Here is a 72,089-nt window from a genome sequence, read left to right on the forward strand (position 1 = left end):
GGGGGGGGGGGCGCGCACCAACAGTCAACATGGTGACTTGCGCTCCTGTGGTCACATGACAACGATATGGAACGCCAATGTGTGCACACGACCTATTTAAAAACGATGCCGTGGCGACAAACAAACAGCAAAACGGACACTGAATGTTGCAAACAAAGTTATGTTACACGCCTACCTATTTCACATGTCGCATGGGCATACCATGAGTGCGCGACACTCACCACTTGTTATTTCATTCACTCACATCTCTCATTCATTTCACATGTCGCCTACAATGAGTGCGCGACACGAATGACACCCGGTGAGCGAGGAAACACTGGCAAATCACAACTCACATCACCCGATATGGGCTTTTTACCGGTGCAGACTGTTGAGCCAATAAAAGAACATATCCGAACCAGCCGCTATTAACAGACCTGTACACAACCACTTGTCACAGCTCCAACCACACCCATCAGCACTGGACACAGCCCTCCCCCCCCCCCCCCCCCCCCCAACTGCAGACACGTAACACAGCGATACAGGAGCGCTGGCCCGCTGTCGATCAGATGTAACTGCTCCCGACATCCATGCTGTACGATGGCGGCGTGTCACGACTACAGATCGGTGGACGGCATTCGGTTTCGGACGACAGCGGCCGTACTTTCTCTGTATATATCGACGAACTCTGAAATGTCGAATGCGGCTGTTGGGACAAGGGTAATGAGCTTTCATGCCCATCCCCCTGCAAACGCTAGACGGTAACCGGTAGTGAGAAAGAAACAAGGGAAACAAGATCGTCTTAAACCTCCTTTGACTTTCACAGTGTGTTTTCGGATAACGAACGTCTTTAGTTAATCTAAATATGCGAACGGTTATTGCGGTTTTTGAGTGTATCTGCTTTACGCTCACACCGATCCCAAACGCATGGTTGTGGGCGTCAAGAGACGGAGACCTGTTGTGGTTAATTTATGCACGATTTACAGTACTGCGTAGGGTATGCACCATACACAATATACAGATTTACAGAATTGTGCAAAGTTGAACGGAAGGTTCCACGTTTGAAGATATTGAAACAAGCATCATATATGAACAAAGCTCTCTTAAAAGTCTTGGTATACTTTTAAGTGGAAAAGACTGCTCTAAACGACGCAATTATTTCATCTGGAAATATGCTCATCGATGTGGTATAGTTTGATCGCGTCGAGGACCCCTGCATCACGTTGAGATGACGGCAAACTAGACGTTCGAAATTGTCACCCTAGCACTCACACGGAGTACTTCAACTCGCCGAGGAATAGCAGTGGCGGTGGTGGAAGAATTCGCTGAGCTAAACCTCGTTATGCGCTGTTGTTTAGTGCTCGTGGTGTTCTTGCATGTTATCCGTGGGTTCAACATGTTTACTTGTACTCACATGTTCGGTTATGGCGCTTTTCTTAAGTTATTCGATTACAAGTCAGATTTCTGTAATAACAAGCAGCCATGCCCACCTTCTTACATCATGTAGCACAACACGTGATCCATGATTAAGGATCACACCCCCTCATCCTCTTTCGTGATTCATCCCTCATCTCCACGACGCTCCGCTTGTCCGGGGTAGACTACATACGCCAGCCACGAGTGGGCTGAGAGATCTCTGGAGAGAGAGCCCGGCGCACACCCCTCAGAGGGGTCCCTGCGCGGACTTAGGCTCGGCGGTTGCCCCCCCCCCCCTTGGTGCATGTAGTGCTACCTCACCGTTGCTCATTGTCCTTCATTCCATAGTCCTGAAATGATTATTGCTGATTGATAGGATTGTAATTCAAATACCTAAACCGTATTTGAAACATGCACAACTTGCTCAACACTAAGACCTAATGGACGCCCACTATAATTGGAAATCGTGCTCAGGGACGCCAAAGCTGAACGGCTGGAAAATAATGTTCTGCTTTACCTTGAAAGCAGCATAAACTAAGGGGTGGCAAGAATTGAATGGCATTAATGTGACTTCATGCGCGCCTGAATGGCCTTAAAACAGCCTGTACAAAATAATTTGCACACCTTTGCGGGCGTGAAGCTCAGAAGCTATAGGGTTTTAGGGTTTAGGAAGTTCAAGGCTGTAAACTGCATCGAATGGTCTTCAAAAGGAGTATTTCGGCCCAAAACCTCGTACAAATATGAAACGCTCCCTTTACCCAAGATTTAACTCCCGTTAATGTTGATCCGCCAACTGAATTGGTTAAGTAAACTAAAACTGATCTGTTCAACGTCTAAAGAAGCTTAGCTAAAGGTAGCTAAACCTAATCCATTAATCCGTTAACTTGTTCATTTTTCAGTATCTGACTTATGTTCTCAAAAAATGGAAATAGTTTAATTGTATCACTTGGCATCCAATCATTGCACGGTACTTTGTATGCGAAGCTAGGAGCGTGCGTACATTTCAAAATGGTAATATTGTCCTCAAAGTTTGTAGGCTAGAGCTAAAGATTCGCTGCAAATTGGTATTCGAATTTTATGGTGAGCAGATTGGGATTGGATTGACCTTCAACATTTGTTCGTCCCGGTGGCTCAGTTGGTTGAGCGCCTGTATTCCGACCCATCCACCTGTGGCGGGATGGGTCCGAGTCGGTTTGGGACGCTCACTATTTGCCTCTGGCAGGTATCGCCTGCGACCGGTGGCAGCGGTCGCGCTAAAGGTCAGTTGACGTCAGGGAGCAGGACGGACCGTGCCGAGCATTGCGGCATGTAAAGCTTTCGCCACTGAATTCTGCCGTTGCCTGGAATTGCGCGATCGAATTGCGCGATTGGAATTGCGGTGGGGGTCAGGGCTCACACAATAAGCACTGCTTAGTTTGAGCGCTGTTCCCAGAAATCCATCCGTTCAAAGGGTTCGGACCAAATTTAAAAAAACAACATGCAAATGGACTGAAACATATTCGGTCATGTCCAAAGCTCCGTAATAAAATTTCGAAACCCCAATGCCGTAGAATTACCACTTCTACACCGATTTCACCGTTTTTTGGCCGTGTTCAACGCTTCTGCCAATGGCAGGGGAGAGTGGGGCGAGTTGTGACATGTCCACGTAGCATCAGGGTGATTTATTCCAATATGTGCAATGGATGGCAGTCTTGAGTCACTTAGCCGACGTACAGCAGCTCCCTTTACCCTTCAGTGTACTCCTGGCCACATACGTGGACGCGCCTTGGGATGAGCGTAGCAAATATGTTTGTTGTACATCGTTGAAAATTACAGCGATCGGTGTGAATGTGTTGAAAGGCTTACAGCATAAATAGACCAAGCTGTCAGATAGAATTGTATTTCAAACTAACTTGGCATATTTGAGATACTTTGCAAGCAGACAATGTCGTAAGCCAAACATGAATAGCTCGACACTCCTGGTTATCTTGGCCTTGAGTAACACGTGACCAATGGGGTGGCAGTATTTGCGTTACGTTTCCATGACGTCATATTTTTCTGTGCGAGCCTGAAATAGACTAAACGAAATGGTGTGCGCAGGTTTGAGGGCGCCTAGCCCAGAAAACCGGAATTTTTTTAGTAAGTCTCAAAAAGGCAGTGCTGTGAACCGCACTGAATGATCTTCAAAATGGTTATCTAAATAAAAATTCCCTCGAAAATACCAATGTTAAACACTATCCTTCTATTAAACTCGCGCTGTCCACTACGCTCTTTCTCTGATACCAACGCTTGGTGCTTCCATCACTACGAACATGCGTCATTTCCGATAAGCTGTCGGCGCACCGGCTCTATTTCACGAGAGGAGCACCGGTGCGTGCAGGGTGGCCTGCGTGAGACGTACAAACAGCCTGCAGATGATGGGCCCCAGTGTTTCTTTGGGCTGCCGGGTTTTGGTTTCAGATCCCCAGCCATGGGAGCTGATTGGACTCCAAGATAGCCTCATCGGCGCGGTTGCGTGCATGAACACGCGCGTGGATCAATGTCCATCAAGCACATCTTTTCTGCGAACAACCACGGTCCCCGCGACCGTTCAAGCCCCAGCAGGCCACCGTTAGCACCGGCTGTAATGTCACGCGACCTCAGAAAGACGTTCGGTCACATGTCCATTAAACACGCATAACACTCAAGTCCGGCTGACGTACGGCAGCGGCCCGGACGCGGCGGTGCCCCTCGACTTACTTGAAGTAGAAGCGCGGGTAGTCGGCCAGCAACCGCCGCACGTCCGGCTGATCGCTCGACTTACTTTAGGTAGAAGTGCGGGTAGTCGGCCAACAACCGCCGCACGTCCGGCTGGTCCCTCGACTTACTTGAAGTAGAAGTGCGGGTAGTCGGCCAGCAGCCGCCGCACGTCCGTCTGGTTGATGACCAGCACGTCGGTGGGATCGTCGGCCACCAGGTTGTGCGCGTACGGCATGGTGGGGAAGATGATCTGCAGGTCGCCGTAGATGGAGCCCGAGTACAGGAAGTACTCGGGGTCCGACGGCGAGGTGTCGTACACGAGCACCGAGCCGCGCCGGACGACGAACACCTTGTCGCCGATGTCCCCTCGCTTCGTGATGAAGTCTCCTGCCGGGGGAGAGCGTCGGTAACGGTCGTCTGTCGGCGCGCTGCGGTTCTGCAGCACTGGTTTTCCCGCAGAGCAGGAAAACTAAAGCAAATCACCTGCACCGATTGCTTCCAAACGTGATGTTAAGCGTCCAGTTCTCAGTGCGGAAATTGGCTGCATCGGACCGCGTGACTGTGTGTCACCTTTGCTGCGAGGCTAGCCCCTCTCGGGGCCTGATGCGACGTGCGGCGTGTGGATGTTCTAGCGGGTCAGCCAGCGGGGTGAGCGCTCAGTACGGCCCATACGACTGGCAGGCGGATGATCGACACTGTCAGCCAATGTGCTGCATGATGGCGTCCAAACGGATCGAACCTTTCGTCTCGTCGAAACCATGGACAGCCAATGCGGTCATAAGTGTGTTGACGGTGACAATGTACCGGATTCGCAATCCGACCAGAGCATGTGAGTGAAAGGTAGATATCTGAATTATTCCGAGTCCGCATAATTATTTGTATTGTTCAGCCAAATTTACCGGGGAGTTGAAACTCGGATTTTGCGGACGCGGCCGTAATGAATGGTAAGACGCCTTTTGTTGAATGAGACAAACTGCGTGATCACAGACGTGGGTGTTATCGCCACACGGAAGGCAAGAAAGATTAGGCGAAAACACTCATGTACAGCCGGGAATCCATATAAATGGATCTTATCGGTGCGTTTGAAACGTGTCCGTCCTTCCCGAAAGTTCAGCAGGTGTAGAAGTCCATATAATAAGACAGTCAGGCTTATGTCGCACCAGGCATGCACCCAAAACTTTTTTAATGTGGGCGCAAATGTTAATTTTCTCTGAACTAATACGAATTAGGACCGAATGCATGCAACCGTCTAGGATCAAACGTAAATAACTTGACCCAAGAAGGGGCATGTCCCCGGTCCAATTTTATTTCAGATCGCTGGGAAGTCCATGTCACCCAAAAGTTACTGGCTGATGTCTGATTTTTTACCATCATTATGACATTCAGCGCATAAACTAGCGCCAGAAAAGGCCACGGACACTCATGGTAACCCTTGAAGGTCAAACATCGGGGACTTCAATACACTCCAAATGCACCGGCCCATTTCAGTTTTTTAGGCACCAGAACCGTTTTTAACGCATAAGCTGTCGTCCGGAAAAAGTGCTGACCTCCCTAGGCTCCCTAGGCTAGGGAGGTCCTCCCTCCCTAGGCTACATTTCAAGGTCAGACTCAATCCCAAATGACGGGGGCAGGGATGCCAATCTGTGCAAATTATTGGGAGGGCAAAGCACAGGTCCGATAACCTACCGCCTCCTCATTTTATTATCATCGGATTTAGCCCACCTCGTTTTGATGAAACGCAAGATATGTTTTTGAACTTGGTATAGGTTATAAAAAGTCTTGAATCTAAGCAGCATGATGGTCACACAGAGCTGGATCCACGGAGCAGACACTGGAGGCGCGCGCCTCTTCTGATCGGCAGGCGAAGACGCCCCTCTAGAGGCCACCTTAGGGCGCCGATGGCGCTCTTCTATGACGGTCATGGGAGGCGACACGCATTTGGCTGTGGGGGAAGGGGATAGGATAGGCCGCGAAGGAGTTAGGTCATCCCCGCATTCCAGAGCTGTTCACTTTGACCTCACAAACCATTGCGTGTCCTATGGCCCTAGGCGTGTTAAGATTATTGCATCGTTTGTCCGCTTAGCTGTTACGATTTGTATTTGGTGATGACAGCAACCACCACTTTTTGTTACGAGGGGAGGGAGGGTTTTAGTGTTGGCAGGTGCCTCGCTGTATACGAGAAACATGCATCTGCAAGGGGAGGCAAATACCCCGCTACATTAACGGATCTAGCTACTGGATTTTGGAGGCCGGACCATCGGGCCCAATCGCACATCCTACAACATTTACTTTTTTCCTTGACTTAAGTCAAAGCGCCCACGTTCATCCCCTGCAAAATAGTGCTGCTCTTTAAAGCCAAGATTTTCGGTGACATGCGAGTGGTGCGCAAAAAAGTTGGTCCCAATTTGACGCCGCAACACATTCATCAACTCTAGTTTTTGCCACGATATCAAGAGTGACATTTACCAATACTTGCAGCCAATTAAGAGTTATGTAAATTGTTCATTAGGTGCCTTTAAATGCACCGTGAAAACATTGATGAGGACTAATTTACTGCAATTATGGTTCAGAAAATGCTCGCGCTTTTAATGGGGCTTCCAAATGTCTAGCTATTATTGACACGCTCTCGGATCGGGGATCAACTTGACCCCTTCCCGTTCTGAACATTTTCAAAAGCAATTTATGGCTGATACGGCGTAGCCTTTCTAGCGTTGGTGGTTGCACCACTATATACTGACATTAATACGTTGATTGTGGTCCCCAGAAGTACGAAACCAACCGAAATATTTTGCGTGATGTGGCGTTCGCGTCATTTGACCTCGAATGTGAACTTGAAAGTCACGTAGTATTGAACAATTTACGTCAGATTTAGTGTTTTCGTGTTATTCTCGTGGCGGCGTTCACCTAATAACGAGCAACCACGCATGCATGTGCGAGATAGCCAACGAAGTGCGGAGATGAGGTTAGCGCAAGGCTCCGATGAGATCGCGCTGTCGGCATGAGGGTCGCTGGCTGACCTGGCAGGAAGAACTGCTGGTGACACAGGTAGCTGAGACGGCGGATCAGCCGCTGCGGCGCCCGCTGGAATATGGTGAGCGAGCGCAGCTGAGCGCCGAAGGTGGTCATAAACACCTCCAACTGTGAAAAGGGTCGGCCGTCAACAACCAATGCTTTTGTTTAAGACACAGCGTGTGTCGCGAATATGGATGATAAATTATGATGCGCCTATGGCAAAGGACTACACAATATGCCGGAGACGTATCTTCAAAAAACCTCGTGGGGGGGGGGGGGGGAATCGCATCGACCCCTCCCGTATCAGGGCAAGGGTTAAAAGCCGGAAGCTGTCAGAAGTTGAAGTTGGGGCCGGAAGTCAAAGCTTAGGAGGTTGGGACTCCTAACCTCTGAAAGGTAAGAAATCCCGATATTGCCAAAAACTCTACGATGCTCACCATATTTGCGGCGATGACGGGACCCCAAGACATTCCAAGTCCACGACCTGGTGCCAAAATGTGCGGTCAAGGGGATCTGAAATGGTTGTAAACCTCCGGAGCAGTCGGGATGATGGATCTTATCTCGAGCTAGCTCATTCATTGGTGAATTTATGATAAGTCTTTTCGAAACCTGCCAGTTTGGTCGGTACGATGCTGACCGTTAGAGTTTCTTCCACTGACAATATCTAGGGGTACTTGACCATTTCGGACTCTAGGTCGTAAACTGTCCTACACGAACGTCAAACCACCGGAAAAAGTCATTCTTTCCGCAAAAAGCAGCACTGAAGTGATGCATGAATGTGGGGTGGTTCAAAACTCTCTGTTTAGGAGATGGCCAGCAAAGAGTTGTTCCCATTCCTTGTTTTTTATCAACAATGTCAACGATTTTAGATCGCCGAGTAGGGATATACTCAAGTGGTTAATGCGTGAGCCCGCATTGTATATAAGTCACCACTGACAACGACGCAACGGTTTGCTGCGAGCTGCATAACTGCATAGACACCAGTGTCAGGATTCTTGCAAGGTAACATTGTGTTGGTCAGGATTATTCGCATGATGTGTTCCCTAGCAGTGGAAAGCGGAACATAATTTGCAGGCAGAGGCACGCCCAGGTAACACGAAGGCGGCTGCCACCGCTGCCCGTAATGGCTGCGGGGCTGCTCGGCGTGGCCGTAATACTGACACTCCTCCGCTAGTTGCTTCGATCGCTGGGGGTGACCCTGACCCGATCAGAGCACCGCCGCTGGGCCGAACAGACGCGGTCAGCGACCTTGGCCTCCAGCGCCCGCACCCATCGATCAGCTGATTACCTGCGCCGGGCCCCGCGGCCCCGGCGGCGGCCCGCCCCGTCTGCGAACGAGGGCAGCCCGGGCCGCCGCCGGGCCCCGCGGCCCCGACGGCGGCCCGCCCCGTCTGCAAACGGGGGCAGCCCGGGCCGCCACCGGGTTCCGCGGCCCCGGCGGCGGCCCGCCCCGGCTGCGAACGGGGGCAGCCCGGGCCGCCACCGGGTTCCGCGGCCCCGGCGGCGGCCCGCCCCGGCTGCGAACGGGGGCAGCCCGGGCCGCCACCGGGCTCCGCGGTCCCGGCGGCGGCCCGCCCCGCCTGCGAACGGGGGCAGCCCGGGCCGCCACGATCAGAGAGACCATTGTCTTCGCGCCGGCCCAGAACTGGCGCCGGGAGGAGGACAGAGGATAACCCGACTGCGCCGCGGGACGTGAGGGGCGTCCTGGCAGGGGTTCAGAGACACATCGGAATGACATCCGAATCAGAGACACATCAGAATGACATCCGGCAGGATGGAGACCCCGTAGGCCACAGTCACGTTGTGAATTGTGGCGTTTGGGTTGCGACGCGCTCGCAGCGCGCGGCAATCTCACCTGCAGGCAGTAGGGGAGGTCTTTGAGCAGCTCCTGAAGCCTCTGTCCCCTGGTCCGGATCCACTCATAGCCGACGTACTGAATAACACGCTCCTGCAGACGATGCGGCACGTTTTGCTCCTTCATCTGGCTTACGATGACCCCTAGTCTAGTCTCCGTCTCGACACGAGTCACCTCCAGGTTACTCAAGGTCGAAGCGAGGTCACCGAGTACGAGGCCTGCGAGGAGCACGAAGAAGCACATCAACGCGTGTCGGCGTCCCATTCAGATGATGCAATTGATCATCAGTGCTTATTCGCTAGGGTTTCGCTGCAGCACGAGTGCATGGATTTGCCATCAGACTTCACGCGGTTACATAAACGGGAAGGCGTGATTTGGCAATCGCATTGTGCGCGACTTCATATTCGAACCACTAGCCGAAATTTGAAAAGCCCTTAAATGTCACCAACAGATTCAGATGTTACGGCAATATGGCACAAAAGAAATAATGCGATCTAACGTGGTAACAAAAATATCAAACACAGACGCAACTAAGCCTTAATATTGCGCACTACGAGGAAGCATAAACGGTCAGCAGGCAAAAACATTATAATTTTGTGTGCACAACTTACCTAGCGACAGCTTTCCGATCAGGATGATGGGGATATTTAGTACTGCTTCGTCTATGTTGCGCGCGTTGATGTCTCCGTACCCGGTACTTGTCGCCGTCGCCACCACGAAGTAGAAGGCGTTGGCGTAGATCTCGCCGTGCGTCGTGTTCAAGAGGTTTTGAAATGCTACCCACGAGTCATCTCTGCACCGCACGCCCGGACAGGCCACCATGTACCAGAAGCAGGCGCAGATGTGGAGCAGCATGAACAGCAGACCGAGGTCTCGTATGCCGCGCAAGAGGAGGATTGGCGCAATGAGGCGGCGCTCCAAAGTGCGGAAGAAGCTGAATGCCGAGTAGACGCGGGTGAGATGCACCATTCGGACGAGAGTGACTGTATGCCGGAGAGCTTTGTGCTCCGGGCGGATGAAAATCAGCAGGCCAACGGGCAGAGCTGAGAGAGCATCCACTAGGAATCCGGTGGGACGATGCATGTAGACGCGTCTGATAATCTTGTGGTCACGTACCAGGTCGCCGTAATTATCATAGTAAGCTGTATGCAAGCGTATGCAAATGTTGGAGATGTATACGCAGGTGCACAACCCGAAAGCAATGTCCACTCGGTGATTGACACTTTGGAACGTCACATGGTAGAAGAAAAGGGCAATGGATGCTGCTCCGCTCACCGTAAGCAACAGGTTGAACGCGAACAGCAGCCTCGAATCCGGGTTGATTACAACGTTAGCTTGCAAATGTGCGCGAACCCTCTTCCCGAGGCTGTGACACCACTTGAATGCCGCGGGCGGTTGAAAAGCACTGCGCTCGCTTCTGTAGCTCATGCCCGACAGGTTTGATAAAGGCGAATATCGTGAGTCTTTGTCTCCCAATTTGGTCTCTGAGGACTTGTCGATGCCTTCGGGGTCGAACGACATGTAAGACTCGGCCTGTATGGTCTGGTTGCTGACGTACACCTCAGTGATTTCATGAGAGGCGGTGCTGCCAATGAAGGGGCTTTGTGACAAGGAGGACGCCTGCGCCTGCAACGCGGTCACATCGTCCTCCCCGTCAGCCACTACGTTCTGCGACTCGCTCACCTGGATCGAAGGAACACGGGTGAGCGATTTTGCTGTCAGTTCTTTGCTCTGTTTCTTGGTTGTTCTTCCTTTCTCGTGTATAATACGGCTACCTGTCGCGGACGGATTACTCCCGACCGAGTCGGAAGCACGAAGCCCACTCGGCTCCGTCTCCGACTTCTTGTCTGTCGGTTGTGAACCTGATTCATCCTGCCCTGAACTAGGAGCCTCCGGATCTTGTGTTGCACGGTCCGGGTGAGAACCCCGCCCCCTGCCGAAAGGCATCGCATGAGACGAAAACAAGTCTCCAGTGAAGGTTGACACCGCGTTCATCAAATACATGGTCAAAGAGCTTCCACGTTTTTTCGGCTCAGACTTTTGCGGTAGCGTGGCGCTTTCCTGATTCAGCAGATCTTGATACTCTTTCTCCAGCAACGATCGTTCGCGACGCGCACGGCGCTCCTTGAGGCTGAAGGAACTTGACAACGCCGCGGTGAGCTGATCTCGGAAACTGCGATGGCGTCGGCTTTTGTGCTTTCGCCCGTGTCGCGTTCCCACGAAGCGATTTCCTACGTCGGGACCAAACTTTTTCGAGGTGCTCGAGAGCCGCCCTTTAGCCAGATCTTCAGCTGATCTTGACATTTGACGGCTGCCAGCATCATGGAGCCTCTCTATGGCGATGCGCTCAATCTCGCGCTTGATTTCCGGACAGTTCTCTAAAACATCCTGGAGATCATTTTTAGTCAGGACGAACAGGTCAGCGTTGGTCTGAGCACGAATGGTCACCGTGCGCGGAACCGAGAACAAGACGCTGACCTCTCCGAAAAACCGCCAGGCCCAAGAGTCTTGGTGGCATTGCCATCGTCATCAGTGATGTCGCAGAACCCACGATGTATGAAGTACATCTCCTCACCCACGTCTCCCTCGAAAATAACTGTTTCACCCCCGAGAAAAAATACCTCTTTCAGACACATTGCAAGCATACGATGGAAACTTCGATCAATCGTTTTGAAAATTGGCACTGAGCTGATAAGATCCGCAAACAAAACAAAGGCTACATCTCCCCGGATGCTCGGTGGCAAGTTAGTGAAGTGGATGTGGGCGTGCATTCTGGTTGACCGCGAAAATTTGTACTCAATATGCCGCAGTACCTTTTGTTGCACTGCCATAGGCACATCTTCATATTTCATTCGTTGACACAGAGTCCTCATGCGCTCGTTAAATCTAGCACGAGTAGTATCTGCGTTAACGAGACTAGCTGTCATGCTAGCGATAATGTAGCCGAAGAAAACGACACCATGTATCATCAAAACAATAGATAAGATATACTCTGAGCGAGTCTGGGGTGTGAGGTCGCCAGATCCAACAGCCGCAAGCATTTCCAAGGTGAACAATACACTGAGTATGTATAAGTCCTGAGCGTTGTCGGATTGCGTGAAGTTGGACATGGTGTACCAAGAAATTGCGCGACAGTTATGATGCGCTTTCAGGAACTGAGAATGGTTCCTGACTTGAATGTTCAGCGCACGACCCGCAGGTGCTGGTGATGTGATAGCATATGGTGCCGATGTTGGGCACGCCAAATATGCCCAAAAGCAGGCTAGAATATGTACGTACATTCCAAGAAACCAAAGGTGTTTTATGACTTTGAACAGCTCTGCACGGAAGAGCACTCCCTGCTCCCAGTACGAGAACGCCCAGAGGACCTCGTACACTTGCGCAAAGCGGTTCATCCGGAAAAGCACGATCGTGTGTAGGTTTCGTACACGCTTCCGGGATAGAACAGCATTGCGAATAAGTCGAACGGGAAGCAGGCGGCCAGATCAAGCAAGAACGCCGAGGCCAAGTAGTTCTCAGCGGTGGAGATGGGGTGAGAGACCAGCGTCGATGATGCGTCATAGTATGCGAAGTGCAGCCGCAGGTACATGATGAGGACGGCCGCCACGTCCAGCAGCAGACAGATGGCGTACACGCTGATGTTGTGCGGCAGAAACGTCACGTGCACTGGCGTCAGGACGAGCAGCAGCACTATAGCGGCTACACGGACCTGCTCCAGCCTCGCTGCGAATCTGCCGTCTGGTCGGATGGTGCGCGGCATCAGCAGGCGGCCCAGGAATGACAAGTGGCCAAGCCTGTGAAATGGCTTTTGGTACTCGGCCGTTTTCCGCTCCTCTTTCGAGAAGGTGGTGAAAGACGGTGTCTCGTCCACGGTGAGGAGCGAACCCTCTTCGCGTGGCAGACTCCTGGCCAGCCGCCACACGCGCGCGTGGTTCATCTTGACGGCGTGCTGAACGTCGGCATCCTCCTGTATTTCGCTGATCTCCTTGTTGACGGTGGGAAAGTGTTTCATGACCCTGTGAAGCTCACCATGTGGGATAATGAGTAAATCACAAGTTGTCCGCGTGATGACGTTGGCCGGCTTCGGGAGCCCGTACAACATTCCAGCCTCGCCAAAACACTCCCCGGGTCCCATCAAGCCGAGTGACGTCTGCTTCTTACCGAGGTACGCTTCACAGTAGCCACGCACGATGACATACATGTCGCGGGACATGTCCCCAGTGCGCAGGACATACTCGTTGGCCGGGAAGAGGTAACGTGGGCATCTGCGGGCTAGTGCCTGTCGAAAATCGATGTCCGTGTTTCGAAACAGAGAGATATTGCCAAGCAATTTGGCGATACCATCCAAGGCAAGGTCTTCCTGCAGTGCCTCGGGCAGATCGTGCAGCAAAAATTGCTTGCCGGGCATAACCATGCCGTGGTAGGTACGCCATTGCAGATCAATAAAGTGGAGCACGCGTCTCCTTAGATCTTTGTCCAGCCGGTTTTCGATCATGAACTGTTGCATGGCAAAGACAATGGATTGAAATTGTACCTTGGGCCTGTCTCGGTTGGTTAAAAGGGATGCATACGAGGCCAGTGAGTAAGCAAATAGCACCAGTCCAAACACCATGACTATGATGCTGATATAGTACTCAGTGGTAGTCATCGCAACAATGTCACCAAATCCAGTGGTGGACATTGTGGCTGTAGCCCAGTACAATGATAAAATGTACGGGTCATATTTCGGGCTGCTCCCAGCACGCCACCCACTCTCTATTGCTTTTACCTTTTCGAACTGATGAAGCCACATTTCAGAGTTTGGTATCGCAAAAAAGACATACTTGATATTTGAGTCCATGAACCACATGCAAGCTGAAAAATGGACTCCCATTATAAGGTAGGTGATGAGCTCAATTGGCCGAATGACGGTCAGTGACTCTTGAAGCTGGTCTTGCAAGAACCTAAAACGCCGCGGGATTATCCACGCCTTAGCCAACTTGTTCAGCTTGCAGACGGCTATAAGCCGACCCATTCTCACAGACGACAAAAACATCCCGAATGGTATGCTGATCAAGTCCAGTGGCAGGGCGGCAAGAAGATCCAAGTAAAACGTTGCTCTTCTCGCGTGATAGTGGAATATTTCCCCAAATGTTTGGTAGGAATCTTGAGGGCTAATGACGATGGTCATCATGCTGAACAAAATATCTAGCACGTGGACAGAGTCCATCAGGTAGGTCAGTCCAAGCATTTCCGGGGAATACCCGTCCTTAAAGCACGCGTAGTACAGGTAGATGTGCCACTGCACGAATACCACGAGGCACACGAAGGTTTTCCAAATTCTGTCAAGCTGGCCGTCACCGCGTATGCTCGGACTGCGAAAGACTTTCCACAACCAACCAAGCGGCCGGCCGTGAGGAAGGTTGTCTTGCTGGAGCCAGGCCACGCCGTTGCCGAGCTCCAGCTGAGAGGCACCGGAGGGCAGAGCGCGGATGGTGGGACGTCGTACCTGTTCATATATGCTCTCTCCTTCCGCCCAGCTGAAGCGCCGCCACCTGAAGTGACTGTCGTCGCTTCCGGCAAACACGTCATCCGGCTGTTCGAAAGCTGGCATTGCGGCGATCTGTTGGGCGCTTTCTTGCGGCGTGAGGTGTGTGCTTGACACTTTGCGGATGGACGGTAAGAATTGGGCACTTAATTTTCTTATCTGAACCATTCTGGATGATGGCTTTAGCTGCACGTCCTGTAGCTTGGGGTGCGACGACGCGACTGGAAGTGACAGAGACGACCCAGCGCCCTCCCCAACTGTTGGTTTGCTCGACGTGTTTTCGTGGGAAGCGTTAGGAAGTGTTCCACCCGCTCCAGCTGAATTTGAAATTAAAGGAAATCTTGAAGTATAGGTGCTAGTTTGTTCTGTCAATCCGCCTCTCTCTTGATTTTCTTCTGGTTTCGGAACCGCTAGAAACGGTGCTCCATCCTTTTGCTCCAACGAGCTCGTATCTCCCTCTTCCATCGTACTCAGGGTGGGCCTAAAACCGATGGCAAAGGACTGGCTCTTTTCAGCATTCATCCTTGACGTATCTGGACCTGTCATGCCTGTCGTGCTACTCCAGGCATTAGGTTCATCAGTGCCAGTCTCGAACAGCCCTTTCACGTGCATGCACATGGCCGTTCGTACTTCGGGATAATGCTGCAGTAGTGGGGTCACGTCGTGCTGGTTGAGCACCAGCAGGTCACAGTGTGTGGCTGCGCGGATCGTCGCCGTCCGAGCGAAGCTCAGCACCAGGTTCACCTCCCCGAAGAGCTTGCCTGCTCGGAGCACGGCCACGGCCGTGGCGTTGTCTCGTCCGCCAAGAACCTCCAGTTCTCCCTGCACGATGTAGAACATGGAGCGGCAGACTGTGCCCCTCTTGATGACGATTTGTCCGGGCAGGAAGAACTGACGCTGGATTCTCAGGGCGATGGCTCGCAGGAAGCCCTCGTCCAGATTTTGAAACATCGGTGACGTGCTCAGGGCACACCGATTCACACTCAGACAGATCTCGGACTGCAGCGACAGTGGCAGGGCCCCGTAAATGTTGGCATCTGTTCGACCTTTTCTCTTGAACCATGTATATTCGTAGAAACCCTGAATAAACTCTGATAACTCGGTAGAGTGATTGTTGTCCCGAAGATAGCGTTTGATCATCTGAAGCCGGTGCGCGAAGGAGGCTCGCTGGCTCTCTACATTTGTGAGCAACGAAGCCAGGCTTCCTACCACTAGGCCATTGGTGATGGCCGACCCTAAAAGCATCACCATGATGCTGAATAGGGTCTCCGCGTACCGCAAAGCGTGGTAATCGCCATAACCAACACCGAGTACTGACGATGCTGACCAATACACACATATCGTGTAGAGACTAAGAAAGAAGTCGAGGTCCACAGAGCCACTCACCTGGAAAAGATCCAACGTCCAGCTGTGCATATCAGAACTTGCTAGTGGGGTGTATCCGAATTTAGACTCCGAAAGACTTTTGGAAACATTCCTATTGATAAAACCTTTTGCGACTGTGGCCCAGCACAGAGGAGTCGATTCGTAGTTTGTCAACAGCGGTTTACAGTTCAAGGAATACCAATAACACGCCGAAACGTGAATCAGCAATGTCAAAGCACACCCTGCCGACAAGACGTCAGAAAAACGTATGCCGAGAATGACGTCTTTCTTTTTGTCGGCAAAGTACCTCGCGAGATGGCGCACTCTCAGCACCCTGTTAAACCGGCACGCGGCGACCGTGCCGTCAAGGAGGCTGGGGGATGTGTGCTTGGAATATGGAGGCAGAATGAACTCCAGGGGAAGAATCGTAAAGATGTCATAGAGAATGAAATGGCGGGCCTCTTGACGGAGCTGTAGCTGAAGCGGAGTAGACCACGCCGATGCTGGGCTGAGCGCTACAAATCCGGTGAACAGCACGACGCCAACGTAGACTGCGTCACACATGTAGAATACCACTATTACGGGTAAACTATTTCTATGGAAGGAGTATAAGAATGTTGCTGATGCGATGCTCAGGTACGCAGCCAGAGCTGTTATCATCTTCGCCTTTCTGGCGTACCATGAACCGACGCCCATGCCTTTTTTGAGTCTCTTGAAGATGGTGTGGCACATGTCGAATGCAAAGTCAGCGGCCGAGTCAACAGTTCCAATTTCAGAAACGCTTATCTCGTCCTCACTGCCCTGCCGGTTGGTGTAGTCTGAGGGCGAATTGTCACCCATACCGACAGAAACCGAGGAGACGGCGTCTTGGTCCGGTTTGGAAGCACCCAGTTGTTCTGTGCTTGGACGCATTTTGCCAAGGCCAATCTGGAAGAGGAAAAAACGCTTGCATTTATCCACAATGCCATTAATATTAAGCCATTCATCCACAATGCATTGAAACACTTTTTGTGTTAATGCTAACTTCCACATACCGAGCCGCTGAGCTGTGATTTGTGACTTTGGTCGTGTTAACGTAAAATTAATCATTTGTCGTGTACCTTCCAACGTCTCAAAGCGTTCTGCATGGCTTAAAGCGCGATTAGGTGGGGAATCAATTTGACCTGAGGTTTTTCCAAAATAACCTCCGAACGATGGGGGGCGGCAACGGCAGACCTACAAAACTGTAGACATTTGAATCGCAAGTCCTTCGGTGAAACCAAATTGTCCATGTCTCTCAAGGTCGCTGACCCGCAACAGGTCAAAGTCAGGTCATGGTTGTCAGCCAAGGCACTTCTTACAGAATTTTCAAGTTCATGCAATGACAGAGACGATGTTGGACGATGTCATATATAACTTTGAAATGGTTTCTCAGACAATTAGACAATTCAAATCAGATAACGATCTGAACAAAGGTCAAAATCAAACAGCCCTTGCTCCGAAAAACTTTGTTTTAAGGTAATTTTTGACGCTCATTTGGAATTTCTTGAGTATAGAGGCGTCAACGGACTTCCCATGCCGACTTCATGTATAGGGATCCTCCCTGGGCAACAGGGGTCGGCATGAGTAGCTAAAAGGGCGCATGGGCAAAGTTAGGCACACAGGGGCCCCCAGTGGCATAGGCAGAGTTTTGGTAAGGGGATGCACGGGGTTAACAAAGGACCGCCTTATGGCGAGAGGCCCGCTAGACAAAAGTTACTGGATATGAGCTACTTGGACTCAAGGGGCACGATTTTCTCTGTTACATTTTTTTGTTGCTTTTTAACGTAAGCAAGCCAGTAGTCACCGGAACATGCAATCCCCTTTTGTTATTCGAAGTCAGTAAACTGGAGCAACCGCATTCAGGGGCTTCGGCGAAATTTTTCCTTAGTTTTATGCAGAGACATTGAGAACCCGTGATCGCACCTCGCAGATCAAAATTTGGCCAAAATAGTGTATCAGCATGACCAAGTCAGGTTCCTCTGAACATGTTTAGCCTGTTTTTAGTACTATGACTGAAAAAGTTATATAAGATAGCTACGAACATACGCGCTCGCAAGCCGAGAAATAAAAACCCGACACACACCCCACGTTGCAGCCTCCGTAAGCTGTGCAGTATAGGCCGATGGCTAATAATAGGCGGTGGCCATCGCGTTGACGAACACGACGGTATATCTGAAATAGGTGCCTTCGAAGGTCTTACGACACCAGTTAGAAGGTCAAGACGTTTAGAACGAGCGTTTATTTGGCGTGCGTAAACCTTAGGTTGATGGTAGGACAGGCTAGCGTTTAACGCGCCGCAAACTGGTGCTGAAACTGGGAAAAGTAACTGGAAAAGTAAAGGTACTTTTTACTTTTGGCCTCGCATGCACGGAGAAAGACATGGTCAGTGGTCGAGTAACCACCACAAATTGCACGTAACAAACCCATGCACTACTTCACTTCATGCGTGCGCAGTACTAGTGTTGGATAAAGGCCTCGTGCAAGGTTTAAAGAGAATGTTTCACATTTGAAGATACTGAAGTAAGTGCCAGATATGATGAAACAAGCTCACATGTAAGTATTGGTATACTTTTTAGGCGAAAAAGACTGCTCTAGGCAACATAATTCTCTGGTTAGTAAATATGTTTCTCAGAGGGTCATGGTTTGATTACGTCATCGTACCTTGCACAACATATATTGAGGGCCAATTGACGGCCGTTATGTCTGGTAATCGGACACAAGGACGCCAAATATGAGCCCCTCGACAACGAAATTTTTCTCGACCTTGGCCGCCACATGGTTTGGGAAATGGCAGGATTTGAATGACGTTATTGTGACGTCGTGAATGACAAGGTGACTTTGAAATATTCTTCCCGATATACCTGCCCGCCATTTTCGCGGGCGTGTAGCTCAGAAACTAAATGAGCTTAGGTCTTCAGAAGGGCAGGATCGTGAGCAGCACTGAAAGGTGTTCAAGATGGCTGTATAAGTTCAAAACCACATATAAATGTGGAACACTCTTTTTAGTGCATCCGTACAAAATCACGTCATAATTCACACCTGGATAATATTTTTCTCCACGTAGGGCTACCAACCATAAGTCCAATTCTGGATTGCCTCCTAAATGACCTGGAGTACGTTGGTGGACGGCTCAACGTCCTCTCAACGAGTCGTACTTAGCGAGGTTGGTTGGTCCTTACAGATTTCAGGCGCTGCGGCTATTTCGTCATGTGACTCTCTGCATAGGGTTAAACAATTCTGGTTCTAGAGACGCTCAGGGACCAAAATCACGACTTTTAAAGTAGCATTTGGTTAGCTGGCACATCATAACCAGCCATGCATTATTGAGTGGCAACCATTTGCACTGACTATGGATGGGTAATGCCCTAGCAGCAAAGTGAAAAGTCTTTAAGGCAGATTTTCTCAACCCTTGATACATGTGCCAGTTAGCAGCGATGCTATCCCGGAATCACATCAGCAAAGGATCATAGGCATGTCGCTTATTAAGACTTTATTAAAATATGATGCAGCATAGTATAAAACTGAGTGAAAATCACTCCATAATACAATCTGAACCCTCGCTTTCGTGGAAGGGCTAGCAATTGCTAAGGATTTCTGATGGATTTCTTCCCCTAAGGATTTCTAAGGGTACATCTTCGGCATGTCGTGCAATCGCGCCAAAATTTCGATATCCCCTGGGACATGCATGGCAGGTGCTTTGACACCAAAAAAGTGCATGTACCTAGGACTTCCGGTTTCTGAGAAGCAATGCTTTTTGCGGTTTTCTGAGGAGCACTGGACGTTGATCCACGACCGGCGCGGACGTCGGACGGCAACCGACAAACCCGCGGGCCGTGCACGGTGTGCCGACACAGCTACATTAACGGAGCCCTACATTCTAGATAAACGCTAAAAACACGTAAAAGTAACCCCATTCTACTAGGGATCAACTAACGAACACGCCTATTTGTGTTTCGTTTCCTTGCGGGACATGGTCTCGTACGTACGCACATGTATAACTAAAAAAGCTGAAAAAGTCCAGTTTCAGAAAAAAGTGGCCTTTGACCTTCGAACGGGCTCTGATCCAAACAACCAATCATGTTAGACATCTGACTCTCTAATAATTTTTCTTGCTTCATCCTCGACCCTCGTGACGTCCCGCTGGTCCAGGGCAGGCTGCATGTGCCAGTCACGAGTGGGCCGGAATGCCCCCTGGAGGGGAGCCCGACCGGGCGTCCTGTGCATACCCCACAGACGGGTCCCTGAGCGGGCTAAGGCTTAACGATTGGCCTCCCCCCAGGCGCATGTAGTCCTGCCCCACCGTTGTCTATTCTCCTTTATCCTATAGCCCTGTAATGATCATCACTGGTCGAAAGGGCTCTAATCCAACTAACCGAGCAGGTTAGAATGGTGCACAACCTGCACAACACTGCTTGAGAGGCAATTGATGGTTGTCATTTCTAGAAATTGTGCTCAGGAACGCAGGATATGCACGACTGGACAATTATAATTTCAATGACCTTGATCGACATATGATTAAGAGAATAGCAGTATTTGAATGACATTGTTATCACGTCATGAATGCCTGGAATCCTTGGAATAGCTCGCGCGAAACAGGCTGCACATCTTCGCGGGCGCGTAGCTCAGAAACTAGAGGGTTCAAGTCTCTAGAAGGGCAGGGCTGTGAATTGCACCAGATGATCTTCAAGATGGCCTTCTCAGCTCAAAACCCCACAAAATATAGAACGATCCCTTCAAGAAAACCAAAAGGGTCAAAGTTTTTCACCATGTTAAAGTCAATGGGGAGTAATCCATTGCACCAGAAAGGGATTATTTTCAGACGTTTGACTTCGTTTCAACTAAACTTCTTCCTATCACAAATCTAACACCATTCGACTCTGTGTCCTGGACTGTGCATTACACCATATTTCAGAAATTTGTCACTCGTACTTTCTTGCGTAAGGTCGTCATATGACCTGACATGACCTGAGCTCCAGTTCAGTTGCTTCGTGCCACTTCATGTTAGCAGCAAACAATAAAAGTTTCCGATCTTTGCTAACCCCTTGGACATAAAACTTAAACCCCACACCTTCCATGCTTGTTTACTCGTTCGCCTCGGACACAGTGGGTCGATTATTGCGTTTCCTTTTGTAATCCCAGCAAGCCTGTCAGCAGCCAAACGTAGACATTGTCGAGCTTTGTTGACAAATGGGTTCAGACGCCGCTCAATCACCAGCACGCTTAATGCTGATTTGTCTCCTAAAACTCGCCTGCACTGCGTTGAATGATGAGTTTTTGTCGCAACCGGACTGGACCTTTTTTGTTGCGCTTCAGCAGCCAAAAATGAATGCACTGCCTGCGCCAAATTTAATAATATTTGCATACATATTTTTTAGTTATAACGCACATACAGAGCACAACTAAACACGCTATTTTTTGATGTTAGACCTTAGCAGTGTTGAGCAGAGGTGTCACAAATGTAGTTTGATCCAATGTGATGGCAACAGTGTGAGAACTGTTTTTCTAGATCTGATTTCTGGCGATAGCGCCAAATCTATTTGACACGTCTCAAGATGCAATGATATAAATTAAAGATGAAACGAAATATTCAGCCATAGCTATCATGATAAAACATTGATAAATCCTGTGATATATGCCTCACCAAATATTTTTCGAAGAGATGTTGCTGTCACCAAACTATTCTGAACAACAGAACATGTTGGCTTCAGCATGTTCGGCCAATGGTAAGAACATATTTGTGACATCGTCGCTATAGCAATGATGAGGGAGGCGGAATAGCCTGGTCAAGGAAAGAGAATGCACAGGGATGCGTCCCCGACCAGCTGTTTCATCTTGATCACCTTGCGCCTTAACATTCCTTTCCCGTTTTAATAGCAAAAAAACGCACCTAAAATAGCCTCTCCAACACGATTTCTTCCAATTTTTAGTCATTGGCGTCGCATTTAATGTCAGTGTGTCATTTCTGCCTTATGCACTAATAATAAAGTTTTCATGTGACCCTTTCATTAGGATCGCTACACAGCACGCTGGGTTTAGGATACGCGGCACACACACGTTTTGCAGGTCTCGTCCAGCTTTGCTTTGTCCACCCAATCGAATAACGCTACGTTCTTACCTGCAAGGGTTGTCTTAGAGGAAAACAGTTTTCAAAGGCTGGTCAATATTTCGTGCCTTCCAGTGATTTCACGAGGGCTGATTCAATGTTTATTTGTCACATCAGTGCCTGATGCAGTCTATTCCTATTGCAACCACACTATGAATATTTGCAAATGATCTTCATGCCAATGCATACAAGCTGCACAGTATGTATAGCTAAATGCACTGTCGTTCATTTGAACACAGCAAGGAACGTTCCGCTATCTGGCGATAAATGGTCTGGCATGTCCTGTTCTAAATTCTAAATAAAACAGATGCGTCACGTGCAAGCTACTTATTTTATCACGGCACCTCCTTGTGTTGACTGCTGCTTGGAAAATCACAAACAATTAGCAAGCAGAAAAGAGCTGATGCCGATGATAAACAGTTTTTAACATGCAGCTAAGAGACCATGTTCCATAGGGTTCCACAATTCACCTTCAGCTCCCCCACACACAAATGTCATGTTTCATGGAGGTGAGCATGGCCAAGTAAATGCCCCCAAAGGTCATTAAACCATCACGGGCTCATTCGCCATGGGAATCAACTACTTACTTCTTTTACCATCAAAATTAACATTTGATGCGATGCACGGATTATGGAGTCGCTTTTAATTGTTCTCGCCGTGTCCCTTTTCAGCAGCAAAGCGTAACCCCAATCTAGTCACAACGAATTAACCCACTTCATTTTGACGAAAGGCAATTCATCTTTTTAATGCTTGTGTCGTTAATCAAATGACGCTTAACTGAAGCCACATAGTAGTCGTGAGGGGACAGATCTAAAATAAGAGGGCAATGGAAGCATGTGCTACTTCTGATCGAAAAGAAAAGACGCTCCTTTGTCTGCCGCCCCCGGGCGCTAAAAGCGTTCTTTTATGGCGTCCATGGACGCGATGGGGCTGTGGGGGACAGAGACGGGCTTAGCCATGAAGGCCTTCGGTCGTCCCCACAATCAAGACATTTCAGTTGAACCTCTCAGACCATTACATGCCTCATGATCCTTCGTGTGTTAATTTTGTTGCTTCGTGTGTCCGCTCAGCTGCTGCGATTTTTTGGCTGTCGGTTTTTTCGCAGGCAAACGCAACTTTTTGTTCGGTTGGAAAGAGGTTTTCTAAAAAGTACCAACACTTAAGTCCTGGTATGTGCTCTGCTATATACGACGGACATGCTTTTTATGGATCAGTAAACGTCCCGTTACATGAACAGATTCAGCTATCGATTCTGATGACCAAACCACTAGGATGAATATTGCACAACCTACCGCAATTTCCTATTCTTCCTTGGATTTAGGCCAAAGCAACCCCGTGGTTTAGTTAATATAAAAAACATCAGCGGTGGTTTATGCACTGTTTTACAATACTAAGTAAATATTACATTAAAACTGCTTTATATAGGATGATATAATGTTGGCTTGATGTTCGAGTAGCGCGCGAAACTTTTGGGATGAATCTCGCGTTGCATGACATTTTTTCAACACAACTTAATGTCATGGTATCGACAGCTCAGCCTCACTAATACTGCATGGTATTGAGGATAAAAGCTATCTGCTTCAACGCAATACCCGCAAAATACTTGAAGATGATTTTGTTGTAACTGGTGTAGGAAATGTATTGCTCTTAATCGGGACCACCTCACACGTGCTTACCATGACCTGGTTCCTACGCACCCGTAGTGCGAGAATAGTTTCATTGAGTGAATGCATGCCAGGTTAAGTAAGCAATGTCAATTTATTTGGGCTCCTTGTTCTTCAGCATAACCAAACATTAGCAAACCAACCTTCGAAATAAATTTGCCCTATGTGCGCAGGATTGAACATTGTCCAATGGTATGATTTTTCGCTGCACCCGTCGATCTACTTATTCCTTGCAGTCTAAGTGCCTGAAAATTGTATTTAAAACCCAACCAGTGATTTCCATGGCGATGGTGAAGAATTGCGGTTAAATGTTGTAAAACACATGGGCTACAGGACACCAAAGGCAGCTGAAACTTTACCGAATATTGCTCCTAAAAGTGCAAGGGGTGTCAAAAATAATGTCACCGTTCGTTTTCATGGTGTGCATATATGATTCGTCAAAGCAGGCCATTTGGCCCCTGGCTTGATAGCGTCAGCCCAGTTACAGGGCGGCCGAGAGTTATGGAGTTGCATGTCTCGGTAAAGACTCTTTCGTGCTATTTGGATAAGGGTCCAAGACAAAATCTACGTTGCGGGGAAGTAGCGTGTGGACATACGTTTGATGGATGCAACAAAAAAGGCCGCCAGATACAAAATGGTTACCCCCGAGCGTGTAACATTTCTGCTCATTTGTGGAATTAATTTTTAGATTGCAGGAGTCAAGTTATGACAAAATGCCCCCATGGAGACACCGCTACGCGGAAGGTTCATCATGCTGACCGTAAATTTTTATCACAAATCAAGTTAGGGAATGAATGTAGATAAAAAAACACCAGCGATTAATTTATTATTTGCCCCTCCGTTAGCCGGACATTCGTCTAAAAGGGAGGGTGTCTAGTCAAGTTCATATTTTTGACTGTGCGCGTAGCATGGTAGGGAATTTTGATTTACAAATTTTGGTGTCATTGGTTTCTACAACTAAGCCTCCACTAACGAGATGTTGCCACAGCCATTAAATTTTCTTCGATTTGTATGGAAGCACGACGTTATCGGGCAGCCCCCCCGAGCATAATTCGCTACTAAATACATCGACATCATTGAGAAGGTGTCGTTAGCTCTAGCCAATGGCTTTTCGAGGATATCGCTTGTCAGCACTGGCCGCAGCCCGCGAACGCAGGGATGGCGGCGGCCATTATGTTGATGCTTCTCGTTTACATTCAGCTGAGGGCTGCAGATGTACGGGCTTAGACATATGGTAAGGCTGGTCAATTGATACACACCGCGATTTACTAATGTCAGCCTACAATATACTGAGATGAGGAACAAGTATTGCGTCGTGTGAAACGACTGCACAAGGCTCTAGGAAAATGTGATTGTTTTACTCTATTTTGGAAGCGGCTTAAATCGTTCGGTGGCAAACCTGCGCGCATGCCATCAGCCTTGAAACATGAAAAGTAGCTCCCTGCGGTTTAACCTAAGTTTGACCTACTCTATCTCTGTGTTATCCTTATGGCATAACTTAGTGCTATCATGTTTTACACCGATTGTGTACTGTGTATATCACCATTTAGCACAGAATATATTGACTTTTGAAACAGTGTGGGTCAAAACAACACAACGATTTCGAGACAAATGTGAGTAACCTGATGTTCAGGAAATCTTTTTTTGTTAGTCGCTCCAACATTTAGTTGCTTTTGGTGCGGAAGCCCAAATTCACGGATTTTGCTGCCTTTTGGGAGGCGTCAGCGACCATTGCCGGAATAGCGCTGTCCTCATCTTCCGGTATCTGGCTACGACAGAACTTAGGGAGGAAAAAAAGCACTCCACGATTCCAAAATTTTAACTGGCACACCATGCTCTCAGCGCATCGTCATCACACCTCCAAGTCATTGCCACTGGACTCCAAGTGGTAGAGCCAAATAAAGCACGCAAATTTTCAACATTGGGCCACACTAATAAAATGGCTTTAGGTTCACTGTTTTTGACCAGTGCTTTGGTAATGTCAGTGGGCCAGGTGCATGTCTGGATTGGCATTTGCAGCCGCATGGCATATACACTTTCAAACCAGAAAGATCTTAATTTCTCAATTAGTTTATTTTGGAGAATTTTGTCAAAAATTGTATATTTGACCATGTTTTGCCTGTCAGGAAAGCGCTGAAGAAAACCGTCAAGCGTTTTGGTTTTTTGTTTTTGTTTGGTTCTTGCCCTGTACACATTCATAGTCTCGACCAATGTGCTATGGAGCCCGAAGCAACGCGTGACCAGTGCTGCACACGTGGCCAAATAACGAACATCACCTAGACGACGATGCCTCTGGATTCATATTTAGCTGAAGTGGTGAAGCGGGATGTTTGTGCCTCATTTCATCATAAAAGTGCAAGAACCTGTTAGAACAAAATTTGAGCAAACCTTTGTGTTTCTCTAGACACGTAAAAGCCAGAACCGTTTTTAGTTCTGATGCTTTTGCAAAACTTTCAGTTTCCTATCGGGGCGTATAATTGCTATCATTTTCAAAGAGGAGATAGATGATTTTAATCACTTTTAACGCAGCAGGATCGACCCCAAGATTGAGGGCGGGGGGGGGGGTTGCACCTCGACATTGGAGTGGCCATGACCCTAAAAAAACACTATGTTTCGTCGCTGTGGAAAAACTGCCGAGAACCAAGGGAGTGGCGATGAGAAGCCGGAGTGGCGAGCGAGGGCGCTTGGGTGCACAGTTTGAGGAACTTCCTTTTGAAATGATTGACGCATAGTGTGTTTGTTATTTCTCGCTATCGCTCGCCATTTTGAAGACGCTATAGTAAACGCGTGAAATATGTTTAGCGGTCTGTGTGACGTTTTATGCATTTAATCTCCTCACTGGACCGTATGTGCATGCGTTTGACGATTTGGAGCCTCTTTGGAGTTGCAGACCACGATTCCCACACTCTGACTTTGTGAAAAACGTGCACACCATGTTCCCACGAAGCCGACTGTCCCGTGGGATGTTCCCGCGCCAGGCGCGCCCTAATGGTGCGCCCGGCGCGGCAGGCTGGCTGAATGGTTATGGAGACTCAAAGGGGTCCCAGACCTTGGCAGGAAGGGAGGAGGTGCCCCCAAGGACTAGTTCGCCTCCCGCCGTCCGCTGACTCCAGTTTAACCCCAAGGCAGGGACAGCAGATTGGCGGGGGGGGGGGGGGGGGGCGGAGCCTCTGTATCAGCTGTCCCTCAACTCAACTCCTGGCGGCATGCGTGCATGGACAGATTCCAGATCAGAATCGTGTCAGCTCCCCGCCTCCCCAGTAATTACGCAGTGACGGCTGCGGCCGCTGGTGTGCTAAAATCATTTTCCCCACTGAAGTCAGCTCTCCAGTTTTCACCGGCGGGTATTGAGGCTTTCCAGTTTTCACGGTGGATATTGACGCTTTCCAGCTTTCACCGGTGGATATTGAGGCTTTCCAGCTTTCACCGGTGGATATTGAGGCTTTCCAGCTTTCACCAGTGGACATTGAGACCAACTAGTGAGTGGTGGGGTCGGCTGTTGCATTGGCTCTTTTAAGACCGGATGCTGCGCTGCGTCTCATAGCATCGGTTACCGCGCTGGCTCCAGTGAGGTCAGGGAATGACCTGGCTGCGGTGGTACCGGCCGATGCTTTGGTATCGGTAAGGCCAGGTGTTGCCCAGGATCACCTAGCTTTATTCGAGGCTTGTCTTGATATTCCGATGTGGTCCTGATTTATATTGCCAGAACACATGCGGAATAAATGAGGCGAGAGCCGCGCACTGCGGCATGTGACATGCTATTCATACTGCGGCAGCATGTTAGAATACAAAAGCATATTATAGAGGCTATACTAATCAAAATGTATTCGCTGTTTTGTTCCGACTAATTTTGATTCGTGTCTAAGCCACGGAATCGTCAAATCTTTGCGTCCAAGTCTGCATGACATCTGTAGGCTGAATGCGGTCTGAGTTATCATTTTTCTAAACAAGTTGGTTACATCTTTCGCTAAGAATCATTCTTTACGAGTTTGACCCAATCACATCATCTGACGGCGCGAAATCGGACACAAGCAAGCTTGGATCGAATCCGTGCATCGTCCGGAATGGCCTCATCGAGCGGCGACATAAGCGGAACGCATAACACGGTCAAATGAGTTCTGAACACTCTGCGTCAGCGTCTCCACACTGTTTTTCCAGTGTCCGCCCCCACCGATTTTGTAACGTGTGCAGTTACAGCGGTTACTTTGCTTTGTGACTGTTGCCGCATGTGAAAAGCGCAAGTCCATCAGCGAAAATCAACGCTTCGTTTGCTTGCGTCGTAGACATCGCTAAACCACCCCGGCCGCTTATACATGTGAGTTTAGTTTAATGCAATGCACATTGTCCCGCTTTGCCGAGCATATTCTGGGCAGAGCCGTTCTCGATCTAGTGGTATGACATGTAAGGAAGACCGATCCAGAGACCAGATTAAGGCTGGTGTACCTTTTATGTGTGGATTGGTGCGGTGACCTCGTATACCGATTGCATGCAAGTTGCATGTGCACGGTTGGATGTTCTTTCATTGTATATGGTCTGACAGGACGTCAAATGGTGATGACCATGTTGATAATGATGATGAAAACGTAGCAACTTTTAAAAATCGTACGTTATTTAGCATACCCGCCCTTTAATGCGATGAAAAAAGATGACGGGTTCTCCCATTTCATCCGCAGACAAATAATGCAAACCCTTGACATAAACTATTTCAAGCCTGTTAAGACTTATTGTCGCTACAATGCATAGTCTCGTAAGCATGATGCTCCTAGCTAAATGAGCGCAATTCTCTAGAAACCTTGACCTTGAAGCTGGCATAATAGGGGCAATCATAGATGTAACAACATAAAACTAATACTGATCGCGACATATCGTTGAGATCAATGCGCTAGTGTTTTGCGCTGAACCGGACATTCATTACTATGGAAATGAAATGGAAGGAGAGTCACGTCGGCCCCCCGCTATCGGTACGCGTTATGAGAAACGGCAAATCACGGCGAGGGCTAAGGTGTACAGCATGTTCACTGGACTGGAAATTCGCAGATGACGAACTATTTCTTGTAGTGCCAAACTGATAAACCAAATTGACATTGAATTTAATGCTCCTCGTAAACTTCGTCCATGCATTAAGCCTTACGAAAGTGATACATATGGGTCAAGTTTCATCCACGCCTGCACTGGCTGGCTCTAAAATAGCAGATCAGTCTGTGGGTGGAGGCAGCATGGGGTCATTAACCTATGATCGCCAATTAGTCCATGATAAAATAGACAACATAATAAAATACACAATAAACCAAAATGTTTGCTCGTCTCGTTAATCATTTGCACCAGTCGTGTTTTCCGAAACAGCCGTGTTCTGCGATGATCTGGGATGGCCTAAGTCATGGATCAATTGAAACATATTTGTGTTTACCCTCGCTGCAGCAGCCTGGCTGAGAAGCGTGTACACACATGAACGAGCGTGCAGTACATGCGTACATGCAATGAATGAGCGCGACACCTGGCCTCTGAAGAGTAAGGTCCATTCACAAGTGTTCCTTTTAATATTTCGCTAATTTCAAATTGTGTTTCTGCTGGAGAATGGCTTCCCATTTTCAGTTAATCTAAGCCTCCTATTTGCAAAAGGCTTAGAATGAGGCGTACTTCACAGAAAACAACATCTTAGTAAACCTTAGTAACGGCTCACTGCAGACTACCGCTGTTCGCTAATCGCGTTGCATAACCACCACAGCCACGCTGCCGTCAACCGCATTGTTTAACCATCACAGCCACGATCATGCGACAAATACACTTACTACTGCTATGGAAAACATGCGTTTAAACACAGGGCGCCTGCACCGCCCTGTACTTAAACCCTGCCGCATGTTGCACTCAACTGTTGTTTATCCCAGTCCCGACGTTAACATTTGAAAATAAATTTATCATGTAGTTGCAGATGGCTTAGCTTAGAGGCTGATGGCTTAGAGGAAGATGGCTTAGAATAGCTTAGTATGTGAAGGAGATACCATGACAAAAACAAAAGGGTCTGCAGGGTGCTATTTGGTACAAAACTAGCGTGATACTAACAGTGGTGCGCTTAGTTACCTATTACCTGCATACTAATAGTTTAAAAAATTGTCCTGTATCTATTCAGCCCAGCATTCCAGCTGCAATAGATGTTGCAAATCAGAATGGGGAAGGGGGAGGGCTCAGGCTCTCCGAAAGCATATTGAGCGACGCCCCAGGTACGAGACCACCCTTAGCATACATGCGAATCCACCGAAGCGTGGTGCGAGCCAGACTTCACACGCGGATCGCTGCCGCACGCTCGTGACCCTCCAGCTCCGTCCAGCCGTTTCGGCGGCGACTCGCACTCCACGCCCGCCGTCGCCCGTAGTGGGCCCGGGCCAGCGGCGGACGTCGCCGTCAACGGGCCCGTCGTCGCCGTCGCCGCGTGACGTCACCGATCGACTCCGTTGCCATGTCGATATACTAAACACTGAGCCCAAACAAGGTGCGTCCGGCCGGCTGCCGGTCAGGTGGTCGCAGCCCCGGGCGGTGGGACGGACGCCGCCCACATCGGTGCGCCGCTCCGCGGCATGGACCCTGTCAGCCAGAGGTGAGCTCGGCCGCAGCGAGGGCGTGCTCGTAATGAGGGATGGGGGGCAGGAAGGCGCTAGATTTTTCAAGCGAAAGAGCCGCTGCAGACCCGAGGCATGCAGCTCAGCACGGCACTTGACAATCGATTGCGAGTGTGTGTAATCTAGCCGCGGCTACAGCTAGTGACCTAGTGAGAATAATGACAATTTATTCTGTTTCGGTAAAGCCAACCTGCATCGACGCATCAAATGATGTGCCTCAGAAAAACGCGAATAGTTCTGGAATGCAGGTGCATTTCCCGGATTTATCGGTATGTACATACTGAGGGTATGAGTCACCAAGCCCCAGTGGCGGCGCCAGCCCGCTGGGAGAGCATAGTCACTGAGACGGTACCCGGTCATCCGCGCAGATGCATGGCTATGGCCAGCTGTGTAGCTCAGCAAATTAAGCTGGGGAGGGGAAAGGGATCACTGAAAAGTGACAAAATCTTCTGAAATACACCAGCAAACGGTCTTCACATCGGATTTTGCCCAATTTTACTCAAAGCTGGGGGCTGGACACCAAGTTTGGGGGGGGGAGGGGACTGTAAACCCACCCGCAGGCTGAAGAGAAAAGTACACCCCTGGCCAAGGCCGTGCATACCTTTCTTTCCACTCATATTTTTTTAAGAACGACCCTGCTCACTCGCATTGACCGCACACACACAACACATCTCAATTTTTAGAGTGGATATTAACATCATATCATTAGGCGTAAAACGTCTTTTTCTCCCTGCTAATATCTTTTTTAATTACCGGGATCAGGGTTCACGCTAAGTTGTGCCCATTGTGTGGGTCCTGGTCCGACGGACTATACGACCGGGGAATCCCATGTCAACGGCAGAATTTGGTGGCAAAAGTGAAACGTGCCGTGATGCTTGGCACGATCTGTTCTGCCTTCCGACTTCACCTGACCTCGCGCTCACTCACCGCCCAGGTTTTCCTAGGTTGGGTCAGACATGCCTTAGTGTCCAATTTTTTGGTGCCTGGCCAGGCCATATTTCTACCTGGGTAGGGCAAAGTAGAATGCTGCTAAAGCATCGTCGCATAATATGCATGTTATAATGAAGAACAAAGTTCGGCGGCTGCACAGCTGATTATAAATCTAGGTCTATTGAGGCTATCAAATACATTGAAATGTGTCATAACGCGTCAGGTTTTATCACAATCAAAGGTTATGGATACTTTTGAAAAGACGCTGAAGCAGACTGAAACTATGTTTTTACACCACTTCGCAATTGACACTGCCAGCATCTATGGTAGTTATCGGCAAGCTTGCCAATCCCCAGCTTTGACTTGTCTGTGCGCCGCACCTCCTTACCATGACCGCTTGTCATGTTCGAACGAAGATTGAGCGGGCAGCCTAATGACAATTACAGTGATGAGGGGCTTATCTCCTACCTGATAAGCTGTTTGACAAACACTGCATGGCGCAGTCGGCTCCGATAGTAAAAAAAAAAAAAAAAAAAAAAAGACAATTCCAGGCGCTGTTGCGAGGATTTACGCGATCTCCACCACCATGAAAAAATAGAACGACTTTAAGGAAAGCTGAGCCCACAGTTCGGACGGAGCCTTACGGTTTCTTGAAAGGCGCACATGATAAAGTCGGAGGTCCTTTCGCAGCTGATATATATCATGAGCAGCATTAGAAAAGCCTTACCGGTTGATTTTAAAGAACATGGGAATTAAAATTGATCAGTTCGCGGCGACAAAATTGATCAGATGGCGGGGACAAAATAAAACAAGGTGTACTCAAAAACCGTCTTTACTTGGGAAGTTTGAAGGTCCCAGATCCATGAGTTCAAGCTGATAGCCTCAAAATTACCTGGATTAAGCAGGCTTTTGACATAAAGCCAAATGAAAGGAGATTATACGAAATCGACTTAAAATAAAAAACGAAACATCACTGCTGCACTGTAACATCGACCCTAAGGGTCACTGAACTTGTTAGATGCTTTTTTGGTCAGAGGTAGTAAACACTTGGACGCGAACCGTACAGTCGTTACAGCCTAAGCCAACGGGAGAAATATTGTATCCAAAGTTCCATGGATAACTCCGACGTATGTTTAGAGGAGAATAAGTCTATGCACAAGCATCAGCTGATACACCATTCAGTTGTTCAAATAAGTGATCTCTATGACCACCAGAACCGAAAGCTTCTGAATGCACAACTGCACTACACTGCACAACCCACCGTACACGCAACTCGGGGGCAGACATTTTGACCAATTAAGGACATGCATGGGCACTGCAAGGCAGGGCTATAATGCGTTTGTAGCACCAGTACATGTTGCCCCGCCCACGCACTCGCAAGTGAAATGGGAGCAAAGATTAAGGGCTATAAGTCAAGGATAATATATATATATATATCTATATATATATATATAATTATATATACCACAACCGATGGCTTTAAATTGAAGCGGCTGCAACTCCGAATTTGGCACAGGATTTTACCGACTAACCGCATGCTGCACCCTAAAGGGAGCGTGTCTAGTCAAGTTAGAATTTTCGACTGTTCACGTAGGATGGTAGGGATTTTCTATTTCAAATTTTGGTGTCCTCAGTTTCTATGAATTCGCCTCCACCAACGAGATATTGTCACAGGCCCCAAAATATTATTTGGTTTGTATGGACGAACAAAGTTATCGAGTAGCCAACCAGCAGTATTCACTACTAAACACATCGACATCATTGAGAAGGTGTCGTTAGCTCTAGCCAATGGCTTTTCGCGGATGTCGCTTGTCAGCGCTGACAACAGCTCGCAAACGCAGCGACGGCGGCGGCCATTATGTTGATGTTTTGTTTTTGTTTACATTCAGCTGCACCAGGCCCTAGGAAAATGCTGTTGTTTTATGTTACCTAGCAACCAAAATAATGGCCATGTCTGTAGCGCGCAGGTATTCGCCACATATAAGCCAGTGCATTCGTCCTTTCTTGCCCGCTGATTGATATATCTGTTAGGATGGTATTTGTTCACGCACAGCCATCGCTAGGATAGATAACAATAAATACATAAAACTGTTGCAAGACCCAAATGCACCCTTAGCAACCAAAACTAACCACAGATTATTGCCAAACTGCCCTTTGGCGCTTATGAAGAAAATCGAAAACATGAGACACACTCCCTTTAACGAGGTTAAAAATTCAGATCATTGTCAGCGCTGTCAGGGTCCCACAGAGACTACCCTACATGTTTTCTTGTTCTGTTCTGAATCCGTGGCATTCTGGGCCGACCTAAGTGTACGTGTGAGGCTTAGCAATTCACGATGCAGCAATGCATCACCAACATATACCCTTTTGTTGTGTCTGACGAAACACTGTCTGCGCCCGCGATCCGCCTATGTGTGCTTTTGGGTGATCAGTATGTGTGACAATGTCGTAATGGACCGCGCGACCCATCCATTACCGGTTTCACCCGATTTATTCAAAAGCGTTCCGATGTGGAGAGATGTGTGGCAGTGAGCACAAACACAGCTGGTGCGTTGAACAAGATGTGGTCCGTCACTCTAGACAGATTGCCTCTGAATCTACTGGACTGAAAGCCATGTCAGCGGAATGTACCGCTATCGTTTGGTAGCCACGGAAACGCGGGGTACTGCCAACGAATGTGACACGTGTGCACATAAACAAACCACCGGTGGAATCCGGACAAGTGAAGCAATCTAAGCGCTGTAACCAATTTTGTGCACCACGTGGAGCAATCATTGGTGGCGACAACCACGCTTCGCATTAGTGGATCTCGGTATATCCCCGAGTTCTCTGCAGCCCACCGCCGGCATTGTCCATGCAGAGTGCTCTCGGGTGTGACTCACTTGGACGGAGGCAACCTACTTTGCACAAGTGTTTCGCCACAACCTGATTGCAGGCGAGGGTTTGCAACGCCATGGACTGGTAATGTCACGGGATTTCCAACACATTTGTGAATCCCAGACGCTCCACCCATGAGCCTTTCTCATCACGTCCCGAATTCTTGAAACCAGACTTCTGAGAAAAGATGATCACGACACAGCTTATCAGTTCACGGTATTTACTGCCGTCGTCGGTTCGCACTGGCTTGCGCGCATCAGACGGGGATAGATAGCCCCAGACTATCAACCCGACACGTGCCTGCGTCATATTTTAGCTGAATGCATCGCATTTTTCGACAGTTATCTTTGCTGCACACCGAATATGCTCACTTCTGGCATCTCCCGTCTGATAACGCTAGGTTTTAGGGGATAAGCGCAGGAATTCTGGTTCAACTTTCCCTCATAACGCCACCTGCGTTTAGCTCGCTCCGACGAGCATAGAGGCTCCGTTGTGAACAAACCATTGAAGATATTTTGAATGGTCCATTTCATGAAGGCTAGATTGCTTCGTTTCTCGCGCCATACGCGCTGGGAGAAGAGGCTTCATGGGTGTTGGACTTGACTTCAAAGTTCATTTGGTCTCGTCATCAATGTTTAATAGATACGTTTTTCCCAAATGAATAAACGCGACATGCATCAGCGTACCACGTCATAGGGATTGAAGTGTCCTCCGGTGTGAGTGAGGAGCAGACATATGCAACGTACACGGAAGTCATGAAGAGGGCTGCACGCAACGAGGGAACTAAATGTAGATATAAATGGCAAGCAGCCCAAGCTTAAGTGAGGTGCCAAAATCATGCTCTGTGGGTCTCATTTCTTCATCAACCTGTCACTAACCGGGATGTGGAAAGGATACGTCTTCTTGTGAAATAGGTGGGATATATATATATATATATATATATATATATATGTTTTATATATATATATATATATATATATATATATATATATACACATCTATAACGTACATGATGCATATACAATATTCCATGCATTGGACGAGTTGATGTGAGTAGAAGTGAAAGCTGCATGTGCAGCATTTCTGTTTCGGTAACGTTGATTCAACAATGACAACAAAACGGTGTTATTGTTAAATCAAAGCGTGCTGCGCTACTCATTTCCTCCATGCTATAGGCATCCCCGCTCCATACATGATGAACATCGCTGAATTGTGAGCAGCAGCACACGTCTTTGAGCCGTACTTTGCGACTTGCAACCAGTGAAATCGATCTATTTACGATCGCACGGACCAAAGCAAGCTGCATCCACCGCCACATCCCCAAAAATTCAGCGTTTTTTAACTCTCTAGACTTGTTTGAGTACGCCAGCTGTGTTACATCAACATAGTTACGAAACGAGCCGCGCCTTTGCTCCTGCTGACCGCATGTAGAGCTCAAACGGCCACGGACGACAAACTGCTGTTACCAGGAGCCGTTGTCGCGTCCGGCTCCCATCACAGGTCCTCTATCTGTCCCCAGTGCCCGAGCTGTCAGCTCGTAACGTCTCAGAAAACCGCTCATCGTCTACAAGAGGTCGTCTCAAGGTCAGATCATGGGCTGCGGGGAGAGCAAGCCAGCACGGACACAGATCAAGGTCACGACCGCTCGCCCGGTGGGCAGTGACCCCACCGAGCAGGCCGTTGACCTCACCAAGCCAAGGTCAGGAAGGTCAGCCGGAGCCTCGGGTCAGTCCATCAGCAGCGTCACGCCCACTCTACTGGTTGAAGATGATCTGGATATCCCAAACTGCGACCTTGGGGTAAGTCTTTTTCAGGCACATGATTATGCCTGCCACGCTGATGACACGGCCGATCTTGTTGAGTATATATATATATATATATATATATATATATATACACATATATATATATATATACATACATATATATATATATATATATATATAGACATATATATATATATATATATATATATATATATATATATATATATATATATATATATATCGCTCTCTCTGTCTCTGTCTCTCTCTTCCTCTCTCTCTCTCGCTCACACTCTCTCTCTCTCTCTCCCTCTCTCTCTCCCTCCCACATAAAAATGCAAAAATCAATGACTCGCTTGTGATCCAATACTAGTGTGCATACCTACGAACTGATGTTTTTAAGTTGTCCAGACTACATTTACCGTTGACGTGTGTGGATATAAGACTCCCACTAGATTTGGCCCGCCGTGCACGGTGCATCCGATCACGTTACTTTTCAGGGCGTTTGTGGCGAACGTTGATGTAGAGTATAACACATATCTGCATCGTAAAAGCAGAATGATCGCAGCTTTGTATGACATCTGGCTGCATGTAAAATGAGGATGGTTTCCGGCATTTCCAAGTACCTACATCGTTGACCGCAATTTGCGTCGCGTCACATGTTACCATTTCGTTCCCAAATGCACTGGCTGTTAAGATTAACTACACCACAAAGCTATTTTCCCTCCAAGGCGTTCTCTTCCGTCCAGGCGCCCCGTGCGTGAACGTTGGCGACTGAGCCCCACCGTTACGAAACCCTGACCGCCCGGTCCCTGACCGGGCGTGCAGGTCCGTTGTCGAGGTCACGCCGACGTGCGTGACCTCCAGTCATTGTGGCGCACGGCATCCACTTCCAACGAGCGTCAGTAGCGTCAGCGTCCCATGTGTTTATCCGGCGCAGGCACGCACCGCACCACACTGGCGCGGCTGCAAGGGCCGAAGTATGGAGCAATCCAGCAAGCTGTTGGCTAACTGGGGCTCGCGTGTACATGCTGGATGCGTAGTTCCCTGATTTTTTTCCGGAGTGTTGTGTTGGTAAGGTTTCCGTTGGCATGGTCAAATTGGAAAGACGATGTACGTGTCCACAGTTCTAATCAGGTTGTTGCTGGACCTCATTGTTAACTGTAAAGACTATTACAACCTCTCCGGTGGTGTTTTTTTTATCACTGTGTGATTTGATGTATGGTTTTATGCTCTGACATAGGCCAGTGATTATGTCTAGCGGGGTACATCACCATTCTTACTCGGAGCTGAGATGTATTTATTATCACTCATATTCAATGATTCATTTTGCCCCAGTTCGTGACTGTAGACGACATGGACGTAAATGCGATGTAAATTATAGGCTTGGTCGAAGTTCTTCTATCTAGTTGGTAGCTGGTGCTGCAAACTTGGTTTGCCGCTACGCTGGACCTTCATAACGCACAGTGGTGCTGCTTATCGATATCCATTCATGCTGCTATCTGAGGCCATGCACATACACACAGCCATGGGGCAGCAGCCACACTGTGCGTGACACTAGGCTGCTTGCGTCCAGTCAATTTTTTTTGCCGGCAGTTGATGGATGTGGTGCTGACGGGTAGCTACCGAGCAGATATAGTGTGCAGCGGATGGCTAATTACTTTTGCTGTGTCCTAGAAATTGTTTTTGTTTTGTGTTTGGTGTGGTAAATGCATTTTCATAGTCGGAAAGGTAAGGAAGCCAATTTTAAGCTATCATAGGATCTCAAAAACGAAACTGACTTCCCAAGACCTTTAAGATGTAATTACTAGGGCATGCCGAAACTTTTGAAGTTTTCCAGATGTCTTGTCAGAAAGCTCTGTAGCCAGAGCGGTGTCCGAGAAGTATTTTGTTACCGTTTGAAGAAAATACATGTTAGAGAAGTGATCATCAGCAATCACAACGCTTATAGTTTTTCATTAAGCTGGGGGACAGACTAAGGTCAGAATAACATAAGAAATTCATTTAAATCCGGGAAATACATTTCTGCGTATTTTAGGGTATGGCTTGTCATTTTTCCCTGCTCAACCCCCCCCCCCCCGCGCGACTTATTATGGAACGTGGCGCCCCTGTCTTATGTTTATGGACATTGCACCAATAGTAGCAGTCCTTTCAGGCATCAGTAGCGGGAGGCGGCGTGTGGCGCAGCTGCTGCGCCACTCGCCATCACCATAGCTGCTGTGGTGTTTTATCACCAAATGGCATTGCACAAAAGAAATCCGGGCTAAATTGAACATTGACACAATCTGGTGACATTCCGAAGACGTTGGCCTCACGCATGAAAAAAACAACGTGGTAATATGAAGATTCGACACAGATTTCCATCCCCGAAAATACTGGTTGCGTCACATAACAACATTTTTGAATAAGACGACCGCAGTGACCGATCGTGCAAGGCGTCACAGCCCGCGCCGTTCACTGCAGTGACGGGCTCGCGGCTGAGACACGCCGATCACTGCAGTGACGGGCCCACGGCTGAGACACGCCGATCACTGCAGTGATGGGCCCGCGGCTGAGACACGCCGATCACTGCAGTGACGGGCCCGCGGCCGACACACGCTGATCACTGCAGCGACGGGCCCGCGGCCGACACACGCTGATCACTGCAGTGACGGGCCCGCGGCCGACACACGCTGATCACTGCAGTGACGGGCCCGCGGCCGACACACGCTGATCACTGCAGTGACGGGCCCGCGGCCGACACACGCTGATCACTGCAGTGGCGGCCCCGCGGCCGACACACGCTGATCACTGCAGTGACGGGCCCGCGGCCGACACACGCTGATCACTGCAGTGACGGGCCCGCGGCCGACACACGCTGATCACTGCAGTGACGGGCCCGCGGCCGACACACGCTGATCACTGCAGTGACGGGCCCGCGGCCGACACACGCTGATCACTGCAGTGACGGGCCCGCGGCCGACACACGCTGATCACTGCAGTGACGGGCCCGCGGCCGACACACGCTGATCACTGTAGTGACGGGCCCGCGGCCGACACACGCTGATCACTGCAGTGACGGGCCCGCGGTCGACACACGCTGATCACTGCAGTGACTTGCCCGCGGCCGACACACGCCGTTCACTGCAGTGTCGACCCGTGGCCGACGCGATATTTGGTTTGCCCTACCACAACCGTTTTACGGATGCATTTATTCACCAACCTGGGGCTTCGTTAAAACCGGCTGCATGCTTTCCCTGAGTAAGTGACTGCAATTCCACGAAATAACGCACCCACGACGCCTCGTACGGACTAGGCGTGCTCAAGATTTCCAAGGGCGTTTTAAATGCCTTAAGATTTTTTTAAAATTTATCTCGAATGGTTTGTATGGGTGACTTCGGATTCAGAGTACCTGCTAAGCATAGCTTGTTGCCTGTACCCCGAACCCACCACCCAAGCGTGCCGTCCTGTTCAACAGCTGATTTTGCCTCCGCCCTTTCGCCGGACAGGAATGCGGAGGGTTTTACGTGCCGCACAATGCTGCGACACGGCCGCCTCGGGTCTGGGTTGAGCCTCGTTGGCCAGCTGCCAGCTGGCCTTTCCGTTTCATTCGGGTCAAACAATGCGCCCACTCTGGGACTCGTACCCAGTGCCGCTGGATTACGAGTCCAGCATCTTTCCCCAAGACCACGGAGGTTTCTTGACATGTTTCTTCAAAATTTGAATGCCCTACTCGCGTGCCTCTAGCAATGCTCTCGTGGACAGCCCTCGGGATTTCCCAGCGCTACCGAGCAGCGTAGCCGAGCTCACGGAATTTGTCGCGACATAAATGGAAAGTCATGCCTCTTGCATGGCACCTTAACGGGGTTGCGGTAGATCACGCGAAGAATTTCGTAAAAAACTTGCCCCTAACACATGATACAATGCAATGGAAAATCAGCAGATGTAAATGCTTTCCGAAGGCGGCTTTTCGACCCTCATATATCCTCAGCAGCTGTATCCTTACCAGCTTTGGGCCTTGTGCCCATTCGCACAAGACACAACTGGGCATAGCATTATGCACCAAGATGTTTTCCATATTTGCGCCGTTCCTTCCTTTGCTGTAAAATCAAAGGCGTACGACAGAAGTTGCATGTCATGTCTGCATATTGTAACCAATCAAGCATTGGAAGTCTGGAAAGAAAAAAGAACACCGATGTGATGATTTACCAAAGTCCTCAGACCTGCAGCCCTTTATAGCATCATTCCAGGTCTGGCGCGTGGCTTGAGCTTCTCAAGCGGCCTGCAGCATCAACTCGCCCTTCTGCTCTCCAAAAGGAGCCCGACGCTCTTCTGCTGCTGCTGCTTTGACGCGTCTTCTCTTGCTGCAGGATTCACTTCTGCCGTTGCTGCTCTGACGCGAGTTCTTCCGCTGCAGGAGTCGCTACCGCCGTCGCTGCTCTGACATGTCTTCTCTTGTTGCAGGGTTTTCTTCTGTTGTTACTGCTTTGACGCGTTTTCCTTGGCTGCAGGAGTTGCTGACGCCGCTGCCGCTCTGCCGTCTTCTCTTGCCGCGAGATACGTTTCTGCCGTTTTTGCTTTGACGCGTGTTCCTTGGCTGCAGCAGTCGCTGCCGCCGCCGCTGCTCTGACGCGCCTTCCCTTGCTGCAGGAATCGCTGGATGCCACTGCTGCTCTGACACCTCCTCTCTTGCTACAGGAGTCGCTCGATGCCCGGAACGGCACGCTGCTTTTTGAGGACCTCAAGTCGCACTCGGCTATGTCCAAGGAAAGTGCCGACAGCGGCATCTATGATCTGGATGAGAACTACAGTCACGTGATCACCGAACACTCGGCGGCAGAAATGGTCAAGTTGGTTGAGCGCGACTTCAAGCCGCCATACGAGCTCGGTGAGTTCTCGCGCCATGCTCTCGAGCCGAGCCGGAAGGCAGTTTGGTCCCGCTAAGATCGACGGGTCGGAGGGTTGAAATCTGAGATCTGAGCTGGTAAGCGGGTTTCCGGCTATGGCTCAAGGCGACGGCGAATGCCACGTCACATTCCTGGAATAGGTGCGTCCTCAGCTCTTCATCAAAAGCCTTCGCTGATCGGATAGGATCAAGTTATCGTTGTTAGAACGTTATAAATACCTGCAAACAGCCTCGTTGCTCGAACAAGATGTTACCGGCACTGACACGTGCATGAGTCTTCAGGGGCGTCAGCTTTTATAACTAACGGTGGGAGGAGAGGGAGGGGGGCGACCCGAGGACCTGACAGCCTAACCTGCCCGTCCAAATGACTAATTCGCCTGATGACCCTTTCACCCTGTGCCCCGACGACCTCTGACCGGTCCCGGGGCGTTGAACGCCGCCGCTGTTCTGCAGAGCTTGAGGTGGTGGGGAAGGCTGTGCCGCGCCTCCTCTCCGGCTACCAGAAGAACCGCATGGAGGAGAAGCAGATCCTGCAGTCGCTGCGGGAGGAGGGGCTCATCGCCATGCCTAAGGCCAAGGCGACCAACGGCCTCAGGTCGGTCGATAGTCGCGGTCAGCGTCGCGGCGGGCTCGGTTTCCAGGCCGTTTCCAGGCGTAACACGGCCGTAATGGTGCGCGCTGGCACGGACGAGCTTCGCCTCGAAACCGCAGTAAACGGCCGGGATTCCCGCATACGGGGCTTTGACACGAGGCCCGTGTTTGTTTGCGACCACAGTTCCATTACTAAAGTTGTATTTCACTCCCGATTTTTAGTTGTCCATAATATTGTATTTCGGTTGTTTTATATTCGTTTTCCAGCTTTATGCTCGTTTTTTGTGCTGTATTTCATGTTCGTGTTGCAGCTTTATTTTCTGCGGTGGATAAGGGTCATCGCTGCCCTGCTGTCGTATTGGTATCACACTTCCAATTCCTATTGTAAAGGTTCATATCCTAATTCAAGATGTTCAATTTCAGTTCCCACTGTGATACAATGACGTTGCTTTGATGGTCCCAATGCTATCATGGGCTAGGTGGTTTTGGCCGGAATTAAAAAAAAACAACAACAGAAGGACAGAAACACACCATGACACTTAGCTCTCATCGATCTTATGCTTTTGTTCGCAACTTTTCTTGAACCGGTTACCCCGGGTTGAATGTTTCCTAATAATTCCATGTGGACAACTTTCTATCCACACTATGCTTTCCACATTATAGATGGTATCAATGGTTTCACTCGCGGCTAATAAAGCCTTCGTATCAGAGGCTGTGCCACGGATTTTAAGCTGGGGGAGGGGTGACAGAATGTTCCAGGGCTCCTGGACAAAGTGGGATTTCCTTACAGGGAGGCCACACGTTGTCACTGACACTGACTCCTAGACGGTGTCATGCTTAAGGGGCGGGGCGCCGGGATCACATAAACATTATCAGATTGCTACACGTATCAATGTCCACGTATCTAAACGTCGACCATTAAACAATCTAGAATATGGACCTTTTGATTAACGTAGAAACCTTTTGAACAATGCAGGGACCTTTTCGATCCGGCGAATCATCTCCCTATCCAATAATGGAAACTCCTGTTCCTAAAAAGGGCCTTCTGCTTCAAAAAGGGCCTTCTTATCCACTACACGATCCCACCGATTCGTGAAGAGTGCCTATAAATCCAGCAAATGCCCTTATTTTCCCAAAACAGGGCATCCTGATCCAAAACTGAGGTCATCTGATTCATGAAAGGGGCCTGCTATTCCAAAACAGGGGTCTCTTATTTCACAACTTGGTCTCTCAAGTCAACAAATCGGCCTCCTTAACACAAAATAGGGCATCTCGGTCCAGAGCACGGGCTACCAAGTTCCTCAAGCCTAGTTCATGATCCAATATACCAGCTTATTGATGTAAAAAGGCCCCTGCGAGTCCGTTTGAGCAACGTCCAGCTCAGTTATGGGGCATTCTTGACCGGAGTGTTGGTAACTTATGTGGAGCTACAAAGCCTTAAGCTTTGGCAAAAGGAGCCTCCCAAACTTTTGAGGAGCCGCCACATTTTTGCCTCCTTCCCTGTCAACAGGGGTAACTGTCCCCTTTCTCTCCCTCCTGCTGCTCCGCTGCCCCTGCTTTGTGTACTTTCGTGCATGCGTCGTATATTTCGCATATGATGAAGCGGAACGTCTTTTCGGTGTGGGACAAGCAAGGCTACAACATGCGTGATTGTCGTCACATGACGATGATACGTAAACAGTAGCAAATGAAGCCCATCAATTGTCGGGACCCTTTCGGATATGATTCACAAATGCATTGGACTATTTCACTTTCATGAGCTAAGCAGGCGGAGGCGCATTGATGTTCAGCGTCTATGCACAAATTTACTAATGGCTTCTGCAATATGGGCAAGTGATCAATTTTGATCGACGAGATGAACGAGCAAGTTACACATATCGTTACTTCGACAGGTGTATTGGAAAAAATTGAGCTTTTGTATGAAGAAATAGGTCACAGCGAACTAGAACATGCGACTATGTACTTTTAGAACCTCTGTCTCGGCAGCCATGGTTCAACCATGGTTGTCATGGCTGTCATATGCAGACAATAAGGCAGCCGGTACTCAGTGCCTAAGTATATCCACAGGTCCTACTTGAACAGCCGAAACCGTGGTGGTGGTAGTTGTAAGTTAAACGCTGACTGATAACAAAGTGAAAAGATTTGTCGTGTTGCAATCACGAAGAAATTACGAAACAGCAGAGACCAGCATCGCTCGTTTACATATCGCAGCACATTTAGCTTCATTGCGGTTCCCGGTAGCTAAGTTCTGGGCCTATATCTAACCCGCGTTGTGCAGACTTTTCACGACTGGAAATTGGTACATTTCCTAGACTTATAGAATCGGGAGATGAAATAGAACAATACCACAACGTTACAGAAATATGCCGGCTCCGGCAAAAAATCAGCCAGCATGCATTATAGTGCATCCGACATATTACAGCTAAATTTTTAAAGAATTGTACTACTAATTGCTGACAACCATCTGGTGGTACGATCATCGGTTGAAAATGTATACACCCGTGAAAAGCATGACCACCCATACCACTCCTGGCCACCGACGGTGCGTCACAATATTTCCACTTACGTAACGTTAAATTTGTTTTCGATCCGTTGAAGGTTCGTTCGCCTTGCGTCCTAACGCGTGGCAATACGAAGGAGGCTCAATGCATTACTACACGCCTCCCTCCGGTTTTTACTCCGGCTCTTCCTCTTTCTGCCTCCGGGTTCCCCTCCGGCTGATTCATCCGGTTTAGATTCATCGGCTATGTCCACTGCCTTTGTCCACTGCCTGCTCTTACACAGCTCTCCTGTCGCAGCCCTCACGGCCTGCTATTCGTGGTATCCATGCTATATGCCCGTCCTTGGCATCTCGTTCAAATGTGTTGTCAGATACTTTTCCTCCGTTTGGTGTGATTCATTGATCAAGTCCACTGCCTAAATAGCTCTCATAGCCTGCTATTCGCGGTGCTCATTTTGCATGCACGTTTAGAGTCCATACGCTTAAGCTCGGTCTCGGTCACACGCTCGTTGCATGTATATAAGTATGCAGGGCTTCATTCATGATTCCGTCGTGATTTCATGATTTGGCTTCTGCCTAGCTCCCGCCCCATCCGTTCGTCTCCGTCTTTCTCCCTTTTTGTACCGTCCTGCTGCATACCGCGTTTCTGCTTTTACAGCCTTCTGCATCGGACTGACAACGGCATTTCCGTGGCTTCCACCTCGTCGTTACAACCGCGGCGCTTGTTAGCGTCCTTTCTCTCTCATGCCCTCTCTGCTCCCAGCTTCGACATCGTGGACATCAAGGAGACGGACGGCGTGCAGCGGCGGGGCGCCTCGGCCGTCCAGGAGCGCCTGCCCTCGCTCCACCTGCAGAGCCTGGAGGCACGGCGGCGTGCGCACGTGCGCCGCGTCGACCCCGAAGCCGACCAACGCGAGAAGGAGGAGCGCAGAAAGGTCAGATAGCTGGCGGCGACGGGAGCCGGTCGCCATCTTGATGGCTTGTGTGGAGAGACGCTGATGACAGTGTGCGAGCGCAGTGAGCCGAAGGGCCGCTGTTTGTGGCCCACTTGGGCGAAGGCCTGAAATTATCAATGATTGGTTATTGCAAAGGCGATGCTGAATTCTTGGGCGGCGGTATCTGTTCCCTGTGGACGGTGTGAGTTATGCGCTTACCAAACATCCCAGAATGTTTCCCACGATAAAACTACGTGGGGCGTGCTGGACTATGTTGAGAACAGCAGGGCAAGGTTAGAGACGCCCGATTTCTAAAACACGTTCGCCCAATAGCTTCACATGTTTTACGTGGATATATGACTTTACATTTTGCATGGAAAGAAACCAGACGATAAGCTCAGATATGCCCATACACCCAGGGCATAGGCTCGAGAACGTTTCAAATGCAGGATGCCGGGTTCAGGCATAATGACATTCGAGCCCTTCCCTGTACATTCTTAATGTTTGGGGAGGGCTATCAGCACCTCTGTAGACGTAAGCTCCAGTCAAGGCCTACATGCCGACGTACCACAGAGTCGCCTGCCTAATGTAGCATTTGCAACACGGTACCGACGAAGCGCGACCAGAGTTTGGACGCCTATGGGTTCAGCTCCCATAGTTGGACTCAGGCAGCGATCTCTTGACTTCACAAATGATATGGTTTGACACGATTTTCGTAGGAGATAATCGCGTCGAATGATCTTCAAGACGGCTACTGCAGTATAAAACACCATACAAATGTGGGACACTCCCTTTGAAAAGGAAATTTACATCGTGGTATTCAAGATGGCTTTCTCAGTTCAAAACCCCATGCCAATGTAGAACACTTCCCTTGATGTAGGTAAACAATCACATGCACAAACTGTGGGGATAAAAACATAACTTTAGCCACATGTTTTCCTTCTGAAAAGATCATTCCGACATTTGCTCACCACCCCTCGGATCCTTCCGCATTCAAATAAATAGGATACGATGGGATGAATGGGACAAGTGGGATACACGCGGGATACGATTTCGATATGCTGGCTGCAGGTTTCAGGTAGAAAGATAAAGGGATGTTTTGGTTTCGTCTAGTGATATGACCAAAGCGGGACAAAATTTAGCTGAATTTCTATACAGTTGTACACACAACATGTGTTGAAAACCCCTCATATCCCGATCCATCGTACTCTTGGTCCGGGTCTACTGTCACCTACAGTGCTGTTGGATTTCAGGTCCTGTTGCGGAAAGAATCACAGCCACAAAATAAATGCAAACTGATCTTATCGCCCGTTACGATAAAGTTAAACTGCCTTGTAAAAAACATCTGCTTTTTCTTTGCATCCGCAGCAAAACACAGTTGGTAACGTCATGCCCTTTATGTGGAATGCATTTTCCTCTCTGCTACGGTGAATGTCTGCTGCATCATAGGAGCGAGTATTTAGTTTCCAGTTTTGGGTCACGTTAACTGCGTCGTATAGGATTCCTTGAAAAAGGCACCTGCAAATATAACTTACGGCCCGAAAAGTCAGGGTGCCACTATTCTTGCTGGCACCCGCACTCTCAAAAGTGGGAGTGCCACGGCACCTGCGGAGCCCCCGTTCCCGTGCCCGTGTTCAATACGATCCGCAGTCACTCCTAATGGTTGAATTCAATGCCTGCATGTGATGCCGATTATTCCGTGGGTGTGATAGTTTTAAAAATGACAGTTGTACGTGAGCCATGTGACCTGCACATGGCAATGAGTGCGCCAACATCTGGATCACAACGTACAGCCAATCATCTATCATTCCTGGCTTGCCAAGGTCCAAGCGCCCGCACCTGAATCAACCCCAATTCACCTGAAAAACATTGGAGTTACCAGAGGGTTCATACTCTTAGTCGGTGCGGCGATGCAGCCTGTGGCTAACGAAACATCGTTTCGATTAGAACAAAAATAGAACAATGGAAAGCTCGCCACCTTTGCAATTCCTCACTTTGGGGCGCCGCAAACATATGGCTTAAAGCAAAACCGCAATGCCGGTTTCTTAAGTTAAAAAGCCAACAGTTGTGAGAGCGAATGTGCCAATAAATCAGAAAAACCGGTATGACGCAGCAGCTGACGCGTTCCTAAACGAATCAGTGCAAGTCAGAACATCCCGCAGCTTGCTATCATCTGTATCTCAAAACTAATATTTTTGAGTACACAATCCCTGAGAGCGATCGCTGCAGAAAAAAGCGGGGAGCTTTAAAATCATGAAGTATTTGCACCTGTCACATCTTTCATGGCGAACACGACTCATTCGCCACTCAGACCATTCAGAGTGGGTGCGCATGCGCAGTTCCAGCCCGCCCGTTGTCCTTCCGACCGCGCATACCGCAAAGCTTTAGCGTCGGAAAACACGGGTCCATGCAGTATTTACGAGGACAGCATCGATGTCTATGACCTTGGCATGGCGGCTTGCCCGCTCCGAGTCAGCCGACGCGGTGACGCGGCGGTGGCGTCGGGGCATACGGTCCGACGGCCAGGTAGGCCGACCGTATTGATCTCGCACCCCTCCCCGCCGTCGTACGGTCCACTTCGCGTGACTGGCCGTGCATCGGTGGAACCAGACCGGTGTGCGGAGGGCGGCGGGGCGTCCATCGCCCGACAGGCGCGCCGGCCGGGATTTGGCGCGTGGGTGAGCTGAGGTTGGCCTGACGTCTGTCCCAGGGCTGGAAGGGGTGAAGCGGATTCCGGCCCCCCGGTCAGCAGTGGGGGACCTTTGCGTCTCTTTGAGATTCATGGTCCCGAAAGAGAATACTGGGAAGAAACAAAGCTACCAAAAATGCGTCATGAGCTTTTTTTAGTGCATTTTCGAGATCTGGCCGTCGCATGCTAGTAAAATGTTTCAAGATTCGTCCCCGTATCTCACAGCCAACGTCATGGTCTGTTTGGAACATTCGCCAGCTGATAAAATGTTCTCAGATTTGTCCCCGTATTTGCCAGCCAGCGTCGTGGTCTATTTGAAACGTTCCTACCAAACACACGAATGATCATTGACATCACACATAACACGTCACGCTTCCACTGAATGGAAACATTGGTCGGGAGAGCCTTCCAGAACTTTCCCTTGAGTGATTCAGAAAGTTGCACGCGATCGGCTGTTGCGTGATACGTCCGACCTATCAGTGGCGCGCGTCTGAGGCTACAGCTGAGAGTTCGGAAGCGATGGCCACATTCGTTCCACTGTGATAGCAGGTTCCGCCGGCCTGAGGTCGAACTTCATAACAGCCCTTTACAAGCTAGCATTTTTAGAAAAAGAGCAGGTGCATGACTTTCTACCATTGCCGAAGTGGACGGGAAATGGATAAATAAGTGATTGTGGGCTTGCTGCGCCCAGCGACGGAGCTGACCCTCTGAGAAGGCATGCGAAGACCAGCGCGATCGATGGACGAATTATGTTTGCATTTCTTCGGGAATCGTTGCGTTCTACATGATGCGCTCTACATGATTCATGTGATTTCCTGGCCGATCCGTCCTGTGGCTACCAGGATGCCTTACAGGAACCGGGTGTGATGTGTTGGCTGTCAGGCTCACACGCACGGTCATGTCTTTGATCGCGCATCCAACGTCGTGGCGGTCGTCGTCGTCACGGCCGCCGCCATCGTTAATATCGCCTTCGCCGCTGTCTCGACCGCTGCCGCCACTCTGCGGCACCGCCACAGGTAGTCGTAGGGGCCGGAAATGCCGGCGGTTCCCGAACACATTCGCCCCGTGGGCAGGTAAGCCGGGCAGTCTCACCGCCTATCGACGGCTGTGACGCCCCCCCCCCCTGCCCTCCCCCGACCGGTCCCACAGACCTGTCTCGGGGCCCCGCGCGAGAATGTGCTGTCCGACACAGAGGCGCCGGAGCGAGCCAGCGCTTGCGTCATAGCACTGGACCGAAACTCTCGACACCGTCTGACCTCATGCACCCGCCGCCCGCTGCCACGCGTCACTGAACGCCTGGCGGTGCACCGGCACTGTGGCCGGTGGCCTGGAGCGGGCGAGCGGCCGTCTGCCGTGAAGTGTTGCGCAGCTGCTGGAGACCGTGTGTACGCAGCAGGCGGGAGGGTTCAACCGCCGGCCCTGTTTGGATGTGGCCACTCGGTCGGTCGCACAGGCCGCGGGCCTCCGGTAACCACCCAGGGCGCGATCGTGGCCGCACAACAGCCGAGCTCCTCCCTGAGCAGCCCGGCGCTTTAGGCCTTCCCTGCGCAGTGTGACGGGTGTAGTGATCGAGCAGCACCTGGCGATCCTCGGAGCCACCTGGGTACCGTGTTCTCCTTCCACGCCAGCGGCAGACCCGTGGCGCACAACAGCAGGCCCCGGTAGTGTATAGCGGAGGGCCCGAGTGCCGCGCTCTCCTTCTTCATGGCCGGCATCGGAAGACCCGAATGCTGCACTCTCCTCTAGCAACAGCAGACCCAGGCGCCGCATTCTCCTTTCCGGCAGTGGTGCAGCCAAGGCACACGATCCTCCCTTCCTGCAGGCACAGACCCAGGCGCCGCACTCTCTCTTCCAGCCGCGACACGGCCGAGAACCGCGCTCCTTCCTTCTCCAGCTACAGACCCAGGCGCCGCACTCTCGCTCCAGCAGCGGCACAGCCGAGACACACGCTCCTTCCTTCCTGCGTCTACAGACCTAGGCGCCACACTCCACTCGCCCCCCCCCCCCCCCCCCACCCCAGCCGCGACACAGCCGAAACCCGCGTCCTTTCCTTCTTCCAGCCACAGACCTGGGCGCCGTACTCTTCCCTCCAGCAGCTTCAGACACACTGTTGAACTAGCCTAGCCCAAACAAGTTGCGTCATTGGTGAGACTAAATTTTTAAATCTGGAGTTGAATAGCATTTCAAGAACGTGGTTATCGCGTCCGTTCCCGCCCTAACCGGTCATCTCATCACTTCAACGTCGTTAGAAATCAAAGTAGTTGCTGAGCTGTCAACGTTTGGCTTCCACCGGCTGACTCCCAGTGACGTCACTTTTTCGGTTTTAATGCCACCGCCAAGTGTTCACGTAACGTCAGATGTTAGGACCGAGTTATCGTTATAGGACGACATGGGCTGACGCGGGAAATATTTATGGACGGGAAATATTTATGGAATATTTATGGACTTATGACTAGCCCCGGGCTGAGGTTCGTGATGAGCATAATTTTGTGCACGATTTTTTATGCTGAAGCAGTTAGATTGACTAACCAATGTGCAGCATACGTAGTAAAGATGCAGTTTTGTCTCAGTCTCTCGTATCTTGCAGTAGAGTTAATATTATCGCGTGAAAGAATTAGGTACCCACAGCATGCTTACGCATGCGTCTAAATGGAACGATTTCGTGAGGGTTTCATGATGCCACGTATAAAACACAACATAATAGCTTCAAGCCCTAAGCCACTTGCTGACGGCTGTCGATTTTCATCTGAGTTTTGTTGCTTTGAAAGAATCGGGCTTACCTAGAATTAATTGGCAATTATATCGACGTAGAAAGCCTCGGCATCTTTTTCGCAGTGTCTTTTTGCGCCCAACCTATGTCGTAATTTCCTTGTAATTTGTCCCCATTTTTTTGTTTTGTTTTGACACATGCCCTGTACTTAAGTACGCCACAGCGGCACTCAGCTGCTATGGGCCAACGTCGATGAAGGCAAAACTTTGCACACGGATTGGAAATAGAGTGCACGACTGACAGGACAAGCATCAATGGGAATCGAGAGACACCGCAACGTTTGCTGCGCGACTCAAACCATCCTCGACTGTCCCCTTTCCTACCAAACAGCTATCATCTGACTCTCACTCGCTTTGTTACAGGCGGCAGAAGAAGAAAGAGTGCAAAAAATCACTATGAAACAACAGTATATCGAGGAGGCGAAGCAGAAACGCATTGAAGAAAAGGAGGACCAGCTGGGAAAGAAGATTGACACCGCTCTAGACAAAAGGTATTTGGGACGAGGTCGCCAAATCAGGTCAAGGGAGGTGCTCAGTGGCGTTTTGACGTATGATACATTTGTGCATAATACCGCCGATTCATCTACACAAGAGGCAAATCTAATACAGCCAGTCCATGAGGGAGCAGTGCAGTCACCATGCAACGATCTTCTTTGGGCTTCCTCTACGAGAAGAGTTGGGCGTACCAAGGTTTTAAGGCGACTTGTTCCACGTCCTAACCATACCGAAGTTTGCTTTGCGGTGCTGAATTTTGAATTTTAAGATCTCAGAATGCTTTCCCCGCCCCCTCAAGGTAGTCCGAGACTCATGAACAATGCTCCTCACCCAGCGCAAACGCTCCCACGTCATCAGCCGCCTCCCGTCGTCCGCAGGCAGAAGCACCTGAACGAGCTGCGCGACAAGCTCAAGGGGCGTCAGGAGCACGCCAAGCAGGTGCAGCTGAAGAAGGCGCTGCGCAACTTCGGCCAGCCGGTCACCCACCACGGAGGCCGACCCGTCATCACCGAGGAGGACGACAAGTTCTTCAACTAGCGCGCCGCCTTGCTCACGCTGGCGCAGGTCATGGTGTGACGCCGGGCATGACTCCGATCCCAGTCGGGGTCGCCGAGTTACGTCACGGCGCAGTGTGGTAGAGTGACGTCACGCCGTGCTGCCCGTTGTGACGTCACGGTGCGGTGTGACGGAGTGACGTCACAGCGTAGGGCCGCGACGCTGTTAGTTGAAAGTCGTGCAGTGACGCGACGCGATGCCGCGGTTTCGGCGGGGTTGCGTGCTGCCCGCCTCGAATTACGTCACTCAATGCTGTGGCCGCCATGCAGCTGCCTCTGCGGACGTGATGGATGACGTCACCAGCTGGCGTCGCGTTCCGTCACCCCTGTGGAGTGACGTCACCATGCGCTGCGGCAGCGCCTCTCAGCTTCGTCAGTTGTTATCGCTGTGGGTTGTCGGAGGGGCACTGGCCGAAAAATGAACAGACCAAAAGGCAGGTAGAATGGGATCACAACCACAAGGCTCATCAAATATTTCCAAAGTCTAGTGGTCAGCCAACTCCCCCTTTTCTCCCCGAATATTAAGTGTACAGCGGCCGCTGGATGGCATAGTAGTCTCCTTGGTAACTTTTCATGCAAATTTCGCAATTGCTTGAAAGTGTTATTTGATTCTGAGTTGGTGAGTCGTTGTGCACAACTGCCGTGCCTTTATTCTCAGATGTTGTGGAAGCGCGAACGATAGTACTGCTGCACTCCGTGAGATTTTTGAACAGTTTACGGTGTCTTTGTTGTGAAATGACGTTATCAGTTGTATTTTTATAACTTTGGCTCCATCGAGTATATCGTTATGGCAGTGTTGCATTATTTCGGTTTCCATGCACTGAAGTGACCCCACACCCCACGACTGATGATTCTCCCTCGAACAGTCCGTGCGGACCCATCGTAAGAGCTGTGGACCTTGTCACTCGACCTTGTGGTTCAGTTCGGCTCAGTAAACAGGTATGTTGGGAAAGGGTTACAGTTCCCAGTCATGTGAAACCGTCGGAAGCCATGCATTAACGCTTGGATATCTGCTGGAAGGCGAGAAACACTGAAATTAGATTAGAAATCCAGAGGCATGAATCCATTGTTTGATAAAAGATGTTTGTCTTAGAGTCATCGTTATAGGAGTTCACTCAGCTTATGACAATCTAAGAAATATCAGCCATAGATTCGACCTGTGATAAAACATTCCGTCCAATGACTGTGTCTAGAGCGTCGCAGACGTTTTGCATATAATCCTCATTCGGTTGCTCAAGCAAGCACGACTTGCTGGAAATAGAATGAGGCCTGCGATAAATGCAATTAACTGAATAAAACAGTCTGTTAGGGTGTTTCTGTCGTGTAAATCTGTAAGCTGGAACACAACTGTGTCACGGAATGCCTATTCGAAATGACGGCCCGTCACAGAATACACAGGATCCGTTCCCGCCTTGATGGACGATGAGTTTTACTTACGCACTCCTCAAATATAAACCATTCAGGAATGTTCATGCTTTCAGACATTGGACTAGCAATTTAAGGTTACAAAGCTGTCAAGCAGCTCTGGCCCATTGCACTGTGATGTCGCCCCAGGCATCTGTGTTCAAGCCGTTTCGTGTCGCCCAAAACATGGGCAACTCGTCATTTGTGGAGCACCTGCTCTCCAGTCAGTCGCCCGTAAGTGACGTGTGCGCCGCCGGTGTGCAGGCCGCTTGTAAGACCAGACCTCGGCACGGTCATGGCCGTTGCGGTCGCCACTGCTGAGTCAAGGAACCACATCGCGGAGACGGGCACATGTGAACGGGAGTCTCTACACTCCTCGACGCTTCGGACAAGGCTGCCAGACGCGTGAAGACGCCTTCGGGCGTCTCAGCGCTTCGGGTCGCACCGTCAATCTTTCCTCGGCGGCCTCATATCAGCCCGGCGTCAGATTACCCTAGCTCCTGGCGCCACCGTCCGAGATAGGCCATACGTCACAAACCACCTCCCCAAGTTTTCGCCGAACAAACTTTTGTCGTGTGCGGCTGCCTCACACTCGCTATGCGCAGCCAAACTTTCCACTGGCCCACTTCCCTCGAGCCGAGGGCATGACAACAGCAGCCGGGGCATCGGCTCAAATGGACGTCACGGGCGTCGCGCGAGGAGGCATAGGCGGCGAACAGGGCGAAAGCACACTGCGTGTAAGACGGGAGACTGGGGTCGAGCTGGAGACGGGCGGGTCGGTGCGGGTGTCTTCAGCTGCCGCGGAGGGCCAGGGGACGTGACGATGGAGGAGGAGATGGGGTCAGCCAGCCCATCCGCGAACGTGACCCTGCGTGGCGGGCAGGGAGGAGTGATTGGAGGGATCGACGCGGAAGGTCGCGGCGGCTGGGCAGCCGGCGTGGGACACGCAGGCACCAGCGGCCGGAACGGGCGCGGGAAGCGGCGGTGGCGCCAATAGGGGCTGCCACTGGGGAGCTTCACCAGGAAGGCACGCGAATGGCCTACGCCCCCGATCGTGCCTCGTCTGTCCCACAACCAAGTCGACGGATCCTGAATGGACACATGAACCTCAGCACGCAGGCGGGTGGCTGCATGGACGCTTGACCACAGCGGTCTCGACCACAGCGGTCAGCACGCGCGGCCGGCCCGCGAGGCGGCAGTCGCGCTCTGGGCAGGGAAGTCCGGTGACAGAATGCCGAGGGCGATGAAGTCATGCAATGAGATCAGAGCGCTGTCAAGACCCTGCACGACAGATACAGTCACGCCAGCTGTGATCAAGCCCAAGGTCAGGCCGCATGTGATCGTTCCGCAGCACTGGAGCTCGTGTCCACCGGCTGCGTACAGTTTGTTCACGGGCGGACACAGATGGTCGACGTCGATGTGCAGGACTTCAGCCTGAACAACGCTCAGGTACGACGCCTCCGTGCCGGTATCAGGCGTCCAGAGGGCTGAACCGGCCCCATCTCGATGCATCACTGAAATGCGGACCTGAGGAGCGCGTCGAGACGACGGGCCACAAACGCGGACGTCGGCCAGGTCCGCGCGGGGCTAGTTCAAGCTTCGGTCGCAGGGTCGTGAACGGTGGCGTCCGCACGCCACGGCGCCACGCTGGCGACACATGCCCTGGAAGTTGCCGCGACGACCGCACCGGTGGCCGACCGTGCGGGACGTGCCTGTCCGTCGCCGTGAGGGCGTCGACCGCAGGCGGCGCACCTGTCCGGCGTCTGGGACGGGCTCGACGATGGGGGCCTGAGCGGCCCGGGCCGGATCGACGGCCGCTAGCGGTCCTGTTCCGACGGTAGGCGGACGCGGGGGACGCGCTCGCTGAACATGGCGGCAGAGTTCTGTCGGACGTTTTCCTGTGCACGACAGATGTTGACGGTCGACACGTCCGGCTGCAGGGTGAGGTCGCTTTCGCTCAGGTGCGCCCGCAGCGTGCTCTTGTCCTGGATCCCGGTGACAATGCGGCCAAGGAACTGCGAGTCGGTGCAATGCTGACGGAAGTCACAACGCTGGGCGGTTTCGTATAAAGCCACGAGATAGTCCTCAAACGTCTCACCGTCTTGCAGCTACCGGCGGAAGAACTTGCGATGGTCCAGGATGGTATTTCGCTGCCGACGCAGATAGCGCACACTCCATGCCACATATGATCGACTGGACGTCAGACGTGTTTACGTCGACATCCAGGCCATGACGGAATGTTCGCGTACCTCGGTCGTCTCACAAAGGGACGAGCGCAACGGGTCGACCCGCCGCCGGCCGGTCGTACGGACCGGTGAGGATGGCGCATCTCCCAAACTTTTCCCGCCTTGACTACTTTTGCCCGTGCGTACCCTTTAGTACAAGATAGCAGGCACCATCGACAGGCACATTATACCTTCCTTAACAAAACTCGATACGAGCGCTGTAATATTCGGTGCATTCGTAATGAATGCATGATAACGATCATCATGGTGGTAGCAGCCACAGCCTGTGGTGCGCTGTGATCAAACGGTGTCATTTTGAAAGCACGTACGCAGATGACAGTCGAATCGGCCAAAATTCCGTGGTGATTTCGAATAGCATAAATAGAATTGCACTTAGATTCCCAAGTTGTTGATGGACCACCCCACTTTCGCTCTCTCCGAAGCCCTTCTCCCATAATGAGGCACTAAATGACTGACAACAGGGGCCAGTTACCTGCCTGTAGATAACATGTGAGATAGTTTTTGAGCCTGCAAATATCTTGCGCTGCGAATTGATGATTACTTAGTTCAAAGTGTTTTGTTGATATACTATCATCTGACACGTTTTTTCGTCTGCGTACGTGCATTTAAAATTACACCGTTTGATCACAGCGCACCACGGGCTGTGGCTGTTACCAACCAGTGTCCTAGAATTACCGACTTTGGGTGTAAAGCAACACCCTATGAGGAGAAATTTTTCACTCCTTTTCCCCATATTTCATGTTAATTTTTCACTCCTCTCCCCCATATTTCATGTTAATTTTTCACTCCCGCCTGACCTTGTCTGATAGCACATGCCAAACCCCTATTTCCTTTTCTGAGGTTTTCTGACGTCATCCAAAACCGAGCTCACTTCAAACCACCAAACATAAACGAGGCTCCACAGAACCTGAACACCTATGGCTATGTCCTGCCCCACCCACATCTGAATTATGTCTATGTATGCACAGAGCAAGGGCGACAGGTACCTCCAAGCCCAAGAACCCCAGCGACTCCAGTCGCTTGCACGCATTAAGTTTGGTTTGTTAACACAGAGCATCACAATCGGCAGCTGTGTGCTAAATGCAAGGTTTTCACGTATCCCCTATTTATTTTTTTGTCTCGCCACCACACCACGAAAGCAGAACCTGGTGCAAACACCAGCAAGGCCTGGTAGAGAATATTACTCCACGTATTTCTTTTTTCCCGAGGAAACTTGTCCACTAAATTGGATCACTCCCGAAATGCAGGAGCAAAAAAATCAAGAAATGTCTTCTTAATTAAATTTTCAAGATGAATATCACCATTTCAACACCTATCTTAACATATTTTAAGTCAACTCAGCCTATTACAAAATTGTGTCGGAAAAGTAGCAGTTTTTATATTTAACTACCTACTTTTGTTTTTCAATGTATCATATGAGTGTGATGCCACTTTATTCTTTCTTCCTTTTTGATTACCTTTAGAGGTACCATCTGTTGCTTAAAACGTTGAACACATACATAAATTGAATTCATTCGCCATCCGCCCAAACATGTTTGATATGCACCCTAGAGTGAACAATTCACAGGGAATAAAGGAGCCAATTTGGAGCACGGAACTTATTTTTACCGCCATTTTTGCCCTGTTAAACCTTCGGTTAACCGTTTTCTTGGTTTATGGCGGTGCTCACTAATGATAAATCTAAGCCTTTCGGGTGTCTAACTCACCAGGCTGCCTGACAAGGCTATCCCAATGCTGTCATATAGAGCCTTGAGACAGACCTGACGCAGCTAATACAGAAGTGTTCGATGGCGAAATTGTGCCCTCTGGAGTTGTTTATCATGCGCACCTCTCACTTGTTTCGCATTTTAATCTCGTAGGTTGATGGGTAGAATTGATATTTATATTGGGGGGGGGGGGGGTGAGTGGGATGGCTCTGTCTGCCAGCAGACCATGCAAATGGTACTGACTTTTTGTTTTGGGGGAGCAGGAAGAAGCTGGTAAGTCTCCTGTGGACCAAGTAATTGCCTATCCTACTTGCTTTCCACACATGATTGATAATCAGAGTTAGCCATTTTCTGTCTTAGTCCATCGAGTTTTGTCATGAGGCAAATTATGATGTCACAAGGCATCCAATGGGTTTATTTTGTTCCATATTCTAGATGATTTACCCCAAATTTCTTGAAGTGGTCCCTCATGGCTGTTTTAACCAGATGTTTCTATAATTGTCATGGTTTGCTGACTGGCCAATGACTGTACTGCATAAATGCACCATATTTTGAACACAGGGATGCTCTAAGCTGCATAGCAATTATAATATGAGTTAAATGTTAGTATGTAACGAATAGACCATCCCATTTAAAATGTGAGGGCAGCATCTCAAACTTTGTCATGAAATATGAATAAACAAGCCTAAATAGACGTCTTTGCTGCAGCTGAAAAGGCAAGCAGCAATACTGGCATGGTCATCTAAAAGTTATGTTACTTTTTGAGAAGGGAGATTATTTTGTGGAACGTACCCATTATTACCCTTGACATATGTTAACCATGGCAATCAAAATAAGTTGTTCAAAGTGATTTAAAACGTGTTGATTTGTGCGTTGTCACCTTTTTCTGATGTCAATAAGCATACACAAATGAAATGAATAAAAATACAAGTTGAAACCAGCCAAAAATAAGCCTTATCATATTTTTATTACAAGTGCTGCTGTCAACAGATAGGTGAGTTGAGATGATGTTCAACATATGGGCTACGCTAAGTTAGGTTAAGTTTGTTAAGTGCATGACAAGTGGCAATAGGAATTGTGCAAGAATCGGTAACTCACAACTGCTGCTGTGATGCAGTTTAGACGGGGTGAGATGAAGTAAGGCCTCTTTAGGTTAGGCATAGTTAGGCTACTTTCACGGAAATAAGCATTGGTATTTTGTAAGAAACAGTGACAAAATGTTTGTTTTCCCTGACCCCATCTTAACAGAAGCCAGAGGTATGTCTATTGTGTTTGACTTGGTGATGGGCTGATGTGTGGGAATCCAAGGTTTTTTGTGTGAGTGTTTTATGCCCGCTGAATTTTCTGTTGTTATTTTGTCATTGAATTCCTTTGCTTTGTTCTGTGTTAAAAGTACTGTTAAAAGTACAAAGTTAAAAGTTCCATGTTTTGTGAATTTATTTTTTCACTCCCGCACGGTCTTTTTGCGACAGAATTTTTCACTCCCACCCTAGTTCAAAAGCGATTCTAGCTCCCTGGTTACCATCATGATGATCGTTATGATGCATTCATTACGAATGTACCGAATATTACAGCGCTCGCATCGATTTTTATTAAGGAAGGTATAATGTGTCTGTCGATGGTGCCTGCTATCTTGCACTAAAGGGTACGCACGGGCAAAAGTAGTCAAGGCGGGAAAAGTTTGGGAGATGCGCCATCCTCACCGGTCCGTACGACCGGCCGGCGGCGGGTCAACCTGCTGCACTTGTCCCTCTGCGAGACGACCAATGTACGCGAACAATCCGTCATAGCCTGGATGTCGATGGTCCGTGTTAGGACTACACTCGGTCTGCGTTGGGACTACGCTAGGTCTGTGTTGGGACTGCATTTACTCCGTGTTGGGACTGCACTCGGTCTGTGTTGTGGTCTGTGTTGTGGTCGGTCTGTGTTGTGTGTCTGTGGAGAGCGCCAGGAGGTCCACCTCTGACCTCACATCAGCGGTTCCTGTGTCACGGAGCACGCCAGGAGGTCCACCTTTGACCTCACATCAGTGGCTTCTGTGCCGCGGAGAGCGCCAGGAGGTCCATCTCTGACCTCACATCAGTGGCTTCTGTGCCGCGGAGAGCGCCAGGAGGTCCACCTCTGACCTCACATCAGCGGCTTCTGTGCCGCGGAGGTCTTCTGTGTAGCGGAGGTCTGTGCCGCGGAGCCAAGAGGTCCACCTCTGACGCCAACCAGCGGCTCCTGTGCCGCGGAGCGCACCGTAAGCCGTTCCGCAGCGACGCCGGCTCGTCGACCTGCGGCGGCCGCGCCGCGGCGAGCACTGCAGCATACAGCCGCGGAGCCAGGCAAAGCGACGACTGTGAGCGCTGCAGCATGTAGCCGCTGAGCCAGGCTGAGTGACACTTCGGCGCGCCTCGACCCGTGCCACCGATCCGTGGGTCTGGCCGGAAGGCAGCGGCACACCAGAGGCCACTCTCTGGAGCGGACGGCAGCTTTCAAGGCCTGCTTCTCAGTTCCACGGAGCGTCACCGTTCCGAGAAACGGCCGCATAGTAATTGAGATCAGCCTGGGTGCACAGCCGTTCGCTCTCACCTCCGCCACAAGCATGCCACAAAGGCATGCAAAAACCAGCGCGTGCTTTGCCACCATCAGCCCATGGGGTCTGCGGTGGGACCGCAGAGCCATGCACCGGAGAAGCCCGACGCCGGCCGCCAGCCGCTGATAATGCAGTAAATGGGCTAGCTGGTTGCCAGCCGCCGGCCGAGGTCTTGAAAGAGTCCTGCGGCACCGCAGCCGGCGGCAAAGACGGAGCCCCTGGGTCGAGACCCAACCACTTGTTTGACGCGCCTTCATCTAGAAGTTGCCTGAGGCGCGCATTCGGTCCGTGTTGGGACTGCATTCGGTCTGTGTTGGGACTACACTCGGTCTGTGTTGGGACTACACCCGGTCTGTGTTGGGACTGCACTCGGTCTGTGTTGGGACTACACTCGGTCTGTGTTTAGACTGCACTCGGTTCGTGTTGAGGCTGCACTTGGTCTGTATTGGGACTACGCTCGGTCTGTGTTGATGCTGCACTCGGTCTGTGTTGGGACTGCACTCAGTCTGTATTGCGACTACGCTCGGTCTGTGTTGATGCTGCGCTCGGCCTGTGTTGGGACTGCACTCGGCCTGCGTTGATACTGCACTCGGTTCGTGTTAAGGCTGCACTCGGCCCGTCTTGGGACTGCACTCGGTTCGTGTTGATACTGCACTTAGTCTGTGTTGGGACTACACTCTGCATCACTCGAGAGCCACGTGCAGTGCGCTCCCATCACTGCTCCTATCATTGCTCTCATCACTGGTGGTTGCCCAAAGGTGGACACCACCGGCATCAACCCACAAGCCCTCGCTGGTCAGACCTCGCCCAGAGCTCGCATGCAGCATTCTTATTAAATGCACTGCCAAACACTTCAAATGCGCCAATTCAGGCGAACATAACAGGAGGTGACACCATGGATCCCTGCGCTAACATACGGGTGTTGCCAGGGGTGTAGTTTCCTATTCGGTTGGGTGGGGGGGGGGGGGGTCAAGCCCCCACCCCAGCTTAAACTCCAGCCCCCCAACTTTGAGAAGAAAGTGGGCTGAATCCAGGGTGAAGCTTGTTTGCTGTCGTGTTGTGGCGGTAGGCTGTGTCATTTTCACGGCTCGGCACCCCAAACCCATGTTACGAAGGTAAGTACCTAGAGGCTGCAAGCATAAATGTGAGGGTAATTCATTATGTCACAGGGTCATTACACTATGGGAATACGCGGGTACCCGAAGGCCAGCGGGTGAAAAGGCCTGGAGCAGCATCCCATCTCTCTCAAACACAAGTTTATTTCACTAAGTGAACGATGCAGCGCAGCAAAGAGCGAGTGCTTTACACACTGGGATAGCAGGCTCCAAGGTTTTCTGTCAGCTGGAGGTACCACCAGCCGCCTAACACCACGAACCGATCACGACACAGACCAAGATCTCCATTGATCACCATCATGGCACAGCCAATCCGCTGGCGTGAGGCCTTACACTGGGCTTGGGCGATGCTTCGAGCCGGAGCGGGGTGGGGTGGTGAAGCGCTTGGTGACGACTGGTGCGGTGACGGTGGCGGCGGGGGACACACACACATGGCGCTGGTGACGCGCTGAGCCCCATTACCACGTGACCACAGGCCGCGCCATGAGCCTTACCTCCTCTGATGCTCCGCGCGCCTACGCGTCCAGCAAACGGGGCTAGACAAACAAAGAGACGCAGCCGTCACCAGACGCGTAGATTTCGCCCGGCGGACAGCTTCTTACTGGACGTCGCCTTGTCGGGCAGCAGTGCCCGTTTCCGCAGCTGCGGCTGCCTTCCGGACAACTGATCACGATCGATCGTGCTTGGAAGTCATCTCGTGGGGGGGCAGGCCTCAGCTCCAGAGGGAGCGACTGGCACGTCGGCATGGTGTACAGCAACAGCAGCAGCAGGAGAGTCTGGAACGGCGGCATGTTCAGTCGTCGTTGAACTACATCAGCCTCCCACTGGTCACGATCGAAACAAGTGCCCACCGATTGATTCGCGTTATGCTGATGTTTCCTAGGAACCTGATCGACATGCATCTCACAAACCGTAAGCAGGTGGGTTAGAATGACCACAGATGTACTTGATCAACCACCTTCAGTCAGTTATATTGATATCTGGGTTTTTACGGAGCTTGCTGTATATTAGTATTCTTAACAACTTCTCGCTGTTTTAAAGACGTCAGCCAATAGCCTTATTTACCACACAACCAGACCAATCCCTGTATGCATAATCACCTGACTGCTTGCCACGTTCATCATTCATTGAGATGAAGCACTGCTTACCAAATGCAGTGAGCATGGCGGGCGTAAGCCATAGTTTTGAATGAAAAAGTCGCCACACGAGCAAGCTCATAAGGAAACGCGAGTTCCGCGAGTGAAATAAAGTGCATGAGTTCAGTGAGCTTCGTGGACGAGTGCCTGTCCAACATCGCTGACCCGTCCTCATTTTTCGTCGCGGTCACTCGACTCCAGCTGGAGGAGTGTCTGTCTGACATCGATGATCCGCCGTCAGTCTCCACCGCGATGACTCAACACTGGCTGGAGGAGTTCCTGTCTGACATCGCTGATCCGTTGTCACTCACCGCCGCGGTGACCCGACACCGGCTGGAGGAGTGCCTGTCTGACATCGCTGATCCGTTGTCACTCACCGCCGCGGTGACCCGACACCGGCTGGAGGAGTGCCTGTCTGACATCGCTGATCCGTCGTCACTCACCGCCGCGGTGACTCGACTCCGGCTGGAGGAGTGCCTGTCTGCCATCGCTGATCCGTCGAGTACTCCGTCTTCCAATCGACAGCCGTGGCTGCACAAGTGCGACTGAACCGCAGACCAGATGTTTGTTTGCTAGAACTCAACACCCGCCCCGCGGCGGTATTTGCGCCATCATAAACGATGTTTGCGTCGTCATAGGTGCACTGCGTCATCATAGACGATGCTGTCGCCGTCATAGGTGAATCGCGTCATCATAGACGATGCTTGTGTCGTCTTAGCTGCAGCCCTCGCCATCATAGACGATGCTTGTGTCGTCATAGCCGCTGCCCGCGCCATAATAGACGAGGCTTGTGTGGTCATAGCCGCTGCCCGCGCCATCATAGACGATGCTTGTGGGGTCATAGCCGCTGTCCGCGCCATCATAGATGATGTTTGCGTCGTCATAGGTGCACCGCGTCATCCTGAGCGATGCTTTCGCCGTCATGGCTACAGCCCGCGTCATCATAGACGATGCTTGTGTGGTCATAGCTGCAGCCCGCGCCATCATAGATGATGCTTGTGTCGTCAGAGGTGCAGCCTGCGCCATCATAGATGACGCGAACTAGTTTATCGTAAAACAGACTACCACAAGCGTTTGCACGCTTGCTTTACTGCATTTTTTTGAAAGCGTAAAAAATTCCATTAGCTCTCTTTTGCAGGTGGGTTTACGTCTCATGCTGCGCTAAGCGCCGCGACCTGGCGCAAACGTCAAAAACGGTTTCCGGTTAGATGATCTCCCTGGCTCGCGCACATGAGACAGCATGGCCCTTCAGCTCTTGACCGGAACCGGTAATGTGCCCTTGGTGTTCTACTCAAGAGGCCCCTTGCCCGGAAGGGGCTAAGGGGTCTCATCACTGTTGAGTAGAGAGGAGACCTCATTATTGTTGAATAGAGTAAATCGAAATGAATTTAAAGAAAACGAGTAAGGCTACCCCATGTTTGCTTAAGAACGTTCATTTTTCAGGATGGATTAGTGAAAAGTGCATCAAAAGGTTTGAACATGCCCGCCCGCAACCTCGAGAGCAAGGACAGCGGCGGTCTGGGTTGCAGCTTCCGTAAAACCGAACGGCGTCGGCCACTGCAAGTGCCACCAGACGGTGGGCGCCGTGTTAATCTGTCTTCTGGACAGATAAATAGTAAGAAAAACACGAAAAGAGAGAATCTACCTTTTCTCTTCAAGTTCCACCACCAGCTTCCAGCATCACTTCGCGGTGTTTTAAGGGCCAATCCGTTTTTATCATCAGCCTAAAAATCGCACACGTGAAATATGCTCCCAGACCGCCTTGCAGATGTAAGATTTGATTCTCTGAAGCGTTTAGAGATACTTCTTTCAGAAGCGTCATCACTTTCGTCCACCCGTTGGCCGCGGCTCAATATTACATTTTGAACCGACGCCGCGCGGCCTACAGGGACTGCAACGCCTCGCGTCGAGTTTTTTGTAAACTTAGATTTGCGAATACTCATGCTCAAAAGTGTGTCGCATAACTTTTAGGGCCAACCGATTCAAGTGTTTAAAGATGATTATTTCAGAGCCGTTATCATTTTCGTCCGCCGGTGGACCATGACAAAAATTAACCACCTAGGTGAGATTTGCGAGCGCGCAGGTTGAAAAGCACGTTGCATAAATTGCTTCAGTAATTGATTTTGGCTAAATGTTTAACATTTCCAGCCAAACAGGGTTTGGCCATGTTAATACACATTGCTGACCACTGAATCTACAATCAAAACTTTCACCCTCAAATTCTGATCAAACGTATCGATCAACAATCTACCTTCGAGATGTCCTCAATGTCTGTAGAACGCATATAAGACATTTTTAAAATGCTTCTGAATTCTATCGGCTATGAAAGAGTCCACTAGGCCATTGCAAATTAAGGACATCAGTGATTTATTTCATGCGGTCTTCAAACGCCTGATTTTTGCAGTTTGTTGGTCTTCACACGCGTCCGGGTGGGGGTCAAATTGACTCGCCTATGAAGTTTTTCCAGAATGGTTTCCGAACGGTGCGGCGCAGCCGCGCCATTTTGTGCATAGCTGTAGAAAACTGAATAGCAGATCGCTTGGTTTCAAAAATTTAGATGTATTTTATAAGGCCACTGACCTATGGCAGGTGAAATTCAGGCCATCGTTTCAGCGAAGTCAACTTCTAGGGAATCGTTCAATCTGATCCGACATTGGAATATTAGACGAAGCCATACATCTCTGAAATGCTTTCTTAGGCAGCACAAATATTGGATGAGCAAATTACGTTGACCTTTGGTCAGGTAAAAAGGTCAGATCAAGGTCAAAACCAATTTGGATGTTGCTCTAGGGCTGGCTGAATGGGATAGCTTCTGGTGCTCATCGCGAATTCATTGATAGCAGGAACCGCATTATACATATTTCATGGACTTCTTAGAAGTCAGAATAGGTCATTTACTTAAAATGACCTAGGTCAAAATTTTGTTTTTAGAAACATACCGTCTAGCGTAATCTTTCCTGTCTATTCAAATGCAAAACTTAGAGCAGTCTCGTATGATTGGTCACCATGACCTTCAAAAATTCAAACAAGGTCACTGGCCTTAACTGATCATGCGACCATTTGCTTAAAAATAGTCGTCTAGGTTCTGGGGGTACTTAAGTGCCCAACCAGGAATTTGACATTGTTCGACCTTATTTGACCCAAAAGTCATAACCTAGGAGACTCAAACTTTGACCTAAGTGAGTTCACGTGCAGGTTAACACACTGTGAATTTGGTGTATCTAGCCCTCTTAGTTCCCGAGATCTCAGCGGGGTCAAATTGACCCCCGCCTGAGCCAAGGTTATCTAGCCGGCCACCCGGGCGCGTGTTACAAATGTACACAGAATTGATTTCACGGTAGATTTAGAAGAGATTTCTCGGCTTCATTTCAGAATTGATTTCTGGTTTCTGTTCTGTATAAAACGTAAAAATAGCGATGCAACGAAGACAACTGTATGCCTTGTCAACAAGTAAACCATATCCGGGACATTTTTTTTTGGGGGGGGGATCACCATAAAGAGGGCTATTGTTAACCATGTGTTACTTTTGCAAGGCTCTGCCTACCCGCTGCCTACACACAAAATCATTTGAAGTCATCTACGGTTAATGACGGGAAATTAAAGGTCCGTAGGGCAAACTCGTACTTAAGTAGGTTAGTCATTTGGAGGCAGCCGGACCAAGACAGTGGTCACCGACGGCGGACGGGAGTAGGGCTCAGGCAAAGAAAATATAGCAGAAAGGCCTTCATTCTGTGGCTTGGTTCTCAAAGGACAATCTCCAGTTCTATGGCTTTTGTCATATGTTTTGTTGGCAGTTGCAAACTTCCAAATTTGTTTCCGCCTAAAATGTCGCGACAAGTCTTATCTCTTGAAAAGCAGCCAGCCAAATGCGGGTGCATGCAAAATCTGTAATACTGTGGGCCATCGACTCACTTTCAAAATTCTTACCAGCCTATGCTCAGGCCATATTGTGGCACCTACCCGGCGGAGACAGATGCCTCCTCAATGACCCAAAATGCCTACCGCTCGTGGAATTTCGGCTCCCCAGGAAAGACAACGTTGAAATGTACGAATCATCTTGGAAAGCTGGATAACATTATTTCCCGGATGACATAGATGAGTCAGATAGGGTGTGCACCTGTGAAAAACAACTCTAGATACATATCTAGAATAACAGTCATTACATTTGAATAAAGAGCGGTGACCTCCATCTCTTCTTCCCCCACCCCTACCCCACCCCACCCCCCTCCTCCCTGGCCATCGGGATTGATTTTCAGAAAAGTTCCTGAAGTACGCCCTGGGCTTGGTCTCCCACTTTTTGAAACGTTCCTACGCCTATGTACACCACGTGATTGTTCGGTTCCCTATCAATGCACGCCACTCCCGAGTTCGTCCGTGCCCTGGGTGCCGACATGTGACACAAAAAGTGTAAACCCGTCGAGAAGAGCAAAGGCCATCTTGCCAGCTCGCGTGAGCGCGACGCATGACGCCCGTGACCGAAAACGTGCTTCCACCCAACAGCCAGCTCCATTGGCTTTTGACGCATGAGACTTCCGAATCGCTTCGTGCCTTTCGTGGCGAAATGGGGTGCGAAACGGACATATGGTCGTAAACAGCAAACTCCGTCTTGCCAGCTCGTGTTAGCGCAACACGTGAAACGTGCAAAATCAAAGATTATACCGCGTGGTTGCCCGCTAGACTGTCTATCGTAACATTCCGCTCTTGAGACGTTCGGTCCCCCGGGCGCGAAGATATTGTGTAAACGTGTAATCCCTCGAAGATCACAGAATCCATTTTCCAGCACGCATGCGCCATGATACATGGCACGTATGAGCTGATAATTTGCCCAGGCTACTGACATTTACACTCCTCATCAAGGCATACCACTTCCGAGTCGCTCCACGTCCTGGGTGCTGAGCACCTAGAGTTGTTTCTCACAGGTGCACACTCTTGCCTATCCGAGTCATCTATGTCATCCGGGAAATAATGCTGTCCATCTTCCCAAGATTACTCGTTCATTTCAACGTTGTCTGTCCTGGGGAGCCGAAATTCCACGAGCGGTAGGCATTTTGGGTCATTTAGGAGGCATCTGTCTCCGCCGGGTAGATGCCAAAATATAGCCTGGGCATATGCTGGTGATAATTTTAAAAGTGAGCCGATCGCCCACAGTACTACAGATTTTGTATGCGCCCTCATTTCGCTGGCTGCTTTTCAAGAGATAAAACTTGCCGCGGCATTTTAGGCGGAAACAAATTCGGAAGCTTGCAACTGCCAAAAAAAACATATGACAAAAGCCATAGAACTGAAGGTTCTCCTTTGAAAACCAAGCCACAGAATGAAGGCCTTTCTGTTATATCTTCTTTGCCTGAGCCCTACTCCCGTCCGCCGTCGGTGACCGCTGTCCTGGTCCGGCTGCCTCCAAATGACTGACCTACTTAAGTACGAGTTTGCCCAACGGATCTTTAATTTCCCGTCACTCAACGTAGATGACTTGAAATTATTTTGTGTGTAGGCAGCGGGTAGGCAGAGCCTTGCTAAAAGGAACATAGAGCTGACAAAAGCCCTCTTTATGGTGATCCCCTCACAAAAAGATATCCTCGGATACAGTTTACTTGTTGACAAAGCATACGGTTTTCTTCGTTGCCTTGTTATTTTTACGTTTTATCCAGAACAGAAAACAGAAATCAATTTTGAAATGAAACCACGAAATCCATTCTAAGTCTACCGTGAAATCAGTTCTGTGTACATTTGTAACACGCGCCCGAATGGCCAGATAGATACCCTTCGCCCGGATGGGGGTCAATTCGACCCCCCTGAGATCCCGGGAATTAAGAAGGCTAGAGACACCAAATTCACAGGGTGTTAACCTGAACGTGAACCCCCTACGTCAAAATTTGAGCCTCCTAGGTTATGACTTTTGGGTCAAATTAGGTCGAACAATGTCAAATTCCAGGCTGATTTCTTCGGTACCCCAGAACCAGGACGACCATTTTCAAGCAAAAGTAACATGCTCAGTTAAGGTCAGTGACCTTGTTTGACCTTTTGATGGTCATGATGACCAATCATACGAGACTGTTCTGAGTTTTGCATTTGAGTAAGCGAGAAAGATTACGCTAGACAGTGTGTCCCTAAAAAAATAGTTGACCTAGGTCATTTTAAGTAAATTACCTATTCTGACATCTAAGAAATCCATGAAAGACATATATTGCGGTTCCTGCTATCAATGAATTCGCGATGAGCACCAGAAACTATCCCATACAGCCGGCCCTAGAACAACATACAAACTGGTTTTGACCTTGTTTTGACCTTTGTATCTGGACTTAGGTCAACGTAATTGTTCATCCAATACTTGTGTTGCATAAAAAAACATTCCAGAGATGTATGGCTTCGTCTAACACTCCGATGTCGGATCAGATTGTTGTTCCATGTCGTCCTAAAATGTTCGTCCTAATTCATGTTCGTCCTAAAATGTTCAAGATTCAGTCAGAATTGATTACGGATAAAAAAAAACTGTGTAGTATGGATTTGAATATACGCGCTCGCAAGTCATATCATCAAAACAGCCTGAATACGCCCGGCGTTGCGGTCTCCATGAACCGCGCGGTATCGTCCTGCGGCTGACATTAAATGGAGGCCAATAAGCAAAAGAAAAAGATGACGCATCTTCAGGAGCATGCCTGGTGAACTAGGTAAATCGGCATGTATATTTAAATGTGGTGCAAAAGTAAGCTAAGCACAACCTTGATCTGAAAAGTAGAGGGCGGGTGCAGTTAACACTGCTGCTCCCTCCCCCCACCTTGAAAAGTGGGGGACCATGACCTCCCTCGCCCTCCTGTTCCTACGCCTATGGTGGTGTAGACTGTGATGTCGCACGTGCCGCGTGTCTCATGTGCGTGAGCCAGGGAGACCACTTAACCGGGGACTGTTTTTGACGTTTGTGCCATGTCGCGGCCATTAAAACAGCAAGAGACGTTAACCCACCTGCAAAAGAGAGCTAACTGAAATTTCTACGCTCTTAAAAAACGCAGTAAAGCAAGCGTGCAAACGCTCATGGTAATCTACTTTACGATAGACTAGCCCGCGTCATCGATGTTGACGCGGGCTGCACCTCCGGCGACTCAAGCGTCGATTATGATGGTGCGAGCTGCAGCTATGAAAACTCAAGCATCGTCTATGATGGCGAGGGCTGCAGCTATGACGACACAAGCACCGTCTATGATGATGCGGTGCACCTATGAAGACGCAGGCATCGCCTATGATGACGCGGTGCACCTATGACGACGCAAGCACCGTCTATGATGACGCGGTGCACCTATGAAGACGCAGGCATCGTCTATGATGACGCAGTGCACCTGTGACGACGCAAGCACCGTCTATGATGGCGCAAGTACCGCCGCGGGGCGGGTGTTGAGTTATGGCAAACAGCCATCTGGTCTGCGGTTCAGTCGCACTTGTGCAGCCATGGCCGTCGATTGAAAGGCGGAGCACCCGACGGATCAGCGATGGCAGACAGGCACTCCTCCAGCCGGAGTCGAGTCACCGCGTCGGTGCGTGACGACGGATCAGCGATGTCAGACAGGCACTCCTCCACCCGGTGTCCGGTCGCCGCGGCGGTGAGTGACGACGGAAAAGCAATGCCAGACAGGCACTCCTCCACAAAGTCCACTTTTCATTACCAACCCAGAATGGTCACCAACAATGCGATAGGTTGGTTCGTATCATTCATGATGATGACCGAGCTCACTGAATAAGACCAAACGACCTCTCACATTCGAATCGCTGAAATATGTTTCAAAGTGCTGCTCTGCCTCCACTGTTGTCGTGCAGATCGGCGCTGGTGACCTGTGAGGGTGTCAGGTGACCTCTCAGGGTGTGGTCCCGTCGGTGTAACATCGCCGGATTTCCCGTTGTCTTTCGTCCGGTGATTGGCAAGCGAGGGCCTCTCGTGCCGCACCGCGCCGCGAACAGATCTTCCGTCTCCGGGCCAGACCTCGGTTTTCCCCGGTGGTGTATACACCCATGTCTGTGCCTGCATGTTTATGGAGTCTGGTGATACCCACACTTGCGCATGAGCTTGTGTATTCAATGTGGGAATAGAAGTTCTCTGGACCGGTGAGCGACAGATAAAACTGTTGCGTTCACACTCGACCAGTGTTGCATTTACTGTGATTCAAAATTGAGAGTGATTCACTTACCTGGTGAGCGCAGCTTTCTGCGTTCAGTCCTTGCCTTAAAACAGTCAATCACGTCCTGGTTCAAAAGGGGCATAAAGTGCTGGAACTGCTTGATTGACTTAGCAGTGTTTCTCACAGCTGCTGGATGGTCAAGCAGGATTGCAATCACGACGCGGCCTTTGCGACGAATGTAACCAACATCAGTCGGCGCATAAAATCAATAACGCACGCTCAGCTTAGGTGATCAGCTCTGGTGAAAACATGGGGCAGCTGTGGTGCGATGTGATTTGATGTCATGTTTATTAGAGTGGAAAGCACGTTGTTCAGCTTTGTTCGTCCGTTAACGACAGGCCATTGCTGACAACATAAAAATGCCAACATTTTGCGGCAAACTTAGGGATTACTACTAGATTGATTTTGCTGAACAATTAGCACCTTGGTGTAAGTTACTGCGAGATGCGTTTGTGAGGAGCATTGCACATATAGATGAGACAGTCACAATAGTCTCATTCCTCGTAAAATAACAAACTACATTAAGAGATAGATGGATTGATCCACTGGATGGACTAATAATACACCTACTTCTCACTTTTCCCGGGTATTCTACCAGAAATGAAGTTTTTAGTACCTGTTTATCCATAAGAGCCCTTGTTTTATATTACGTCGTAGAGCAGAGCTAAAATGAAAACAAACATATTTGATGGGGAAATCTGACGGCGACTGTGGAGTCCTGGCGTAATGAAGTGGAGTGACGGCGACATCTGTCGCCTGCAAACGCTAACATCACACTAATGAGACCATGATTATTTTGATAGGTTACGCCATCTGACACTTTGTATACTGGAGGATTGCAGGAAGCACCGCCGCGGGGCGGGTGTTGAGTTACGGCAAACAGCCATCTGGTCTGCGGCTCAGTCGCACTTGTGCAGCCACGGCCGTCGGTTGAAAGGCGGAGTACCCGACGGACCAGCGATGTCAGACAGACATTCCTCCAGCCGGTGTCGAGTCACCGCGGCGGTGAGTGACGACGGATCAGCGATGTCAGACAGGCACTCCTCCAGCCGGTGTCGAGTCACCACAGCGGTGAGTGACGACGGATCAGCGATGTCAGACAGGCACTCGTCCAGCCGGTGTCGAGTCACCGCGACGGTGAGTGACGACGGACCAGCGATGTCAGACAGGCACTCCTCCAGCCGGTGTCGAGTCACCGCGGCGGTGAGTGACGACGGACCAGTAATGTCAGACAGACACTCCTCCAGCCGGTGTCGAGTCACCGCGGCGGTGAGTGACGATGGATCAGCGATGTCGGACAGGCACTCCTCCACAAAGCTCACTGAACTCATGCACTTTATTTCACTCGCGAAACTCCCGTTTCCTTATGAGTTCGCTCGTGCGGTGAGCTCTTTATTCAAAACTATACCTAACGCCCGCCATGCTCACTGCATTTGGTAAGCAGCGTCTCATCTCAATGAATGATGAACATGGCAAGCAGTCAGGTGATTATGCATACAGGGATTGGTCTGTTTGTGTGGTAAATAAGGCTATTGGTTGACGTCTTTAAAACAGCGAGAAGTTGTTGAAAAGCACCACTATACAGTAAGCTCCGTAAAAACCCAGATGTCAATACTAGCTGACGAAACGGGGTTAAGCAAGCATGTCTCAGGTAATTCTAACCCATCTGCTTACGGTTTGTGTGAAATGCATGTCGATCAAGATTCCTAGGAAATATCAGCATAACGCGAATCAATCGGTGGGCACTTGTTTCGATCGTGACCGGTGAGAGGGTGATGTAGTTCAGCGACGACTGAACATGCCGCCGTTCCAGGCGCTCCTGCCGCTGCTGTTGCTGTACACCCTGCCGACCAGCCAGTCGCTCCCTCTTGAGCACTTGCCTGTTGGAATGGTGTCCCGACCAAATGACGTCCATGCACAATCGATCGTGATCAGCTGTCCGGAAGGCAGCCGCAGCTGCGGAAACGGGTACTGCTGCCCGACAAGGGGACGTCCAGTAAGAAGCTGTCCATCGGGCCAAGTCTACGTTTCTGGTGTCGGCTGCCTCTCTTTGTTTGCCTAGCCCCGTTTGGTGGACGCGTAGGCGCGCGGGAGCATTGGAGGGGATGAGGCTGATGACATGGGCTGTGGTCACGTGGTAATGGGGCTCAGCCCGCCACCAGCGCCATGTGTGTGTGTCCCCAGCCGCCACCATCACCGCACCAGTCGTCACCAAGCGCTTCACCACCCCACCCCGCTCCGGCTCGAATCATCGCCCAAGCCCAGCGTAAGGCCTCACGCCAGCGGATTGGTAATGTCATGATGGTGATCAATGGAGATCTTGGTCTGTGTCGTGATCGGTTCGTGGTGTCAGGCGTCTGGTGGTACCTCCAGCTGACAGAAACCCTTGGAGCCTGCTATCCCAGTGTTTAAAGCACTCGCTTTTTGCTGTGCTGCATCGTTCACCTTGTGAAATAAACTTGTAATCTTGAGAGAAA

General features: G+C 50.0%; 2 protein-coding genes and 1 long non-coding RNA gene across 3 annotated transcripts; 2 read left to right on the forward strand and 1 right to left on the reverse strand.

Moving 5' to 3' along the window:
- Positions 1-4,237: 4,237 nt before the first annotated feature.
- Positions 4,238-15,685, reverse strand: LOC119106144 (uncharacterized). Its single transcript, XM_037229741.1, has 6 exons — positions 12,459-15,685; positions 11,472-12,411; positions 9,592-10,755; positions 8,981-9,198; positions 7,131-7,251; positions 4,238-4,500 (listed from the first exon to the last, which is right to left on the reverse strand). Exons 1-6 carry the CDS (start codon positions 15,645-15,647, stop codon positions 4,238-4,240), a joined length of 5,895 nt encoding a protein of 1,964 aa, XP_037085636.1. The 5' UTR covers positions 15,648-15,685.
- A 14,490-nt stretch (positions 15,686-30,175) lies between these two features.
- Positions 30,176-52,682, forward strand: LOC119106470 (uncharacterized). Its single transcript, XM_037230115.1, has 7 exons — positions 30,176-30,252; positions 35,601-35,880; positions 40,522-40,711; positions 41,183-41,324; positions 44,584-44,755; positions 50,577-50,704; positions 51,086-52,682. Exons 2-7 carry the CDS (start codon positions 35,674-35,676, stop codon positions 51,243-51,245), a joined length of 999 nt encoding a protein of 332 aa, XP_037086010.1. The 5' UTR covers positions 30,176-30,252; positions 35,601-35,673; the 3' UTR covers positions 51,246-52,682.
- Positions 52,683-68,885: 16,203 nt separating this feature from the next.
- Positions 68,886-71,697, forward strand: LOC119105767 (uncharacterized). Its single transcript, XR_005095065.1, has 3 exons — positions 68,886-68,973; positions 70,455-70,617; positions 71,426-71,697. It is a non-coding gene; the product is annotated as an uncharacterized LOC119105767 (long non-coding RNA).
- The last annotated feature ends 392 nt before the right edge of the window (positions 71,698-72,089 follow it).

The sequence above is a fragment of the Pollicipes pollicipes genome, unplaced genomic scaffold (assembly GCF_011947565.3).
Source record: "Pollicipes pollicipes isolate AB1234 unplaced genomic scaffold, Ppol_2.1 Scaffold_6138;HRSCAF=7277_pilon_pilon_pilon, whole genome shotgun sequence".
Lineage (NCBI taxonomy): Eukaryota > Metazoa > Arthropoda > Thecostraca > Pollicipedomorpha > Pollicipedidae > Pollicipes > Pollicipes pollicipes.

Bases quoted from the DNA above. Each gene is read 5' to 3' on its own strand.
- LOC119106470 (XM_037230115.1), top strand. From the start codon at position 35,674: ATGGGCTGCGGGGAGAGCAAGCCAGCACGGACACAGATCAAGGTCACG. The intron at 35,881-40,521 runs GTAAGTCTTTTT...CTCTTGCTACAG, and splicing joins TCCCAAACTGCGACCTTGGG to GAGTCGCTCGATGCCCGGAA. The intron at 50,705-51,085 runs GTATTTGGGACG...CGTCGTCCGCAG, and splicing joins GACACCGCTCTAGACAAAAG to GCAGAAGCACCTGAACGAGC.
- LOC119106144 (XM_037229741.1), bottom strand. From the start codon at position 15,647: ATGATCAAACGCTATCTTCGGGACAACAATCACTCTACCGAGTTATCA. The intron at 10,756-11,471 runs GTTTTTCGGAGA...CGTCCGCGACAG, and splicing joins CAAGACTCTTGGGCCTGGCG to GTAGCCGTATTATACACGAG. The intron at 9,199-9,591 runs GTAAGTTGTGCA...TGCTCCTCGCAG, and splicing joins GATCGGAAAGCTGTCGCTAG to GCCTCGTACTCGGTGACCTC.